This window comes from Martes martes (assembly GCF_963455335.1).
Source record: "Martes martes genome assembly, chromosome: 4".
NCBI classification, from domain to species: domain Eukaryota; kingdom Metazoa; phylum Chordata; class Mammalia; order Carnivora; family Mustelidae; genus Martes; species Martes martes.
In genome coordinates, this window is record NC_137891.1 from 121,185,680 (window position 1) to 121,257,768 (window position 72,089).

Sequence of the window (72,089 nt, forward strand, 5' to 3'; positions counted from 1 at the left end):
AAAGATATATGTAACTCTTTCCTCCTCTCTCAAATCTTCCCCAACTGGAGACTTCCTTCCATTGAGCTATCACTGTGCTTTCCATGTTCCTCTAGCACAGGGTTTATCATTCTATATTGTAATAATTGCAAACAAGTAAGCAGACTTCATACTATCATAGCCTAGAAGCTCCTGGAGGAAAGGGACTCAGTCTTAACCATTTTTGACTCTCTGGCACCTTACCTAGCTTTGGTACATAACAGGTGCTTGGTAAAAGATTGTCAAATTAACGAATGAATAGAATTTCTGTGCAAAAGGGAAATAAGAGATGTGGAAATAATCCTGGTTATTTTTACAAATGATGAAATCAGCCTAGATATGTTATTTATTAAGGATTGGTAGCAGAATAAAACTAAGAATCGAAGTTCTCTGGAGTCTAATTTTAGCCCTAGAATAAGTTATAAGACTTTCACTCTAAGATAGCCAATATGGTATGAATGGTATCCGAGGCCCTGGATTTTCAGGAAATTTCTGATTTTCAGTAACCTGCTAGTTTAACCTCCAAAGGACACTTTCATGTATCAGGTCATGGGTCCTAATTTGGCTTCAGAAATCATATAACCTAAGTACCTCATAAATTTGACGTTAGGAATCGTATAACCTGGGGTGCCTGGGTGACTCCATTGTTTGGGTGTCTGACTCTTGGATTCGGCTCAGGTCGTGATCTTGAGGTTATGGGATGGAGCCTTGGGTTGGGCTCTGGGCTTGGCAAGGGGTCTTATTTGTCCCTCTCCCTCTGCTCCAACCCCACTCATGCTCTCTCTCACTCAAGTAAATAAATAAAATCTTAAAAAAAAAAAAAAGAAATCATATAACCTAAGTAGCTCATAGAACAGGCTTATATTGACAGAACTCACAGGAAAATCTTGTCGTACAACTCTTGATCTTAAATGTGGTTTTAAAAGCTGTGTTTTATGTTACGTTTTCCTCAAACACACAGTGTGGTAGGCATAGCTGTATACAGTGTCTGTAGAGATGAAAGAACAGCATAGGGAAAAGTGCCCACGTCCACTCAAAGTGGCATATTCCGTTCTCATGTGTCAGCATTTACTTGTGGATTCGCCAGGGCATGAAAGCAGGGACCAATTTTATTCTATTTTACACAGAAGTCATGTTTTTATGGTTAAATGGGTGTTAGTGATTACCTGGGTTAGATTTTAATTGGCTGGTGAAGATCTTCTGGGACTTCACGATCAGTGGTCTTCAAACTTTGTGCTTACACACCTCCCTAAAAGAATTTTGAAAAGAACTCGTATCCCTCCCATGTTTTTATGTTGCCACTTATGATTTTTCATCACAACGTCGCAATGGGTGTGATTTCTAGTGTGTTGCAACTCTTGAGGTTTTAAAATAAAGTTGTTAGGTCTTTTTCTATGTATCCCAAAGAATTTAAATCCCACAGAAGTTGTTACCCAACATTACTCACTTAGATATATATAAACTAGCCCTTCTTTAAAACAGTTGAAAATTTATGTTTTTCCTTCTTCTTGAACTCATTTCTAATTTCCCCACAGAATGGCATTTCATTATGTATTTTCATGCTTGAAACATTTTTATCGATCATTACCTCATTCTGTGTAGAGTGGACATTTTAACTACATATTTGCATAATTTTATTCCATGTGATTCCAGGTTCTAGGTGTTAAAAATATCTCTGGATGGAGTTATCACTAAGATTATTTGTCGTACACAATTGATCAAATGGTGGCTATATTAAAAATTGATAACTACCTTGAAATGTAAAATATAAAAATGTATTGAAAATGTATGTGTGACTGAAATGGAAGGGGTCTTTTCTTTTCCAGGGGATTTGTGTTTGAATATTATTTATATTCTGAGTGTATTACTGAGATCTGCTCTGATTCTATTCATGCATTTGACACTGTTTGTATGGATAGAAATGCTGAGGTGCTTTGTTCACAGAAATAAGTAGATGGGAATGGGAGGAATTTGCTGTAGTGGTGTTACTCAATTCTTTGAATTCTCCATTATGTGCCAAAAGTCATGTGATGATCTATCATTTGAATTATTTTTAAAGCTCTGTCAGGAGACAGTTCACCATTCTTCATAGTCATCTCTTCCTCAGGACTAACACAGGCTTCTAATTTTCCGTGTTTTTTACACCTGGGTCAAAGCACCAAAGGAAGGAGTGGGATCTGTGAGAATGACTTTCCTTTGCTAAGTAGAAAAATGGCAGTTGTGGAAAGGGGGTGGAAAAGAGACCGCAAACCTGTTCTCAGGCAGATACGTTTTAGGAAAGTGTAGAAATTGAAGCTGTGGAATTCTCTTCAAAATATACCCATGCTCTGTATCACTTGGAGAACCCCATGTACATGGGCGGAGGGTAATGACCCCAGTTCAAAAATTACTCTTCACCAATCAGCAGGCATTTGAACAAAAATGATCGGACAGCACCAGAGATGAAGGTGGTCCTAAGAGGTTGGTAATGACAGGGTGGTTAAGGGAAAGGGCCCTATGAGCCCCAGTTCTGAAAAGTACCTTCTGTGTGATTTTGCACAAATTATTTAACCTCTCCCAATTTAAATCCTGACTTAGAAATAAAGTCAATAATGATACCTGCCACATAGGGTTGTCGTGAGGATTAAATCAATTCATATGCAAGGCACTTAGAATGCTTGACCAGTAGTAACCACTCAGTACATAATCAGCCTTAATACTAGGAAATGATTAAATATGACATGAAAGTGAGGGCGATAACTCCTGAGGAAGTTAAAATTTACTACTACTTCGCTATTAACTGAAGTGAACAGGTGTAGTTGGTACATTATCGAAAAGGGAAGTTTCCACAGCAAATATGTGGCAGAGCGAATATTCTCGCCCAGGGTTTGCACTCTTAACCATCAGGCTACGCTGCCTTTCCAAACAGAAGGGCAACAAAAATAAATGAAAAAGAAAGTGGATGAGTTGTAAAGTTATTCTTCCGTGGTCAAAGAGCAGCCTTACGTTAGACAAAATGTATAGTATGCTTATTTGCATCGTGGAATGAAAAGCGTTCAATATATTCTCTCCTCGTCTTCTGTAAGCACAGAAAAGTTCCATTATTTCCATCTAGGACACCACCCCTCCCCCCTGCACATATACTTATTACTAAATATATCATCCAACTTTTGGTGCTTAGAGGTTTGGGGGTTTTGCCTTGCTACTGTCACTGGGGCCTCAGGCAGATCATGTTCATCAGTTTTATCTTTGTTAGATAAAAATTAGAGGTTTTTTCCTGATATTATTTTATTTCTTTGGTATTTCTAATTGTCCCCTCCCCCCACCCCATTCTAAATTTGGGTTTTATGTTTGATAGCATATACCATAAGTTGAAAAACACAACAAAGAGCTTGAAACCCCTCATTTGAATAACATCGACTTCAGGAACAGCTGCTAAGATAAAATAAATCCAAGAGAGCTCAGCAACCAAAATGCAATTGCTTTTCTTTTTAAAGGGACAGGCAGATTCACATGCGATTCTCTGCCTTAAGCTGTTACTTTAAATCAATACCATATTTTACTTGATATCGGAGTTTTTCAAATCTGAAATTTGATGTGGGCAGTTTACCCAGCAGATAGTGGATTCTATTACACAATATTTCAACTTGAGCAATTTTTTGATGACATCATTGATAGTGGTTTCTAAAGCGGGAAATAAAATCCATGAGGAACCAAGCCTCCAGATTTCTCCTTCACTGAGACTGCAGGAGAAGAAACTTTGCCTAGCAAGATATAAATAATGAAATCAAAAAGAAGTTTAAAAGTAATATAAAATAGAATAAAATAAATAAATATTTATTTATGAATAAATAAATAAAAAGAATAAAAAGATATGAAGTATTTTGTTGATTGCAACATTCAGCCTTTGGTATTATGATTCCTATTAGAAAAAACTCTTGTTAAAATAGTTATATAAAAGTCTCAGTTATTACTTTTATTTTTTTAAGATTTTATTTATTAGGGAGAGAGAGAACATGAGTAGGAGGGAGGGCAGAGGGAGAGGGAGAAGCAGACTCCCTGCTGATCAGGGACCCCCCCCCCAACATGGGGGAGATCTTGACCTGAGCCGAAGGCAGACACTTAAGTGACTGAGGCACCCAGGGTCCCCAAGACTGGGTTTTAAATGATAATAAGTAAAAGTCTTCTAAGACTATCCAACATATTAAAATATGATCTTACAGAATGCATAATAATAAAGAGATCATTTATTCTATAAAGATGTCATTTGCCTACAAAAAGATTTATCATAATTTTCTTTGAAACACCTGGTTTCACTAGAACCTTCAGAATATGATTTGATTTCTGAATGAACAATTTACACATCACTTTTTCTGAAAAATATCTATAACCTATAAAGCAAGTACTAGGAAGAAAATGGTGGTGTGGTCTAAAAATTTCAGAATAGCAAATCATTTTGTGAAAAGCTGTATTGAAATATGCTTTAATTTTTCTGTGGTTTCTGGCCTAGTTAAATTAGTAAAGAAAGAAAATATAATTTAGAAAAACAATGATATCCTAGATATATATGTATAACTCAAATTATAGAAACCAATCCACATTTTACCCACTTCTTTAATTATTCTACTCATCACTCCTTTGTTAATAATCCTTATTCTTCATTTTTCACTTTTTGGCTCACTTGACTATTTCCACTTGTGAGACTTGACTATCATACCCTCTGGTCACTTTATTCGAGTACTATCAGATAGGATGTTTTTGGCTGCAAGTAACAACCTAACCACAAAGCATTTATTGTTTACTAAACTGCATGTCCATGGGAAAGGAAGACTCAGGATGGTTTGGGAGCTCAGTAGTGTCAACATGGACCCAGGCAGCTGGGCTAGTCTTTCAGCCCAAGAAGTCTGACTCAAGAACTTCAGCTACACTCTACTTCTTCCCTAAAATACTTAGACTGTGACTGTTCTGTCTTCCTGGGAGATTCTGAGTTCCTGTTGTGAGCAGGGACCTTATATCCCTCAATGCTTGGCACATGGTAATCATTCAATAAATATTCATTGAGCCATTGAGGAAAATTTCAAGTAAGTGGAGAGAGACTAGGACTATGTGAAATAAAAGGGTGCGTTGGGGCAGAATTAAATCAGTTACAACTATTCAATTTAATGCTGGATTTTTGTGCTCTGTGGTTTTTAAATAGGTTTCAGTATAACTAAAAAGGAGTTGGTGTCATTTATAGCCCCCCCCCACTTCCTTGGAGCGTCTTTTGTTGACTGATCAGTGCTCTGGGTTTAAATTTGCAAGTTTAGAAGAGTAGAATGAGTCAAATTGCTCAGAGAAAGGTTTAGAAGTCACTGTAGTCAGCAAGGTTAGTTTTGTGCATGTGTTTGTGCATGTACTGCAGGGGTCAGGGGTGGAGGATGGTGGTGGTGAGCAAAAACAAGGGGGCTGAAAGTGACACCCAATGGCAGATGTATATGATTGGTAACTTTTAATTTCTGTATTTTATTATTTTTAAAATTCCAATATAGTTAACATATAGTGGTATATTAGTTTCAGGTGTACAATACAGTGATTCAACAATTCTATACATTACTCAGTGCTCATCACGGCAGACATACTCATTAATTCCCTTCACCATTTCACCCATCCCCCCAGCCACCTCCTTCTGGTAACCACCAGTTTGTCTCCTATAGCTGAGAGTCTGTTTTTGGTTTGTCTCTTCTTAACTTTGTTTTGTGTCTTAAATTCTATATGGGTGTGAAATCATACGGCGTTTGTCTTTCTCTGACTTATTTCAGTTAATATCTTACTCTCTAGATTCATCTTTGTTGTTGCAAATGTCAAGACTTTTTATGGCTGAGTAATAATCCAGTATATATGTGTCTATATATTTATATATTTATATCTATATCTATCTATCTATGTCACATCTTCTTTACTGATTAGCGAGTTTTTAAAAAGTGAAGTGTTATACATTGTGTGATGAGACCCCATAAGTTTTCAGTAAAAATATAAAAATCATATACTTACTAACACCAGATACTAAGGGAGTTGAGTTTGTGTCAACGACTTGTGTTAACATGCTCTGTTTTATGTCAGAATTCAGGACAGTCCCTCTTCATGTTCAAAATGCTCAAAATGATGGCCCAGTGTGTGTGTGTGTGTGTGTGTGTGTGTGTGTTACATGTGTGTTTGCTGCATTTACAAAGGGAGGTACGCTTCTCTCCTGGAAAGGCAGGGTTTGAGAACTACTCTGGTTGATACCTTACCACCTTTCTATGATAGTATCTTATGATCGCTTGAGTGATTTATGCATAGTTGAGTTTTGCACCTCATATTTTAAAATTAACAAATCAATCTGGGGACAAGTGGAGAGTTGGAAACCAAAGTGTGAGAACTTAATAAAATTCATCTGGCATTCTTGCTCAGAAAGAAACCTTATGAAAAAGAAAAATACGAGAGCAAAAACATTCAGCAGACCAGACAACAATCTAAAGCACTGAGAATGGGATGCCTGGAAGGTGATCAGGCCATTGTCTACTGTTCTGCCCGTTCATGGGCAGCACGGTAGGGTGGGGCAGATCATGTGAAGGGATAGCTTTGTTTTGAAATTTTCACCTCAGTGGAAATGAAAGGAAAAGGGAACGGCAGTGGTCCGTTATCCTGCAAACCCAGTAACACTTTGTAAGTGGCTCAGGACTGTCATTTCAAGCTGGATGACTGCTGGCCCAAATCCAGAGGGACTGGCCAGAAGTGAATCATCTTTGGAAATGCGGCACGATGCAGAGAGTCAGTCAGCTAGCGAGGGGAGCCCTGTCTAGCCAAGTGAAGCGCCAACTTTTAGAAGTCAGAAAGCACAGCTGGTGGTCTGGTCTCTGCCTTTTGCCAGGCTAGCGGAGGGACGATGGCCTGGAGGCCTTACTCCAGCTCCTTGTCTCTGTGGAGTGCTCCCTCACCACCCCAGCCCACAGGGAGGACTCTGAAGTCTCTTGGGTCTTGAAATCCATCCTAAACCTATTATGCAGTTAATTACAAACAGCCTTAAATTGATCTTGCAAATAAAACGAGGCCATGAATAAGACAGTTACTGGTACAATAACCAGTAAGACTTTATCCATCGTGCCACCCCTGGAAAGGTGGTCCCGGCCAGAACACAGAATTAATAAAAGTGTTGCCATTAAGGAGAAGTGACTCAGCCCGTCTCCTCATCTGTTACAGCATACGGGCCCTGACAAGAAATATTCTCATCTCCGTCCAGAAATTGTTGCGGTTATTGAAGTCATCCAGATGGTATGAATTGCCACAGAAAGCCTTCATAAGTTGGTCCATTACTCTCCAGATTTGAATATACACATCAGGAGAAGCTGTGGGACCTAAATTTTTCCGGTGCTATGTGAAACACTGGCTTCTAAGGCACACATATGAGTAAATAGGGAGTGGGTTATTAATACATATACTAAAGTCAGAGGCTATTTATTTCAGCAGAATGAAAATATTTTAAAATTACAGGAAGTCATGCTTGTAAAGATTCGTGTATAACAGAAGCTAATGAAATGTAAAGCAGATGTTCCTTCCCTCCTATCTCCCTCCCTCCCAATCTCACAGTTACTAGTTTGGTCAGCAACCCTTCCGTGCGGGCACAGAGGGGCTGGGGCTGTGGAGACAAGCACACCCATAGTCCCTATCTTCATGGGGCTTCCATTCTTGTGGGAGGAGACAGACCACAAATGAGGAAACAAGTCGACAAATAGAACCAAGCCTGGAAAGCTTACTTTATATATGGAAGTGGGGTCTGAATGATGAAAAAGAATCAGAGTTTAAACCTTTGTGGGAAGAGCCTCCCAGGTGGACTGAATGGTAGGTTTAAAGGGGCCAGAGGACCGAGAAGGGGACCGTTGCATCTCTGGAACTTTGTGTGCCAGAGTGAGACTTCCAAGAGGGGGATGGGGGCCAGATCATGTGTGTATGATTGTGTAGGGAGTTTAATTTCATGCTAAGTATAATGAGAGGCCATTTTATTGGGGGTGGGGGGAATAAACGATCTGATTTTCATTTTTGAAAGACTCTGATGTAGTAGGGCAAGAAGTCTGAAGACAGTTTGGAAGAGATTCATTCATACACGTACATACACACACAAACATATATATGTGTATGTTTTATTTATATTTTAAATATATTTATGTATATATATACATATATATACACACATACTTTTTCTGCAGCGTTATTGGTGTACATTTTTAGAACTCTTCCTCTTTGAAATTATGTTCAGAGTCAGTTTATTGTCTTAGAAAATCAAACACATCTTGTTTTTTGACCTTTATCTATCCAAATGTAGTAACTTCGTTGGAAAAACACACGTTTGGCATTTTAACATGGCTCCAGAATGTGTTCATTAGATTTGGCTCAGGATGACTTTAGGATTGTTCCAAAACTCAGACTGATTCTTAAAGAATTCTTTCCAACAAATTCAGTGCCTACTGATGTGATACCTTTTGAGCAGCATCAATGGACTAGGTCATATATACAGCCCGCCAGGGTGATTACTTTGAAATGAAAAACCATTCATTTGAAGTTATGTTTCTTTATTTACCAGATAAGTACTGAGCACCAACCACTAAGTACCAGGTACTGTTTTAGGCACTGGGGATACATCAGTGAACAAGCATGCGAACAGTCTGGAGGAGATAGGCAGAGACAGGATAGGTTAACTCAGCCACTCAGTGGTGTCTGGGTTCTAGATTGCTTTTCCTGTATTTTTCTTTCTTTTCTCTCACTATTGTGGGCTGTACCACAACAGCTCCAAACATGTCTTGCTCACTGGAGGATGGCCAAAGCAAGGGGTAAGGAAAAGACTTTTAGGTTCTCAGGGATGAAACTCTTCCCCCAAAGTCCAATGCCCTCCCACTTCATATTATATACTCCCCAGAATTAAGTCATATGCTCAGCTTCTAAATTGGTGGTCAGGGGGTACCTGGGTGGCTCAGGTCATGATCTCAGGGTTCTGGGATCGAGCCCCGCATCAGGCTCTCTGCTCAGCAGGGAGCCTGCTTCCCCCTCTCTCTCTGCCTGCCTCTCTGCCTACTTGTGATTTCTCTCTCTGTGTATCAAATAAATAATAAAATCTTAAAAAAAAAAGAATAAACAAACTGGTGGTCAGCAAACGGGGACAGAGCATCAAGACAGGTTTAGACCAGTGGTTCTCAAAGTATAATCTTAGGAACCCTGAGGCAGGGGACATTGCCAACTCCCTTTCAGGGAGAGTGCAGTCAAATCAATTTTAATTATAAGGCTAAAATGTTATTTGTCCTTTTTACTGCCATTCCCTTATGAGTATGTAGTGGAGGAGGCCTGAAATAGTACAACAGACTGAAGTCAGTGGATATAAAAATCAAACGACCTTCCATTAGACCAGACATTAAAGAAATCTACAAATTTTTAAAATCATGACGCTCTTCACTATATTGGAGGAAACTAGTTATTTTCCATAAAAATATGCCATTTATATTAAGATGTAATTTTTATTTTTTTAAGTAAACATTTTAAATTTTAAAAATTTCTAGTAGTGTAAATATCAATAGATGTAACCCATATAAACAAAAGCTCCTTGAGGCCCTCAATCATTTTTAGGAAAGGAAAGGGTTTCCTGAAACCAAAAAATTGAAAACTGCTGTTTTATTCAGACAGATCAGATGCATCCTTGGGGGTGGGGGCGGGTTGGAACTTTCCAGAGCTCACCTCAGCCCTACCCAAACGTTCTTAGAATCCAGCTCTGTTAGTGGTTAGGTCACAAAAGTGTGTGCCAGATGCTACTTACTGAATTGATTGATCGCAACTCTTCTACCTACCGAAGAGTGAGCACTGGGCCCTTTTTGATTGTGGCGGGGTTGGGGGTGGGGGGAGGATGGTCAAAATGAAGCCCGGTTATGTCAAGAAAAAACTGTGACGTGACACAGTAAGCTGTTTCCTAAGATGGGAAGAGGTGTGGAATTTTGCAGGGGGACAGTGGACATTTCAAAACTCCTTTTGGGAGCAGGAGTAACTCCCTTCCGCCCCCATCAGTATCCTAGGTTAGTGGGTTAGGTAATCACTGGTAGTGATTGGTTTCCTCTTCCCCATTAGCCCTGGGCTCATAGCGTTCTTTAGGAAGATGGGCCCTAACAGGCTCTTTGGGCGTCCTTCACCTATGCTTACCAGCATCTGGCCAGCCTCCTGATGGCTTAGGCCAAAAGCAAAGAGGATTTCGTTGTGCTCGGAAGTTGTCACCACGGCGTGCTCATTTTCTTGTCTCAGTCTTTCATCCAGGATTGGGGGTCAGTGCGTGGACACTGGGGGCGGGCGAGGTGGGAGCACTACTCTGTTACTTGTTCCTCAGTGTTCATATTTCTTGTTTTGGTCTCAAACTATTTAGGTTTCAAAGTGCTCTCAGGAGCCTCCTTAAAATACCAAACCTGTTTCTCCCCTCTTGAGTAAACTCACTGGCTTCACTAAAAACAAAATCCATCAAAGCACATCTTTGTGTTTATAACTCAACTCGTATGCCTGCGATTTCACCATCTGATCCCCTTCTTTTCTCTGGCCCCTTTTCCTCCCTGGAGAATTTTAGGCTGACATGGAATAGGGGAGGAGCGGATCTGACCCTGGCTACTGGTGCCGCGCAGGCATTCATTCTCTCTGCACATATTTTGCCGAGTGGGTGTGGGACATTCTGCATCAACTTGTAGTTCAGGAGGGCCATCTGTTAGTATTCTTGCTCTCTTCTGCCCAGGTCCGTTTCTTTGCCCTAATTTTACATCTAACTTAACCTGGGTTGGGTTGTTTGCAACCACAATCCCCGACGCCTGACGCTCCCTTCCCCTGGGCCTGACCTAATTCTGGGTGCCGGCTGTTGTTTGGTTTATTTCTCCACTTTTGCCAGCGCACGTGGGTCTTCTGGAAGCCTCACTTTTGCTTCTCGGGTGGGTGCTGGGGTTCACTGAGGCTCGGAATACGCGCCTTAAAGCAACCACGACTCGCTTCCCCCACGGAGCCCAGGGGCCCCAGCTCTGCCGGCGTAAGGAGGGGGCGGGGAGCAGGGCCCGGCCGGGTGAATCACAGGGCGTAACAGGTGCCGCAGCCGCAGCTGCGCCCGCATCCCGCTCCGGCTCTAGGGATAAGGTTTTCTTTTTCTCTAGGTTTTTTTGGAAGGTGGGGAGGAGACTTCGGGGGCCAATGCAGGCCGCGGTTGTTCATCGCCTAGCAACTGGCGGAGCCAATGGGAGGAGGCTGGGCCTGCGGCGCCGGCGGCGCGGGGGCGGGGTGGGAACCTTGCGAACCTGCCGAGGCAGGGGGTGGCCGCGAGGGGCGGAGCGAAGCCGGACCGGGGGCGGGGAAGGCGGGAGCCCGAGGCGGAGGCGGGGCCGCAGGCGCGGGGCGCTGCGTGCCGCCGCGCCTGTGCGGGCCCTCGGGGCTGCGCAAGCCGGTCTAGGACGGCGAGCGGTGCCTCCCCGCCGCTCTCGGGGGCCGTGACGGTGAGCGCTCCCCCCGCGACGGGGATTGTGACGCGCCCGCCCGAAGAGGGGCGGGGGCGCCGGCGGAGTCTGGGTCGGGCGCCGGCGGGGAGCCGGAGGGCGGGCGCGGAGGTGAGCGCCGGCACCTGGCTCGGCGCCCCGCTTCTCGGCGAGAGGCTCGGCGCGGCCGTTGGGGCCGTTGGAGGAGGCGGGCGATCCTTGACCCCGGCCGTGCCTGGAGGAGGAGGTGGGAGGTAGGTGCCAGCTCGGGTCCGCTCCCGCAGGCGTTCGCCACACTGCGCCCGCGGGAGGACTCTGGACCGGGGAGCCCAAAACCTTCTCTGGGATGGAGAGAGGGTGGCGCCTGGTGTGGGATGACGAGCGACGCGGGGACGTGGGGGAGGAGGGGATGACCAGTTTGGGGCTGCGGTGTGTCGCTCGCGGAGGCTGCGGAGTTTGCCGGCTTCGGGATTTGTTGGGGCGAGCCGCAAGAGGCAGTCCTTAGAATGAGTTACTGAGTGGCCCGTGGCCCGTGGCCGCTGCAGGGAAGAGATCTAGTTAAAAGTCAAGGGGAAGAGCTTACATCATCTGAACGGCAGGCAAGTGTGAAAATATTTTGGTACAGAATTTTATAAGAGCTTACATCATCTGAACGGCAGGCAAGTGTGAAAATATTTTGGTACAGAATTTTATAGTCAAGAACGGTAAACCGAATTGTGAGCTCCCTGCCCGCTTTTGAGCTTATGCTGGTCGCCGTTTTGCAAGTCACTTGGGCCCAGGAAATGGAATCAGCTAAATAATTTATGCTTAGCACGTGTAATGGGGGGATCTTTAGATTGTTACCTCATTCCAAGGTTCCATAGTTTTGATTGCCAAAATGTCATCTTGCAACGCCGATGTAGTTCTTGTTGAATCGTTGAGAATTGAGATCTCCCTCTGGGGGTGGGGAGCGTCATGGGGAGAGCATTAGAAGAGGCAGTCCTCCAAGAGTGGATCAGAAGTGTTTAAGTGGAAGCTACCTGCAGTTTGAGATTGTTGGGCTTCCCTGACAACACATATTAGAGTCTCTCTCTGGAGTTGGTTGTGAATGATGGATGCCTTGGAACATTGCGTGGCTTGGGAGAAAATTCTGGTAGCCTTGATCCTGAACTGAAAGGTAGGTGTGACTTGACACATTTAAGAGACTGAATAAAATTTGAACAGGAGGAACGATCTGGAGAGAAACAAAAATGCCGTTAGAGTTAAACTTTAAGTCAAGCTGTCTTGAAATTTAGAAGAAGTTAGAGGTAGATTTAGGAACTTGGATTCAGTCAGCAAAAGTTAATTCATCAAAACTCCTCTCCCAGAGCTATCATAATACAGAGGCCTGGGGAGCTTAGGTTATTCATTCACACTAAACAAGTAAAAGCTAATGACCAATTTGACCCTCTGTTGTGCTTGCTGTCAGTGAAAGTTCCTCAAACAAAATGGTTCTTTGAAAAGAGGATTAGCAGCGGGTGGTTAAATTGTAGGCTCTTTGGGGGACTTGTGGGGCCTCTTCAGCTAAGTCATTTTATCCCTTCCTTCCCTTCTCTTTCCCCATCTGTGCGATGAAGATAAAAAAGCCCCAGGATTAAGTAACATGGGTGCAGCAGCTTGAAGATAACTGCAGAGACTGTTATTGTAAGATGAAATGTGAAGATCTCCTCATAACACATCGTGCCTTGTGACAAGACTTGTTAAAGCACATTCCCTTCCAGACACGCTGAGGTGCTATATGAGAAACTACAGTGTTCCCTGTTCAGATGATTTGTCAAAAGCCTGAAGGCCACCATAAAGATGATATTCTTGGGTTCTCAAAAAACCTGACGTAGCTGCTCTTTGACAAAGCTGGATATGACACGGGTTTCATTAAAGTAGACATTTGAGTCTTCTGTGTAGTATGCACCTACAGATTAAACGGTGAAAGATATTGACCCAGAGTTGTGTGATTTTGCTTGATTTCCCATCCTTAAATTGGAGGCATTCCAAAGTGTTTTAAGTGATTTTGGGGGTGGGTGTATCTTTTACAATATAATAGTTGCGAATATGTCTTATTGGTTTGACTATTTGCTCAGGACACCAAGGGTTTTGATTCTCTGAGGGCCTTTTTCGTGTCTTTGGTGATGGTGATTATGATTAGCTGGTAATGAATTCACAAGTTAATGAGATGAGCTAGAATAGAGAAGTGCACCATTCATTATTGCTACTGGAAAACAACCTGAAATCTTTACTTTTGGTAGGGGGTCGACAGTAACATGGTACCAGCAGAAGTACTGAATCATGCTTTAATAAACGCTTTCAGAGCTGCTTCTTGCCAGGCCTGAAGAGAGAAGAGATGAGTGTTGCCTTTAGGAGTTTGTTTTTAGGAAATTAACAGTGCAGTAAGGGAGAGAGAGCAAAAATAGAAAATGAAAATTGCAAATATGACAAGACTTTAGGAAGGGAGATTTCAGCTGTGTCTTGACAGAAGAGAAGGAGTTCACCTGGTGAGTGCTTGGTGTCAGGTTCTGCGGAATACACTGTTGAGGAAGTACTGGTGGATTGGTCTTTGGAGGCAGGTGCGGGGTGGGAGTGATAAGGTTAGAGAACAGGGCTGTGACCTTTGACCAGTAGGTGCTAGGGAACCTTTAAAAGATAAATGATCCAGGGAAGGTACATTTGATTTTTAGAAGGGTATTTCCACCAAAATCAGTGATTTGAATAAACTGAAAATGTTCTGAACACAGTCTAAGTAGCATCTGAGAGACATCAGTCCTACTCAGCAATTAAATACTTGAAAAATATTTCATTGAAGCCCACAGAAACTTGAGGAAGGCAGAAATGATTAGTCATACAACCAAGTTTTATTGAGTATGTTTTACTTTTAAGATTGGGGGAATAGGGATACAAAAATAAAAAAGATACGGCTCCATTTTCAAGCAACTTGCAATGTGGTAAGAGCTAATAAAAATTATAATGCAGTACAGAATCTTAGTGTCTTAAGGGCCATGGGGGAAAAAAAGATTCCAGCAGTGTAGGATTCTGAGATGAGAGAAGCCACAAACTCTCTTTCAAATTAAAAATAAGGTCTTAAGTAGAAATTAAACTACAACCAGTTAGCCAGTAATATTTACAGTTCTCATCTGTTAACTCTTGCTTCCCACATTGCCCTCCCTCCCTCCAACTCTGCTGAGTCAGATTTTGGTTTTGACTGTCATACTATTAGCTACACAGTCTTAGGTTACTCTTGGAGCTTATTTTCTCTGTGCCTTAGTCTCATTTGTAAATTAGGAATAATAATATCTACTTCCTAGGGTTGTGATTAAATAAGAAAATATGTTAATATCCAGAATGGTGCCTGAAAAAATAACTTAAATTTATCGAGTATTTAATATTATTTATATTTGATATAAAAATGCTATAATTGAATAGGAACTAACTCAAGGACAGATTTTTTTTTTTTGAGTTGCTCGTGAATATGTGAGCATCTAATAAAACCTTTCCACATTTAAAGAGGTCTGTTTTCACATTCTGTGAAATGAAGCTTCGTGAGCAAATGATTTATTGTCTCCTTTTCTTATTTGCTGATCACTTTTCTAAAATCCGATTTTCATTTCTACTGCTCAGCTTTGTTATAAAGTCACTAATTGCCAAATCCACCATATTTTTCTATTCACATCTTGCTCTTTCGTGACATTTGCTGCTGTTCATCACCCCATCCTCCTTAAAAAAATTTTTTTTCCCTTGGCTTTCCTAAAACCCACCCCAGTTTTTATCTCCTATATCTAGGTCCCCTTGGCTCACCTGCTACATGTTGACGTTCTTTGGGGTTCTTTCTGCTGCCTCTTTTTTCTTTTTCTTTTCTTTCTTTCTTTCTTTTCTTTTTTTTTTTTTTTTTTTGCCTCTTTTTTCTGTATGGATTCAACTACCACATACATGCTGATGACTTCCTAATTCTGCCCTGACATCTTTTGAACTCCAAGCCCTAGAGTTTTACCTCCATTTAAATATCTTATGAGGGTGTCTCTAAACCCAGTAAGTTCTGCACTGAGCTCATTATCATCACATACTTAACCAAACCCGATTTTATTAAACTTACTTTTCTGTTCTCTTTATCTAAGTGACTTTGTTCTCTGTCTACTACCAAAGACTGACTTTTACATGAGAGAATAAATGCCTCCCTTTTGTATATGTGCTGCCAAAGCGAGCACAAGCCTCCCTTTTGTATACTTGTCATCATATTTGTCAGTCCAACTTCTGAAGTATTTACCTGTCTTTCACAATTCTCATTGTCATGGCTAGGTCTATCAGCCAGGCCCTGACCATTAATTGCCTAGTTAGGTATAATATTTTTGTGCCAGGGCTGCTGAAAATGGAACCTTAATGTTTGGAAACATCAAGTTGGGAGGACATTGCTGGAAATGTATTACTCTAAAGAAATTATAGCACTATAGATGAATTTAAAATCAGGTATAGAATTGCACAAGTGGCCAGTAGCTACCTACAATCCAAGATGGGTACCAGACATTGCATCTGCTCTTTATCTGAGAGTTAGTCTATGTTATGAGGATCCCAGTCTTGAGTTTGTTGGTCCTTTGCCAGTAGATTATTTGCTTGTCTGTACTTTCCTATCTACAGGTTGTCATCTTCAACATTAATCTTTTATTCTGTATTCAAGTTTTAGAAATATCCTTTCACGTAAGATCTAAAATATAAACTCAAGAAGACATCCTAGAAATCTTCAATAAATGCCACCCATCATCAGCTGTGTTATTTTATAATGAAGAGTTGGGCCCAGAGAATTTATATCATTTACTTGGGATACTTGCTGAGAGTTAAGAGGAGGACAGGATCTGTGAGGCTTTGGAATCATAAATAGCTAGTTTTTATTCTTACCTTCCATATTATTAAAAGCTAGGTTTTTATTTCTGCCCCCAGGTTTGTAAGTAGGCAAGTTACTTAATCTCTCTGAGTTAGTCTTCCATCAATAAAATTGTGTTCTATGTCCTCCTTTCTGGGGCCATTGTAAGGATAGCATAGCTGATGACCCACATCAACTGAAAGTTGCCCCCCCCCCCGGTCCAGTTTCTTGTAACTAACTAGTACAGGAGTTTCAAGTCTTCCCTCCTTGTCCATGGATCCCAGGTAGATCTCAATGGCTCCATAGGTGCTCTGAAACTATAGCCAAAACTGCTTGTTCTTGTACTTTTAAGATAGGAGAGTCACTGGCTTTGGATTCTATGACGCAAAACAGGTTAGCCCCTGCCTTTGCAGTTTTCATAGCCCTGTCATAGCCAGGACTGGGTAGAATTTAGAAGTGTTTGACCTATTTGAGGAACGGTGTATATATGTATATTTTTTAATTTATTTTTTATTTTTTAAAAGATTATGAGACAGAGTGCACACATGCGTGCATGCACACATGAATGGGGGTTTAGGGGTAGAGGAAGAGGGAGAAGCAGATTCCCTGCCAAGCAGGGAGCCCGACGTGGGGCTCAGTCCTGGGACCCTGAGATCATGACCTGAGCCAAAGGCAGCTGCTTAGCTGACTGAGCCACCCAGATGGTCCTTTATTTTTTTTTATTTTTTTTTAATGTAGGCTCCACTTGGAGCCCAGTGCAGGGCTTGAACTCATGACCTTGAGATCAAGACCTGAGTTGAGATCAAGAGTCAGATGCTTAACCAACTGAGGCACCCAGGCACCCCTATATTAAAAAAAGAAAGAACGAACGAACGAACGGACTTTCAGGTACAAAGAATTAGTTATATGGCTTGGCTTAGGACATATTTTCATAACTGATCTGTTTACTTAGTTTTAATACTAAGTACTACCTACCAAAAGTAGGACCTTGACAGTAATCTCTATATCACCATTCGGGCCCATCCAGCCCTTTACCCTACTTGTCTCACCTGAGGCAACTGTTTACTGAATCCTTTTTTTTTTTTTTTAAGATTTATTTATTTATTTGAGAGAGAAAGAGACAGAGTGTGAGTTGGGGGAGGAGCAGAAGGAGAGGGACAAGCAGACTCTGCTGAGCCCAGAGCTGGATGCAAGGCTTGTTTGCATGATGCTGAGATCAAAACCTGAACCAAAATCAAGAGTCAGTTGCTCAACTTCCTGAGCCACCCAGGCACCCCCTCTTTACTGAATCTTACCGCCATCATTCCTTTGGTATCTTTTAAAACATATTTTTACTGCATCTCTGAGTTTTCCAAACACATTCACGATTAACGCCTATGTTACATGCCCTGTCTTCCGAGGCGTTTTTCACTTACTATAATGCTGAAATTCATCCACTTAGTATTTGCTGACAGTCCTCTAGATTGTGTGTCACTGCAGTTTCTGATTATGGCATGAGATTCTGCTTTGCATATGTGCCACAGTTTACTCATCCTCCTGTGGAGGGGTGTTTGCGTTGCTTCCAGGGTCATGCTCTTGTGCTCCTTGGCTCCTGTGAGGATGCCACTGTTGATGTTCCTGCCTCTTGGCACATAGATGGAAGAGTTTTTCTGAGATTTGTAGCTAGACGTGGACTTGCTGGGTTGTAGAGTGTGTGAATAGAATATATCAATCTCACCTGCCAAATTTGTTTTTCAAAGGTTCTCACACCCACCAAGGTTTAGTAAGCCTTAGCCAGACACTCTCTAGGACTGTTATGTTCAACCTCCACCAAGTACTCTGGAACACTTTTGCATTATTGCTGAAATCCATTCTGCAGCTCCCTTAAGTAAGAATCCTTTTGGCATTCCATATTCTAGACTGCTTAAGTAGAATTCTAACTTCTTCTGAAGCACATTCTGTAGAGTAGAACCATGATCTCAAGTTTGATGCATCAGAATCCCATGGAGGTTCTGTTAGAACACTGATTTGTAAGTCCCACTCCCAGAGGTTCTCAATCTTTAGACCTAGAGTGGGACTTGAGAATTTGCATTTTTTTTTAAAATGTTGTTTGAGAGAGACATTTTATTTGAGATCATGACCCGAGTTGAAGTCAGAAGTTTAACTGACTGAGCCACCCAGGTGCCTGGAGAATTTGCATTTTTAACAATTTCCTAGGTGCTATATTGATGCCACTAGTCCTGGGACCACAATTTGAGAACTGTAACCGATGACTGAATTTGAGCTGAGCATTGAAAAAGCTCCTACAGATACATGATTACAGTATTACAAATTCATAAATTATGGTAGGTTTTGTTGTTATTACTGTTATTCCCATTGTCTTTAATACATTAAGGAATAAAATATCAATGAATGGTGACTTTTTTTACTTGATTTTTTTAAAAGATTTTATTTATTTATTGACAGAGATCACAAATAGGCAGAGAGGCAGGCAAAAAGAGAGGGTGAAGCAGGCTCCCTGCTGAGCAAAGAACCCAATATGGGGCTCCATCCCAGGACCCTGAGATCATGACCTGAGCCGAAGGCAGAGGCTTCACCCACTGAGCCACCCAGGCACCCTTTTTACTTGATCTTATTGGCTACTTTCAACCTTACAAAGTAAAATAGATGTTAAAACAGTGCTTCTTTTTTGTTCTTAATCCTCTTGTAAGAATATGATGCTTTCTTACATATACATTGGAAGAATTTGAAAGTGGTGCACCATCCCTAAATGGTCATGCTCTTGATTGATATAGAAGGCCACCTCGCTGCTTCTCTGGCACCAATCAAGACTGAATTGAAAGCCCTTCCAAGGTGCAGCGTGGCTTAAGTGTGGATTCTTGTCTATCACAGTATTAAAGGAGCATACCTCACACTAATATGTCATTGAACTTAGTTGACATTTGTTCAGCAGATGTTTTACTGGATCCTACCATGGGTCATTTATGATATTCATGGCAGAGCAGAGTACAAACAGTACGATACCAGGCTTGTTGAGCAGGAGCTCCGTTTCGGTGGTGGGAGAGAAGTTTCACTACAGGGACATCTACCTGGAAGCACAAATAGAAGGGAATGGCAGTTCGGGGAAAGCCTGGCAATTTGACATCTCTGTTCACTAGATTTTTCAAAAATAATTTTTTTGAATTGCTATAACATTTAATGTTTTGTCTGCTCTTACGTAGTTCACATCCCCGTCACTCATTTGGAATAAGGATGATCTGATGATTGTAATTTCATCTCAAGGTGACTTGGTAGAAAAGTGAGTACCTGTGTGTGTGTTCAGTTTGAAAAGCAGCTCGCATACTATATATTCCCTCATCTCCTACAATAAAGACAGTAGGGTGTAATAGTTAAATTGTTAGAATCTTGGCTTTGTCACACTCTAGCTGTGTGACCTCAGGCAAGAAAGCTCTCTGGTTCTCAGTTTTGTCCTCTGTAATGGGATGGATAACTCTTTGGGCTATTGTGAGAGTAAATGAATTAATACACGTAAAATGCTTTAAATTGTTCCTTGTAAATGGTTTATGCTTAATAAATTGTTATTAGGATTTGGTAGCATCTCGTTTGTTGAACAAATGGTTGTGAAGACCAGGTGTGCACATTGTTATAACGATGTAAAGAAGACATTTTGATGTGAATAGCTCTACTCAATTCCATATGAAGTCCCATGAAAATGTAAAAAACATAGATAATAGGCAAAAATTCTCTAACGATCATCTAGTTCAATCTCCTTATTTTACAGATGTGGAAACTGAAAACGAGAGAAATGGTGAGCAGCTCAGGGTTGCTCAGGAAATGCTAGAAGTGGTCCTGAGAACCTTAGCTCCTGACACCTGGGCTCATGCTCTTTCCCCATTCTGTGCATCTTCCCTGATGTGACAGTGCTGTGAAAGACAAACAAAAAACGACAACTAACAAATCATTTGGGGAGCCACGACCAAAACAGATGAAAAGATTAGCAGTAGAAGTAGGTGTACAAAGAAATATCAGATGGTGTGGCATAACTCTAAGTACACACCTCTGTGACTTCATAAGCTGCTCTCTTGAAGGAGAGTAATACACCTGTCAGTTGCTTGAGTCATGGAAGGTTGGCAGAGTAAGAATATTATTTTTTGAAAAGAATCTCAATAGTTATAAATCAAAGTCAGTCTCTCCTCTCTTTTCTCCTACCAAGTTTAGATTATAATTAAACCAGAGGAACAGTTCCCCTTTGCCAGGTCTGCCAGTACTCTTTCTGTCTTTCCTCTTTGTAGCCATTGGGGTTCAGGGCGGGGAAGTGGGGCAAATCTTCCCTGATGGGCTAGATCCCCACAGATAATGCTCCGACAAAGCAGGGCCTCAGTGTGAAGACTTGTATGCATGAATATGTGGGAATGGTGCTGGAAGTGTTAATTCATTGGTGGAAAGAATTTATCATTTGTCTAAGTTATTTCCACTAAAGGGTAAGGGTGCTACCATCTGGGATTGAGGTGGGAGTATTTCCACACACAGTATCTCATTCATTCTGCATGAATCCACTGCCTCTAAGAATTTTACAAAATAATCCATGCCCCTAAAACACTCCAGCTATATCAAAATGTACTATTGAAGAAGTGAATGTAGGTTAGGTCCACTCCTCCCTATACCCAGCCATCTCATGCCACAGGATTGTCATATGAGTGACAGTTTGTAACTTTTCTAGACCTTTCTCCTAAATTTAGGTAGTATTTAGATAGTTTGATTTTAAAGGAAAATGGTGGTCATACAATTCTTATTATCCATAACTTGTTTTTTTCTTTCTATACATGCAGATCTGCCTTAATAATCCCAAAGGAGCCCATCTTTTGGCTCTACTATCCATATTGGCTTTTGACTATTTGTGGGTGACATTTAGATTGTCTCTCTAGTTCCTTGCCATTATGATTTGCTTGCTCATTTGTATGATGGAATATGTAGTAATAGATGCCCAGAAGTATAATTGATTAGTGGAAAGGTTTACAGATTGCAAATTTTTGTAGACTACTAGATTGCCATCTAAAACTATCAATTGCTGACCTCTGCTAAACATTACTGACCACTGTTCTGTTGCCCTTTAATAACTGGGTATCTTAGTGGCTCTAGGATATTCGTATACTTTCTAACCAATTTTTGCCCAACAGAGCTGCTGATTGATTGATTAATCTGGAAATAAATATTTCATACCTTTTGTTACTTATGCCATTCTACCGTTAATTTTGGTGGTTGAGAGTGATGCTATTCACAGCCATTGCAGGTGCTTATCACTGTAATTGCCTTTTAAAAACATGGTTTTTTCCCCCCCTCATTTTAAGATAAGCACATTCACTTATAGAAAATTTGGAAGACACAAAAAAGGATTACCCATGGTTATCTGTGTGTGTGGGTTAGTATATAAAGAGATTAAGTTCTTTTTTTCCTAACAGGTTGGTTTAGTTTTCTGGGTTTTTTTGGTTCTTATATAAAGTTCTATGTTTATAGAGCAGAATTTATACCTATTTGTATATACTCCTATAATTTGGAGGGTTTTTTAATGACCAAATAAGGTCATGTTAGATAATCGTTCTGCAACTTTTTTTAATTCACAAGTATCATGAAATCTTTCCAAGTTACTAAAATATCTAATAATAGCTAACATTTATTGAGCACTTGCCATGTGCCCAGCACCCTGTGTTAAGCCCTGTGGATGCATAAACCTATTTAATAAGGTTATCAAATTTTAAAACTCAGTGTGTTACTTAGCCATATGATAATCCTTGGAGACTAAAGACTGTTTTTACTTTCCTTTTGCAAATGAGGAAAATGAAGTCCAGAAATCGTTCAGGGCCACTTCATTTGTGGGTGGTGGAACTGGGGTTTGAAACCAGGTGGTCTGACTTTTAACCATGCGCTTTTAACCATGATAGCATACTATAGGTTCTCACACTGCAGCAACGGTGGGTTCCAATGTGTGTGTTGGAAGCTTAAAAGAGAGCTCCCAAAGCTACGAAGAGGGTGGTTTTCTAATGGCAGTTTCTGGCCTGGAGCTTCAGCGGGATTGTATGCCTCAACCCAAAGGGATGCACACGCAGTATTTCCCATAATTTGTGTCTTCATGCCATCTCGTGCAGTCCTGGCCCAGCTGGAGGTACCGGTTAGGGAGTGGTGGCCTTCAGGATCCGGGGGAGGAGTACTGCTTCCGGGGCCTCTCATCCACGGAAGCAGCAGCAGCAGCAGCGTGTGCTGGTGAAGAGGATGGGCCCTCGAGTCGGGGCAGGAGGCGGCTAGCCTTTCTGTGCCTCGATTTTCCTAACTGTGAAAAGGAGATGATGTAGGATTGTTGTGAGGATTGGCTTTATAATACACGTAGAACATTGAGAACAGCGTCTGGCATGTGTTTGTTCCATCAGTTCCTTCTCGGCCAGGTCTGCGGTGCTTAGTTTTCACCTGTGACCTCGTTACATCCCCATAGCCACCCTCCAGAGAAGATGGTGTCATCGCATTTTCCAGGTGAGGACACCTGGTCACGCTGTGAGCCCAGCTCCGTGCACGCTGTACTCCTGGGTGTCAGTCCCTGGAGCCACAGACTCAGCTAAGAGGGGAAGGTGGTGAAGGGAACACCGAGTTTTGAGTTTCAGCCATTCAGATATTTATTCAATTTTAAGTTATGAGGAATTTGTTTCTGTGGGAAAGTACACTATTAAATTCTGCCACTCCAATGAATTCGTTTGGATTTTAAATTTGTAAAAGGTGCATTTTCTCAGAAGTTGAATTAGTGTGTTTCTACACTGATGTGCACACCTGAATGGTTTTGTGTAAGGCAACAGCAGTATATTTAATGGAATTAAAATCTGTATTCTCCTTTGAAACAGACATGTAGATGGTGGTATTAATTTTTAAATCACGTATTTGCTTTTTGAGAGTAATAACATCTTTTTAAAATATGCTGATAACAATTTTTAATTTTATGACAGCATTTGTAAGATAGGAACACTATTTAAAGATTTTGTTTTAATGATTTTATTTTCTTAGCCTAACAATTTGGTAACTCTGACTTTGTGAGATTTTACCCAAACGTTTAATAGGTAACAAGTCCTGTACAATATTTAGAAACCTAGATGGTACACTGTTACTGCTTTCCTGTATAATGAAAACCTTTTATTTCCTGACACTTGATCGAAGTTTTAGACTTCTGATTAGGTAGGCAGTTGCGCCTTCTCAAGTTTGAATATCAAATGAGCTTGAAAAGAATACTTAAAATATTGTACTGTGTGAAGGAAATCTTATAATCAAGACACTGCTTATGTTTCTGCTGAGCTCTCTTTCAGTTGGTAGATGTGTTAGAGATTTGGAAGATGAAGAGAGTAGTACTTTCCTTTTAAGGACTCACATCTTCTGCCTCTTTTCCATTGCTGTTTTCCTTTATCTGCCTGCGCTTGCTGGAGTGAACATTTTGATTTACCTGAGTTATTGAGTCTTGCTCTGTTAAGATTAGTGGAGGGAATACAGGAGTGTGAAATGTGCAGTACGTGAGAGTCTAGGAACGATGAAACAAATTAGTAGAGAAGCAAGAGAACCCGTGTGGAGGGAATGATGGTGGTGGTTGTTCTGGGCTTGGAAGAAGTGTTAGATTTGGGTTAGGAGAAAGAGGAAAGCACAGGCTGGAAGTGGGTGGGCCATATGTGGGACGCAGTTCATTTTATAAACATTTACTGAGCACCTGCTTTGTTTCAGACACTGTTTGTTTCAACAAAGATCCCTACCTTGTAGGAAAGCCCATAACTTCCTGTAGAATTTCATAAACCAGTGAGGGAGGTATCCACCTGTAATAATATAGTGTGATTAATTGTCCTACTGAGTGATATTGTCATAAAGCTGATTGTTGCACTTGTAGTATATGATGTCACTTTAGTTATGTTTCAGTTAAAGACAGGTAAATTATGGAAGGGACTCAGAAATGTATATATATTTGTAAAATCTTGTATTATCTATTGTTGCATAATAAATTACTCCAAAACTTTGCAGCTTGAAACACCAATATTTATTTTCCAGTTTCTGTCAATCAAGAATCTGGGTGTGGCTTGTCTGGGTGCCTGTAGCTGAGGAGCTCTCACTAGGTGGTGGATGAGGTGTTGGCCAAGGTGGCAGCCATTAAGGTCTGACTCTGGGAGAAAGAAGACTGCTAAACTCACTCTGTGGCTCTGGGCAGGCTCCAGGTCCTCACTGGCTGTTGGCTGGAGACATCCATTAACTTTGTGCCACCAACCTCTCATGGGGCTGCTCACAGTATGACAGAAAGAGGGATCCGAGAGACAATGGGTGATAAGTGATCCCAAAAGGAAGCCATGCCTTTTAATCACCTAAATTTGGAAGAGAAATCCTGTGACCTCTTGCTGTATTCTATTTGTTAGAAGCTAGCCACTAAATCCGGCCCACAGCCAGGGAGCAGAGGCACCCTAGTGTGTGTACACCAGCTAACAGGAATAGTTGGGAGCCATCTCAGAGGCTGTCTACCCCCAGATTTTACAAGTGATTATTGTATATGGAGACCTTGAGACCCTCCCCGCCCACGCCAGGTCTTTTGGATAAAAGGAAGAGGAATATCCAGCCAAGGAACTTTTCTGATGGGGGAAATAAAAGGTGTGATTAACCTGAACCACAAATGTTTTTACTGAACGTCTATAAACTTTTGAGTTTTGATGTTGTTTTAAAATGGGAAGATGAGTTATTTCACCTTCATTAAACTTTCTATAGAACTGATCTCCTTTCTGAGAATTGTTTTTAAACTTTTTCAAAGCATAGTGTTTCTAAGTGAGAAAAAAGCTGTTGTTTGTGGCATAGCAGAGAAGTTTATAAGTATGCCTCAATTTAAGTAGTAGGCAAGTCCCTTTAAGGATTGTATGCTCTGAGTGGAATAATTTCAGATGAACTATGGGACTCATTCTTTTAAAGAAGCCTGATAGAAATCTCTTGTATTCTTTTAAATAGAGGTTTGCATGCAGTGTAGATATGTTACCTGGTGACGGAGTGATAAAAGCATTTTTGAAGCCAGATCGATGTCCAGGCTTCACAACCAATTAGAAATGGTGGCCTCAGGCAGTCCTGTTAATATCCCTGAGCCTGAGTTTTTTGTCTATAATATAGGAAAATATATATGAAAGAAAGTGCCTTGACATGAATAACGGTAGATTTATGAAACTTATTAAAATCTTCATTTCAGAAAGGGTACAATTATATTAAGTTCAAATGTCTCACTACTTCCCAATTTTCTGTCAGGATTCTAACCTAGAAAATGCTGTTAGATAATTCTTAAGGTCTGCATAATCATTTTACCCAGGAAAGACCACAGTGCCCTTGCTTATTTATATGGCAACATGTTAGGGAAACCGAAGTAGTTCTTCAGAAATAGTAAGATAACATTTTTACTGGAGTTATTGCAGGGTTACTGCAATTAGTAAGATTTTCTGTTATGTAGCCTGACTGACTGGAATGTACATTGAGAAATTCTTGGGATCAAGGAAGTTTATTAGGTGCCTCTGTACATGTTATCCTCTAGGGAGGAATAAATGCATGTCTGTCTGACTTAAAGATTAGGAGGATAAATTCTTATGGATTACTTTATAGATTTTTTTTCTTACTTTAAATTATTTCAGGTTATTCCTCAACAATCTTAGGTGAATAAAATGACTTTTACAGGGTGGCCAAATTGTTTAATCTTCTGGTTTTGCTCATAAAATTCACTCATGAAGGTGACCTGTCTTAGAATCTGGGCAGCTTCCCTAACCAATGATGTAGAGAGAGAAATGGGGGTTACTTGAACCAAAATGTGATTTACTGTCAGCTTCTTCCCTTTCTTCTTCTTTAATGAAACCTATAATAAAAATGCTAGTTATAACCAGGTTCATTCTTGTATGACTTGTCGTCAGTGCACATGGTCCACTGTCGAATGCTTCGCTCTGACTTGATTAATCTACAGTGTGGAACTTCACTGTGTGCTCCAGCACTCAGCTTTAACAGAGTCCTTGGCTACTTTTGTAGCTTTCAGGTTGAAATGCACCTGTGACAGTATTAGGCTCATGACCTGAGCTGAAGGCAGACGCTTACCTGACTGAGCCACCCAGGCACCCCTATTTCTCCACAATCTTAAATATTCAGAATAGGGGTTGTGAACTCTGATTCACAGTCCAGATCTGGCCTAAAGACTCATTTTACTTGGCTTATTAGAAAATGTTGTCGTTAGGGGCTCCTGAATGGCTTCGTCAGTTAAGTGGCTCCCTTAGGCTCAGGTCATGATTCTAGGGCCCTGGGATCCAGTCCCACGTCGGGCTCCCTGCTCAGTGGAGAGCCTGCTTCTCCCTCTCCCGGCTGCTCCCCCTACTTGTGCGTACTCTCTCTCTCTGTGTCAAAGAAATAAAGTCTTTTTTAAAAGAATAGTCATTAGAAATAAAACTTACATCCAGTCAAGTGCCCAGATCTTAAGTGTACAATTTGGTGGCTTGTGCAGCCTTCTCTGAGATCAAGATGCAAAAGGCTCTCTCACATCCTCCTTCCAGCCACACCCCCTTCCCATAGGGTACCTTGCATAATCTTTTTAAGTAGCTCCTCACATTTACGAATTGCGAGATTTCACATAAAAATCCACAATTCCCCACATCCCTTGAACGATGGAAAGATAACAACACAGGATCTGCTTTCTCTTTTGGCCATAATAATGTATTGTAGCTGAGAAGCAGGTGTCCACAGTGGTGGCACGTGCTCTCCAGTTTGCCTGTGGCCTCCAGTCCTCCTCCTATCCCTGACCTTGAAATCAGTTCCCAGTTGCCATTTATAATTTCATTTGAATTTTTTATGATGTAGAAATATTTATTTCTTCCATTTTCTCTCTAAAAAAGTAGAAACATGACAGTAGGCTAAAAATTTGTGTGAAATGGTTACATGAAAGGTTCTTAGACTTGGTCCACTTCATTCATATATATCGGCTAACCACCCTAATTCCACATGGTTGTATTTAAAGGTGATCTGTTGTATAAATGTGTCATTTATTTAACTAGGCTCCTGTGGAGCATATAAGCTAGTTCCATTTTTTTGACGTTATCAAGAGCAACGTGTAGATGAATCTTTGTACAAATCATTTTTTTTTAAGATTTTATTTATTTGACAGAGAGATCACAAGTAGGCAGATAGGCAGCCAGAGTGGGGGGGCGGGGGAAGCAGATTCCCTGCTGAGCAGAGAGCCCGATTTGGGGCCTGATCCCAGGACCTGAGATCATGACCTGAGCCAAAGGCAGAGGCTTAACCTACTGAGCCACCCAGGCGCCCCTGTACAAATCATTTTTTTCCTTTTCCAAGGTTTTATTTAAATTCCAGTTAGTTAACATAACAGTGCAATATTAGTTTCAGAGGATGCTTCAGGAATTTGCATGTCATCACCTTGTGCAGGGCCATGCTGATCTTCTCTGTATTTTTCTGATTTTAGTGGATGTGTTGCCAAAGCAAGCACAAATCATTTTTTCGTTAGGATAAGATTTTAAAAGTGGTATTTCTGGGTCAAAATATATTTTGTTTGTAATATGTGATACATATTGCCAAATTTCTGGTGGTAGTATGAATTGATGTGATCTGTCTGGAGAGCAGTGTATGGAAGTGTGCTTTTTTCTGTAGTAATTAAAAAAATTTTTTTTTGCTGATATAGTTAGTAAAAACAAAAAATGAAAATGCTAGCCAAGAAGTTTTTCATCCTCTTATCTGTAGAAATAGTTTGTACTTTATTTTCGAGGATATATTGAAATCTTTTTTACTTAGTACCATGTTGTACCTTAGATTTACATTGTGAGTCAAATCATGTACTGTGTACTTTGTATATGAAGTAGTGTGAATACCTTGGCAGAACTTGATAACCCTTTACTTCTTCTGATCCTTAAACACCCACCACACACCACACACACACACCCACACACACGGTTATTATGAGCTCTACCATGTTCTGTATAGAAGCGTATGGAAATAAATAATGCAAAATCCTTTTTACCCATTGATTTTATATTTGCTTTTATATTTTTGGTTAAATGCTACTGTTTTACAATTTGCTTTTTAAGGAGATGCCTACATAGAAGGGTGACAGCAGCTGGACTGAATGTTTCACTGCTGAACTGGTTCCTCAGGTAGCCTGGCTCTGGTGACTGCTATGGGAGAGTGGATGACTGTTACAGACCCACATCTGTCTTCAGGTAACGGAGCCTAAAAGGAGTAAACTAAAGCGGTTTTAATTGTAGAGGTGAATTTTTAAATGAAACCGTAAAATAATTACCACAAATATTGAAGATGTGACTAGAGAGAGACATAAATAGTTGTAAAATATCTAATTTTTATCTTCAGAAAATTTATTTGGGAAACCTAAGAATTGTGCCATAATTAGTGGGGTTCAGTGCCTTTGATAGATGATGGGTTTGATTGTTATTATTTTGGAGAAGAATGCTAATGTGTTGAAATAAATTTATTGGTTACTTCAATATGTTGCTGTGATTTGTTCCTTTAATACATAACCTTTGACTCAGGTGGTTTTTATCTGTCATTTTTATAAGTCTGAAATACTGTAAATTAAGGTAGTATATTGTTGCTTAACATGCCTACTAAAGGCACTCTATAGATGTATCTTCTTGGAAAAAAGTTCAGTTGACTCTTGGATAACATGGGTTTGAACTGTGTGGGTCCACTTATACATAGATTTTTTTTTTCGATAAATGTAATACAATACTGTAAGTGTATTTTCTCTTATGACTTCCTTAGTAACTTTTTTCCCCTAACTCGCTTTAAGAATATACTAATGTAGTGCATATAACATGCAAAATACATGTGAATCAGCTGTTACTGGTAAGGCTCTCGTCATCAGTAGGCTGTTAGCCATGCAGTTTTGTGGAAGTCACCAGTGGCACACAGCTTTTCTGCTGCACGAGAGGTTGGTGCTCCTAACCCCTGTGTTGTTCAGGGGTCAATGTATGTAGTTTTCATACAAAAAACAGTTTGGCCTTAATTTGAAAATCCTTAAAAATATTTATGTAATTCAAAATCTTTGGTAATGGAGGTAGTTTGCATATGTTTTTTTAAGTTGTTTAAGTAAATGCCTTTTATTCTTTCAGAAAGCAAAAATATCTGTCAATATACCTCAGAAACAAAGATGTCTCCATCAAGTTTATACTCACAGCAAGTGCTATGTTCTTCAATACCTTTATCAAAAAATGTGCACAGTTTTTTCAGTGCCTTCTGCACAGAAGAGAATATTGAACAAAGTATTTCATATCTTGATCAGGTAAAAAAAATTTTTGTGTGTGAGAAGCAATAACATAAATCATGTTATATAATAGAACATATCAAAGTTATGAGAAAAACACTTGTCAAGCACATGTATATTGTTATGACTTGGCCTGGGACTTACAACATACAAGATAGGCAAAGAACTGTGGTGAGCATTCCATGTGAATACAGGGTAAACGTGTTTGTCAGCAGCAGGTTGGCCTCCATATCGCCCTAGAGACTTCTCCCCTGGAGTCTCTCTCTTATTTTACTGATGAACTAAGTGCCTTGCCCAGGACACAGGCACTTGTAGAGCAGAGGCTAAAAAGAGCCCAGTTCTCTCAGTTTTTTGTCCTTTGGGATATTTACAGTTTTCTTAACTTAGGATAGTTTTCATTATTTCTGAGAAAAGATTTCTATCTTTTGTTTCTATACTAAGTCATTTGGTAACCAACTTTGAAGAAAACATTTTCTCCTACCAGGAATTGACTACTTTCGGTTTTCCTTCATTATATGAAGAATCCAAAGGTAAAGACACAAAGAGAGAATTAAATATAGTTGCTGTTTTAAATTGTATGAATGAGCTACTTGTACTTCAGCGGAAGAATCTTCTAGCTCAGGAAAATGTAGAAACACAGAATCTGAAACTGGGAAGTGATATGGACCATCTACAGAACTGCTATGCAAAACTTAAGGTAGAACTTGCATGTCGACCTGTATTTCAATAAGCCAAATGTCTCATAAGCTAAGCCAAGTGATAACAGTGTTTTCTCTTTAACACTTTTGGGTTTTTATACATACATCCTACAATGCCTGAAGGATAGAGGTCATTCCTGAGGGGGGGATCTGTGGTGAGCTGGAGGGGGTAGTTAGTGGCCTCCAAGGTTATAAAAAGGCTGTGAGTTATGGATAATACTTTAATCTTAATCAGAGAGACCTAGGGAAGGTCTTATGAATTAGACTAATTCAGAGTTGTAAGCCCTTGAAGGTTGTAATTCTGCATTAAAACTTTTTATACATGGATAACCTTGGCCAAATGTTTTTTAAGTAGTTAGTGAATAATTGCACAATGATATTGGTAATCTGGACCTATTTAGCCTTTCCTCTGAGGAGTGGTTGCTTATTAGGACAGCCCAGAGAAGAGAATGTTTTCCAGGAAATCTTCTAATTCAGGTTTGACCTGAGCCAAAATCCGGTAGTTTTCTCTGGACAGAAATGTTTGTTCAGTGGCAAAAGTTGCTGATCTGTCCTTGAAGAGCTTCGGGATCTAGTATACGATTCATTCAATTCATTGAGCAAAATTTATTCAGTATTTTTACGCCAGGCACACTGGGTTTCACAGAGGAGTGAACCCAGTCCCTGCTCCCAAGGAGGTTGTAGCATAATGGAAGGAAATACATTGAACCATAATTATTTGCTTCATTAGTTGTTTTTGGTGTGGGAGGTGAGGGGAGGCTTCACAGAGAGTTCACATTTGATCTCAGGTTGGAGGAGTAAGTAGAAATTTGCTAATGTTTGGAAAAGACGTTGTAGGCAGAGGGTATATAACCTGTGGAAAGCATAGAGGTAGGAGAGAGCATTTGACTTTCAGGGAATAGTCAGTAGCTCTGTAGGGGCTGAAGTGTGTGATGATGATGAAGAGCGACAGAGGTGAGGCCGGGCCCCAGGCATCTGAGAGGCACCGTGCAGAAATGTGAAGACACCAAGGAATGTAAGTGAGAGGAAGGCATCGTGGGTGTCATGTAGATATCAGCCTAGCAGTATGATGGAGAAACTATGGGGAAGGGGCAGATTTGTATTTGTGACAGAGGTGGGGAGCCCAGAAGGCTTGGTGGAAAGGACAGCTGTTAGCAGACCTTAGCAGCTGCCGGAGCCAGAGAGGTTTTGGACTTGAACTAAGGTAGTACCAGTGGAGATGGTAAAAGTGAAATATGAAGCAAACGTGGGAGGTAAAATGGGTAGAATTTTATGAAAAATTGAATTTGGGGAATAAGAGAGTCATGAATTTAGGATACCGGCCCAGTCTCTGTCTCAGGTTTATAGGGGATCGTAGTATGAGATAAGTGATGTAGGAGGGAGGTGTGTAGATTTGCAGGGCTGATGGGGAGTTCAAGTAAAGCATTGATAATCACTCAAAGTGAATCTGATTTGACATATATGGGACATAGCAACTGGCCCAGTGCCTCTAAGTTTAGTCATTCCAAATGGTCTGGCATGATAGGAAGTCATACACTCTGAAGAAGAAGGTGCCAAAAATTCTGGTAACTTTGGAGTTATCGGAAGTGTGTTCCTAAATTTCACAAATTCCTAACTCTTCTTGAGGCCCATTGTTATAGGTACTGTGCAAGTTGTTATTTGTGGTCAGTTATGCCATAACTTGAGTGGCTTTTATATTTTATAAAGATAAGAGGATTTTAAAAATATCCCAGTGGCCTCATGCAGAACTTGGCACATTTCCTCAGGAAATGTGTGGGATGAATTCAAAATGAACATCTTATCTTGTACTGATTCCAGCAATGCTGCCATTCCTCTCTGGAAAAAAATCTTCAGAGGTTAGCACTTGCAAGGGAGAACGAATGTTGTGCTGGAGTCCCACGCTTTCTGACCTGAAGTGTTCCCACTTTGCTCCACGTCTTCCTAAAGAGCTTCCTAAAGAAGCGCCACATCACTTTGATTCTTTCTCACAGAATATACCATAGAAGTGCTAAAGAGTCCGAAAAGGAGACTTAAGAAGTGTCCAGTGGCAGCATCACTGGAATAAGTGAAGATTGCCTTTCAAGGAATGCACTTTGAAACTCATTTGTATATATATAAAAAATGTTGGTATTTTAAGAAATTACCATATGACATTTAAACTTAAGTAAATTTATAACCTTACAGTATTCTTATATTAATTGTTTTAAGTGAACATTTTGTGTGCCATTAAACTGCAGTTCTAGCTAACAAACCCTAGTATGTGTACGTTGTTTTTACTAATTTTTGAAGAATTCATTTGTTCCAAGTCCTATGTTAATTTTAATCACAGTTGCATGTGGATGTTTTAGGAACAACTGGAAACCTCCAGGAGAGAAATGATTGGGCTTCAGGAAAGAGACAGACAGTTACAGTGCAAGAACCGGAATTTGCATCAGCTACTGAAAAATGAAAAAGATGAGGTGGGTTGTCAGTTATTGAAGATGAAGTTTAAGTGATTTTTTTTTTCCTTTTGGATTTGACGTGACCATACCCCACTTTAAAACAAGAACATTAATTCATCCTTTGTCAGACTGGTATGGTGGACCTCTGTGTACAGCATTGCAGCATATTTAACTGAGCTCAGGAGCTCTCCCTGGCACCCCTGGCCCCAAGTGGATTCATGGAGTTTAGTATATTGGTCCATAGCTTGTGACAGCCAGTGTCCTCTGCTGTCCGTCCTGGACTCTGGTGCATTATCACTTTTTCCTTAGGCACCAGGGTGCTTTAAATGCAGGTCTTTTATTCTCTGCCATACCTATACTTAATATCTGGCATGCCTCTTCTATCTCTGTATTAAATACTGCCATTGTTCATCCAGTCAAGCTATTAATTACTTGACTAAATGGGCACAAGAGTTACTATTTTTTTAAAAAAAGCAATTCACATTACAAATCTTATTTCTGATTGTTATCGACATCATGATTTTAATTTCATTTCTGCTACAGTGGCTACTTAGTATTTGGATCTACAAAGTTAATGCATTTGAAATTACCATTTTTTAATGTATATAAGAAGAAATCATTATGTTCTTACCACTCAGCACTTTGACCCTGGCCATGTAATAACTATAAAAACACAATATTTATTTTCAGTGTTATATTGTTATATATTTTTAACTATAGTTAAGGACTTTTAGGGGAGCTTATTTCTTTCATGATTTTATAGTGATTTAGGCAGATTGTTTTGTCATATTTTGACTAGTAACGCGGTTAGTGGATAGTGAAGTATCATAAACTGCAAGGTTGCTTATGCATTTCCTTGGGTTGTTTCACTGAAAATTTTGACTAGATCTGCAGATTACACATAAGTGATTTGAATATAGTTAATCTTTAGTAGGAATTGAGTTAAACATCATCTCCAGCAGAGATTAAAAATGTTTGTATAGAATAGAACACATTTCCTATTTAGGGCTTCCTGAGAAGCCGCAGTAGATCTAAACACTGAGCTGCAGGGCCGGATGCGTAGTAGGTACTCAGCAAGTGTTTGAGCCGGATTCTGTCTGCTGTTTGGACTTACTCTAATTTGAGAACTGCTCATGATCAGATAAAAACAAACCTGCTTATGTGCTGTGATGTGCTAGGGCTAGTTTGTCACAGATTAACAAGGAATCACGTGAGTCAAGTCAGTTATACAGTATAAGGAAGTCACTGCAGATAATCAGGTTAATTCTTGTTTCAGACGAAGCTTTAATCACTTTAATACTTCTGTAAGCGTTTCTGGTTTCTAAATGAGCAGAGTCTGTACGTAGCATAAAAAGAACTGGGTGTTGTACATAAACAATGACTCTTGGAACACTGCATCAAAAACTAATGATGTATTTTATGGTGACTAACATAACACAACAAAGAAAAGGTAGAAAAATAATTTAGGATGTTAGCAGCTCTAGAAATTTCAGAATTAAGAAATAAAGACTTCCTGTGATTCACCTAATGATACTTTAAAAATTGATTTCCAGTGGTTATTGGGAAGGAAGAATAATCCTAAAATAAACTATTTTATGAGGAGGTGAATGCTAGGACTTCTCTTTTTTGAATTTACAAATTGTAGCTGGGGTTATCAATCATAAAGGGACTCATTTGATCCAAAATGCTTTTTTCCAGGTACAAAAATTACAAAATATCATTGCAAGTCGAGCTACTCAGTATAATCATGATATGAAGAGAAAAGAACGTGAATATAATAAATTAAAGGAACGACTACATCAACTTGTTATGAACAAGAAGGATAAAAAAATAGGTAAGAAACCAACTGGTTAAGATAAAGGAGAATAAATAAAGCTAAATTGCTAAAAAAAAATGAATAGATGGAGCATGAGAACTCGTGAAATATTATTTTTATGCTTTATGCAGTTGTTTGTAGATGGTGTGTATCCATATAAACTAGAAATTGAGGCAGCGCACTAGCAAAAATAATAATTTTGCTTTGCTTCCTTTGTTGCATATAAGTTACAAGTTTTTTTAAATAGGACAGTTGTAGTTCCACAGAGGAAAGACTAAGCCAGATGATATTCTGATCTTCCATAACAAAGAACTGATCATATGAAAACTCAAGATGAATGTCTGAGTGTCAAAACAAGTGTGATTTTAGAATTGACTTCATAAAATTATTTATCAGACCAAATCATTTACATCAGTTCCTTTAGATAAGTGTTGCTGTGCATTTTTGAAGCAACTAGTCTGAAGGATGGACTGTGAATGTTATGCTTATGGTTGTGCTTAAGGTGAACTTTTTTCTAATGTTACTCTTTTGAAAATCAATTTGCAACTTCATCCAAGTATGTGCATAATTTCAGGGAAATCACATAGGTGGAAGCGTAGAACTGTGTGCACGTGCATGCACACACACGTGCACACACACACACACGCACGACTACAGCTGTGCAGATACAGTTTTGCTGGCCTGGGAAGATACGGCACAGGAAATCCAGGCACTGATTTATCAGACAGTGGTTTCCAGGTGGACTGTAGGTTGTGTTCTAAGCCACAGTGTACAGTAATGCCCTGAACTGTGATTTCCGAAGCTGAGCTTTGGTGGGACTTGCTGACACAACAGCTGATGAGCAGATGTCTCAGGCTGTCCTGTGGTGGGCCGTGTCTGTTGTCAGCAGGTGGCTCGGTGCTGGTGGCATCCCCACGGATCTAGTGGAGCAGAGCTCTTGCACTCAGTCAGCTAGCTTATTTTATAAAAATCACTGAAAAATGAAAGCATAATAAGCAGTTAAGACAGCATTGGAAAATCTTTAGGTAATCAAATTTAAACTTCATTGGTTAACCTCATGTTCATTCATGAATTAAATACAGAGCAGGAGGAAATGCTGGAAGTATAAAGTGTAACACCTTATTAGAGAAGTTTATTAAAGATGTGACTGGTAATAGAGCCCTTACTTTATGGGAGTCTGGCTGTTTCCTAGTCCAAACCTAACTGGAAGTGACAGTTTCATAATGATTTTATCAAGTCTAAAATTACAATAATTTGCTGTCTTCTTACTTCCTTCTGATGCCAACTGCTTCCATCCCCCCGCCAGACAGAAGAGAAAGTAATACACAGGGGCCTTGACTCCTTTGATGATGACAACACAGGGCTTGGCAGACTTTTTCTGTAAAGATTCTCATAGTAAACATGTTCAGGTTTGTGGAGTCTATAGTCTTTGGTCACAGCTGTTCACCCCTGCACTTGTAGCGTAAAACTATATTAACACATGGTCTGGCAGTGTGCTAATAAAATGTATCTAGAAAATCAGGCAGCTGGCCTGCAGGCCATAGTTTGCCAACCCCAATGATAAAATGAATAATGATAATAAAATAATACTTATCAACCACTTTGTTAAGTGTTGTAACAACTACTTGTACTCTTCACAACAACTCCTGGGTGGATACTTTCATTATTTCCTCTGTGTTGATGAAGAAACAGGCTTCGTAGTTAAATAACTGGTCAAGATCTTAGTGCTTCTCAGTGATGGAGAACTGGAACTTGAAATCCGGGCTGTTTGAGCCCAAATCCTAATCTATACCAGGTTAACCTGTGTGTTCAGTCTGTGTAGAGTGTGTTAGGGTTTTATACACTTAAACATATGTATGGTAAGAATTGGTTTTGTTTTGCATGTTCATGTTTGTAGCTATGGAAGTTTTAAATTATGTGGGGAGAGCCGATGGAAAAAGAGGCTCCTGGAGGACGGGTAAAACTGAGGCCAGGTAAGGTCCAATTTAAATTGATATATTTCATTAGTGTTTTCTTTCTATAACTGCATTTTCATACTGACAGTTTCTTCCTCAGGAATGAAGATGAAATGTATAAAATTCTCTTGAATGATTATGAATATCGTCAGAAACAAATCCTAATGGAAAATGCTGAACTTAAGAAGGTTCTTCAGCAAATGAAAAAGGAAATGATTTCTCTTCTTTCTCCCCAAAAGCAGAAACCTAGAGAAAGAGCAGATGATAGTACAGGAACTGTAAGTGGCTCTTTCCTCTCTAATAGAGTTTCGGATTGCTAAGTCAAACAATTCAGACAGTAGCTAGGTATTCCCATTGGGGACACCCTTGGTATTTTGGACAGAATGCTCATTGCTCTGCTACCCCTAGGCACTGTGACGACGACAACAGAATTTCCCTGTGTGTTTCTAGACGTGGCCTGGGAAATGATGTAAGTGACTTTCCAGGGACCTACTCTGTGCCACACACTGTGATAAGCACTTTATGAACATGTCTCATTTCATTTTTCTAATTCAATGTTTTGCATATCATAATTATCCCCATTTTATAGCTGAGAAAAATGAGGCACACTCGTCTCGTTAGCCAAGTATCACAGGTGACAGAGCTAGGATTTAAATCCAAGTTTGTCTCACCCCAGAGATCGTGTTTTTAACCACTGTGCTGAGTATCCTCTAAATAGTTTAGGTGTTGTATACTTTAAGCAGGCTTGACTTTCAGAATGAAATGTTTATTAACTTTGGGAACCAACTCATCATTCAATCCAGAAATTTGCGGAATGAACTTTATGTTCTGGTCCCCGGAAAGAAAAAGCAAAAAGGAATTTTGACCCCTTCCTTTGTCTCATTTGGGACTGTTGCAACAAACTACCACAGACTGGGTGGTTAAGAACAACAGAAAATTATTTCTTACTGTTCTGGAGCTGGGAGGTTCAAACTCGGGGTACTAGTAGGGTCAATGTCTGGGGAGAGTATGTCCTCCTGGTTGCACATTGCTGACTCCTTGTACCCTCACCCTCCCATGCTGGAAAGAGGAGGCGCTCACCGGAGTCCCTTTTTAGGGGCACTCATCCCACTCACGAGGACACGACTTTTCATGACCTCCTCACTTCCTGAAGGCCCCACCTCTGAATACCCACACATTGGGCCTTAGAATTTCACCATGAATTTGAGGAACATGAACATTCCGTCCACTGCATCATTCAAGAAGCTCTTTTGAGGAGATGGGGCATAGGCCCAAGTAATGGTTACACATCTTAGGAGCTGTAATAGGGTGATACAAACGTGCTGAGCAGAGGAAGTGTGGCAATCAAGGAAGGCCTCACAGACAAGAGTGACCTTTGAATTGGCTCCTAAAGTTTTGGGGGTAGAAGCGTGTGACACAAGGGGAGTTATATGTGTGGAGGTCTGAAAACAAATCATGGAATGGGGAAAATTTCTTTTAACTTAATCGCTTTACATGTTTAAATTCTAGAGTCGGACAAGTGACTAAAATCTGAAAATAAAGTTGATGGGAACTGCTAATTATCAGCAAGTCATCAGAACTTGTTTTTTAAAGCTGTATAAGGGGATTATTTACCTTTGGTATCACTAACTATTAAGCACATCCTACCTTCTACCTCTTTTTTCCTTTTTTTAAAAAAAAAAAAAAAAAACATTACCTGAATGTCTTTGAAACTCCCAATCCAGGACCTGCTTGACCTCCGCCTTTTCTGTCAAAGTCTGTCACTTTTTGTTGTGTATGTGCACAAAGCCCTCTCCAGAGTGAGCAGTGCCCTCTCCAGAGTGAGCAGTTACCACAGCGTCTGCAGTTTTGGCCCCACCTTTACTAACATTATCAGCGTGTATTCAGCGCAACTAAGGAGTAACTCAAGGAGACCTTTCTCAGATGTTTCAATTCCCCTCTCCTTGCCACCACAGCCAGTGGGGAGTCTCCTGTATAATTCTTAAAAATTCAGATGTTTACCTTTGGAGACGCAATAATCTCTTAAGTAGATTTCTTGTTTTTAAAAGATCTGCTTTTCTAGAATTATTTTCTCTTGCAATTTAATTCTATTCCTTCCTTTCTTTTAAGGATTTTGGAGCTGTTATAGCAAGAGGAATAAGATTAACCTTAGAGGGAGCGCCTGGGTGGCTCAGAGGATTAAGCCTCTGCCTTCAGCTCAGGTCATGGTCTCAGGGTCATGGTCTCAGGGTCCTGGGATCAAGCCCCGCATCAGGCTCTCTGCTCAGCAGGGAGCCTGCTTCCCACCCCCCTCTTCCTGCTTTTCTCCCTACTTGTGATCTCTCTCTCTGTGTCAAATAAATAAATAAAATCTTAAAAAAAAAAAAAGATTAACCTTAGAATGCCTAGGTAGCCTTGAGGTTTCATTAATTTATTATTGTGCTTAAGTATTGCCATAACATATAGCCAAAATTCAAGTTGGTTTTTTATTTTCAGTGTGTGGTTTCAGTTTCATTCAGTCTGGGCAGTGTGAAGCAATTATTGTTCATTTTTTTAAATAATGGAATTATAGTATTCTGGTGTGCTTTAACACACAGAAGGTGTGGCTCCTTGGAAGAATTCCTGGCAAGTAGCTCCAGAGGCTACTTAGTAGCTCCAACCTGCTTCCTCTGGGAGACCTTGACCTCTGGCAGTCTTTGATACAGTTCTCCCCTCTGAGTCGCTCCCTCATTCTGCTCTACCTGCCTGTGGGAACAGTCTGATCAGCATTTCTTTCATCTTTGATCTGTTTTCTTCCCCCCTCCCCCAGCAAGATGGTTTATTGTTCATAATAAGGAAGTATATCTCTGTCCACTTTCCTGGATGTTAACAACAAATTTAGGACTTTGCAGATTATTATGCAGATGTGTGTGTGTGTGTGTGTGTGTGTGTGTGTGTGTGTATAATAATACATATTATTATTTATGTAGCTGCAGATTATTTTGAGATAATATATGTTAGTACTGTTTGCCTATGTTCTTTATCCTGCTTTGATTCTGTATGATTCTTTGTCAGTGGTTTGCTGTATTTTCCTATGATTTAGTGTCTTGGTAGAGTAAAAAGAAAAAGAATCTCTAGTTTTATTTTTTAAAATTATATGAGAAAAATAGGATTCACAGTTTCTTTTATTTTGTAGATAACCTCACTGGTTTATTTTTTTAAACTGACTAGGATGGGAGATAAGTTGATCTAACTTCAGATCTCAATTCTACCTCTTGGCTATATGATAATGGGCAGTATCTCTACTTCTCTAAGCATCATTTTTCCCACATTGTAACATGATTTGGGAATTAATTAGCATGTGAGAGCTCTAACATAACACTGGGCAAGTAGGGAATAACTCTTCCTCACGCAGCTCCGTGACTCTTGTCACTAACTATATTTGGATTCAAAGTCATATTTGATGAGGCCTGAATTGGAGAATTTCTGTCTTTAATATTAGGTCATATATGCATAAGAGATAGCACAGAAATGATTTTGATGGGTATCTCTGATAATCAGTTTGATTACTACTGCCTGAGTATCTGGAGCCATTTTAAGATACTGGTCTTTCCTTCTCAATCTCTCTTGCTCGTAGGTTATCTCTGATGCTGAAGAAGATGCTGGGGAACTGAGTAGGGAGAGCATGTGGGACCTTTCCTGTGAGACTGTGAGAGAGCAGCTTACCAACAGCATCAGAAAACAGTGGAGAATTTTGAAAAGTCATGTAGAAAAACTTGATAACCAAGGTAACTCACTGTCTTGGTGCCTGCAAAGTGAGTTGTGACACTCGGTTCTTAATTTCAGTCACTTGGAAAGTCACGTCAGGGGCTCAGACCCTGAAGTACTGGAGCTCAGTTTGGTGGTTTGATAATCAAGCTTCTATCTACTTCTAGAGGTGAGGTTTGAACCTCACTGAGAAATACTTTCCCCTCAGTAAATCTTTCTCTGAACCATGGATTCTGAGTGCAACGTACAATTGAATAAGGTGAACTGAGTCTCTTACCGATCTTGGAAATTAAGAATTATTATTCGTGATATGGTATAAATATGAGCCTTTTGCTTATTATTCCCAAATACTTGCATACTCCTGGTTCCTACTAATTTATTTTTAAGTTACTTTCAGAATAATAGATGTTTAATATAAAATATCAATTAGGAAGTATATGAAGTAGAATATTCAGGTTTCTGTTTCTTGTTCATGACACTTAACAGTTTGGTGCTTATCTTTCTGGATTTTTCTGTAGGCATTTACAAAATATATATTTTTTGAAGATTTTATTTCTTCATTTGATAGAGAGAGAGCACAAGCAGGGGGAGCAGCAGGCAGAGGGAGAAACAGACTCCCCATTGAGTAGGGAGCTCAATGTTGGACTTGATCCCAGGACCCTGGGATCATGACCTGAGCCAAAGGCAGACGCTTAACTGACTGAGCTACCCAGGCACCCACAAGATATTTATTTAAAAATATATAAAAAACTGGGGTGTCTGGGTGGCTCGGCTTCTGACTCTTGGTTTCAGCTTAGATCATGATCTTAGGGTTGTGGGATTGAGCCCCAGTGGGGCTCTGCACTCAGTGGGGAATGCTTGAAATTCTCTCTCTCTTCCTTGTCCCTCTGCTCCTTCCGCTGCTCATGCACATGCACTTGCGTTCTCTCTCTGTAAAATAAATAAATAAAATATTAAAAAAATATATATATATAAACAAAAATTGAACATTACATATTTTTTCTACACTGCTTTTTTCATTTAACACTGTATTTTAGACACCATTCCCTGTCACTGCAGATAGTATAGATTTATACTGATGAATGTATTCTTAATATTTATATTTGTTAAAGTTTGCATGCTTTTAAATCAAGAAAAAGTTTCTGCTCAGTAAATGAAGTCTGTTGAAAGAAAAGTTATTCTAAATGTCAGAAGTCATAAAATCACTGTCAATTGTCTTCAGTAGTAAAGAGTAATCAGCAACATTTTGTGCCAAAATTAATTTACATGAGATTTTATTGATGTCAGTCACCATCTCTTAGTAAATGGCAAGTGTGTTTGGACTTTGTTGAATAGGAATTTGCAAGCTTAGTAGCACTGCATTGATCTTTGCAGAAGAGTCCAAAGTAGTTTATGGATTTGTTAATTATTTTTCTCTTTTGTGAATATCGATTGTCCATTATTTTAAGATTTTATTTATTTATTTGAGATAGTGAGCAAGCAAGTGAAAGAGAGAGAGAGCGTGTGTGAGCAGGGTGAGGGACAGAGGGACAAGCAGACTCCCTGCTGACCAGGGAGCCCAACGCAGGGCTCGATCCCTGGACTCTGGGTCGTGACCTGAGCTGAAGCCAGATGCTTTTAGGTTGTCCAGTTTTAATTAAGACATAGTCTTGGGTAAATAGGGATTACAGATTAAATGTTCATAGTAGAACTATTAGTAAAGATATCACTTTAGTCCAAAAATAGTACGAATTTGTAGTTGTCATGAATCCCTTATAATAAGTTGCTTTGCTTTTAAAATTTTTTCATAGTGCTATAATACTGTAAATTTAATTGTATTATTATAGATTATGAAATTTTTAAAGGGCAAAGGGAATAAGTACCTTTTAGGAAAACCTGTGAGAGTCCAGAAAGAGAAGTTCTGAGAGCCTTGATCTTTAACTATAATTCAAAAAACACCATAAACTGAGTGGTGTAAAAACCTACATCAAATGACTGGTTTTATGTTAGTTTCAAAGGTACACCTAGAAGGTTTTAACGATGAAGACGTCATCTCACGACAAGACCATGAACAAGAAACTGAAAAACTCGAGTTAGAAATTCAGCAGTGTAAAGAAATGATTAAAACTCAGCAGCAGCTTTTACAGGTTGGTGTGAGTTGCCTTTTCAAGCTGTTTTCCTGTGAGAGTGGTCAGGATTTTAACTGAGCCTTGCTAGATTGTTCCTCCTGCATCTCAGAAGATCTGTAGCGTTGGTTGTTTTTCTGCTCTCAGCTCAGTTCTTGGCTTGCTGACAGGTACAACGCACGCTGTTCCTCAGGCAGGACTTCGCCAGCTGGAAAATGAGAATCCTTGCTTGCCTTTCTGGTTTTTCATCATTTCTCTCCTTCCCTGAAAGTTTGACCCTGCTTCCCTTGCTCTAATTTTAACGGGAAGCGTTGCAGGGACCCCCTGGAACTTACTATGTTTCCAAATTTAATAGCAGCAGCTCGCTACTGCCTGTGACGATGACACCACTTCCCTGCTACGAGACTGTTACTTGCTGGAAGAGAAGGAGCGCCTCAAGGAAGAGTGGTCCCTGTTTAAAGAGCAAAAAAAGAATTTCGAGAAGGAAAGACGAAGCTTTACAGAAGCGGCTATTCGCCTCGGCCTAGAGGTATTTTCAACCAGTAGCTTTCCTTGCAGAGCTTTGGGGAGTACTAGGGAGGCGCAGCAGACTGCATCCAAGTTCTGCCTTTGGTTGTTTCTTTGCTGTCCGGTGTTTGTTTTTTCTGAGTATTTTACCAGCGATCTTATAACTGGAAGGGATTGTAAGCACGTGAACTACTTTAGAAGGGTATTGTTCTGCCTTTACCAGATTTGGGAATTGAAACTTTTCTTTTTAGAAAACCATAAGCATCCATTATCCCCTTTGGATGGGCTTTCTACTAGTGAGTGTTCAGCTTCCCACAGGAGATCTCTCTTGGACACTTGTGATCTGGCCACTGTCAATAGCTACAGCATCAAAAGATAGTGCGACTGAGGGCCTGTTTGTTGTTTAGGAAGCGGGGGAGGGGAGTATGAACGGAAGACCCCCACCCCCACCCCAGTGATGTGTGCATACAGCTTCTACAGCTCGCTTTTTAACTGAACGATGTGTTAACCTACATATTTCCCTTTCAAAAATTATAGAAGTGATGTGTTGAACATGGTTTCAAAAATAAAAACCTGTATAAAAAGCCACAAAGTGAAAAAATATCACCCATTCTTACCGCCAGTTTCATTCCTCAGAGGTAACAACTAACTTGTAATTCTTCTGAGAAGTACTATTTTAACTTTAATATACTTCAGCCTTTTTCCCTTGATAACAGCCTGTTGATTCCCCTGCTGTGAAAGATAAAGAATTTCTATCCTTATCATACCACCCATCTATACTGTTCCATATATATATATATATATATATATATATGACTTCTTCATCATATTATTAACTTTTTTAACCTAACTTTTTAAAAACGGTTTCTTATGGTTGACTTTGTTTTCTTTAAATATTATATTTAATGCTTCCATTTCATTTTTGCTCCTCTTGATACAGTGTCCGTTTATCCCCTCAGTGAAAGCTGAAATTCTTGGAGTCACCCTTGTTCCACTTCTCTTGTCCCTCTCCTTCCCAGTTTTTGTCTGTGCTTTTCTTTTTCATTGTCAAGTGTTAGCCTGTGAAGTAATCCAGGTGTAAGTACTTTGGGCAAGATAGAGACTTAACACTTGAAAGAACACTGATTTACGTGATTCTGTAAATGTTCATTCTCTAACCTAGTAATACGTTTGGCCACATAGAAAATATTCTGTGTTATTAAGACTGCTGCCTGGAAGAGAATCTTTCATATATCCCTGTGTAGTGAATCCTTTGACTTTCTTTGTACCTTTATGATTTCCTGACTCACATTCAGCTTATGTCTCATGTTATCTTCTTTCTTGGGTTTCTTTTTCAATTTGCTGTATTACCTTCTTGAGTAATTTTTTTCGTAAGTATCGTGTGAGTGAAAAGTATACTGAATTCTAGAATATCCAAAAATAAATTCATATGATTGGTTTGGCTGGATACGGAATTTAGTTTCCAACTTTTTCTCTCAAAACTTTGAGTTATTCCCTTCCTTCTGATGTTTGGTTTTACGAGTGAGAAGCCTGGTTATTATATAGCCCTACTTATACAGTACTTTGTGGATATCCTGCTTTGTTTTTGCCTTCTCTCCTCTTTTCTCCATCTTTTTATCTTAAAGTTCCAAAATTTTACTAGGGTATATCTAGGTGTAGCTCCTTTTCAGCGTCAAGACACTGTATTTCTTCCATTTAGGGATGTTTTCTTTAGTTCTGTATTTTTTCCTTCCCTAACTTTTCTTGCATTCTGGAACGCTTTTACTAGGCAAATGATTGACCTCTGACTATATCTATAGATTAACTTTATGTTCTGAATTCGGGGATATTTTCTCACTTTTAACTCTTCCCTTCATCCACTGAGTTTTTGTTTTAGATTTGTCTTTTTTCTTGTGTCCTCATTTTTTTGCTTTTCTTTATATAGCACTATATTATTTTACAGATGTTCATAAATCTGATCATTTGTGTCAGAATTTTTTTAAAAGGGTCTCTTGAACTATTTTATCTCTGGTCAAGTCTCTTTATTTTGGCTCTTTTTCTCTCATGCTCTTAGTTTCCTTCAAATGTCTGGTGATGCATGATTTTGTATTGAATTTAGGAATGAAACACTATGTTCTGTTTAAAGTAACTAGCATGGAAGTCCTCCACAACTGTGAAAATCTCTCATCAATAGCTAACTTTCTCAGAAAATTTGCACCAGCATTTTCTCCTAACTTCGGGGAACCTGTTTCTGGGTCTCTGTCTCCCAGCCTGTTCCAAGAGATACTCTGGTTACTTGGTGTCCTGTTCCCAGCTCTCTGTAGGAGAACCTGTCTGCCTCTGGGCACTGGGGCCATTGGGGCCAGGGAAGGATGGGAAGGAAGCATGAGCGACCTGAGGGCTAAAGGAGAGTTTAGGATTATCAACTGTTGGGAAGGGGAAGGTCTGACATGTGCCCTCTTGTGGTTTAGTGGTGATGGCTGCCGGCTCTAGATGGTAGAGGCTGAGAGCAATGCCTGGTAAAGTTACAGCTTCTTTTTCTCAAAGGATTCATTTGCAGTGGATATTTTTCTGTTGTTTGTAATTCTATATTTATAATGTTCTGTATGTTCAGGAGTTTAGCTAATATGCTATGATTTTTGTTTTTGGATTGTCCATTTGAGTTTACTCAAAACAGATGTGAAAGTAGTGATGAGTTGTTTATTAGGTGAAATGGGTGATTTTTTCTTTCTTAAATATAATTTACTTAAATAAAATTTTTCTTAGTTTTCTAGGTTAATTCATTTGACTTACAAAATCTGTATGATAGCCAGAAAGCAAACACCAACAACTACAGAAGTCATGGGAAATGCCAACAATGTGAATGTTGAAATATTGATCAATATTTCTTTGGTTTGCTTGTTGTGATAGAGAAAGGCATTTGAAGAAGAAAGAGCCAGTTGGTTAAAGCAACAGTTTTTGAATATGACTACCTTTGACCACCAGAACTCAGAAAATGTGAAACTTTTCAGTGCCTTCTCAGGAAGTGAGTACATCATTAACTCTTTAATCAGAAAATGCATGTAAATAGATACTGTCCATTATTAATAGGCAACTTTGGAGATCACCAAATATTTTTAAAACTAGATCCTTAAATGTTTATGGAATATGCAGAAGAGATGGCAAGATTAGCTCAACCAGAGTCAAGGGCTAGAGGGGCCACCCACCTTAACTTGTTCTACCCCAGACCTCACCCCCTGCAGAAGATCATCATAGTTAGTACTCTTCACCTTGTTGATACCTCACCATACACACTTCCTATGTTCTTTTCTCTCTTCACAGGTTCTGATCGGGACAGTCTAACAGTGCACTCGAGGCCACGGCAGAAGAAGCCTCACGGCGTGTCTAACGGATCTCCGGTTTGCGCATCCAAACTTACTAAGTCTCTTCCCGCTTCTCCTTCTACTTCAGACTTTTGCCATACACGTTCCTGTGCGTCTGAGCATAGGTACTGGTCTGTAGGTGATCTTTGCACGTTTCTGTCCCACTGCTAGAGTTGCACTGCTGAGGGCAAGTTGACACGTCCGTGGTGTTAGCAATGGTAGTGGCTTTGGAGAGGATTTAGTTGGTTGATCATTTGTTGTGCAAGTATTTATTGGGTGGCCATTGTGTAAGGACACCTGTTAGGTGCTGGGAAGACAGTAGTGAGCAAGGTAGACCTGGTCCCATTCTGCTGGGAGCTAAATCATATGATGTTATTCCTTTCACTTCACATCCAAAGTACAATTTAAAAAACAGTCTTATTTACAGGAATCACTTAGTATTTTGAATTCTTTAATTTTATTAAATAGAAGGATATTTTCATCATCTTTGTAGAATATATATTTTAAAATTTCTTTTGCTATTCCCATTTGATTGGTGTTGAAGGGCAAAGAACTGAGAAAAATGTCCTTATAGTGACTGGTAAAAATCTATGCTCAAGGATGACAGGGTCACAAAAAGTTGTTCCCCAACCCCAGGAAACCCATATCTATCTATCTTTCTTTCTTTCTTTCTTTCTTTCTTTCTTTCTTTCTTTCTTTCTTTTTTTTAACCCATGTATCTCTATTAACTGATACGTTTGGGTATTTTTCTCTGCGTCAAGTTGTTAAATCACCTTATAAGGTGTAAAATCAATATTTTGCCTCAGAGCCAATTCCAAGGTTAATTAGCTAAGCACATAGAACATTCCTAGTGAGAGAGGAATAGAAAAGAGCAAAAGGATACTTTGGAAAGTGTGGTGGTGATCTCTCCTTTTAACCAAAGTAGGAGATGATAGCATGAGGGCCGGTGTGTTTGGCAGGTTCCCTAGAGAACAGGGTTCGGAGCTCTGGTATGCTTGACCTGTGGTTGTGAGAGGCTAGTCTGGACCTAAGTGTTGAAGAAGCCCATTAGCCTGTGGACAAAGAATTGTTAAATAAATGAATTTCAGAATGAAAATTTGAAGCTTAAAAAGAATAAGACCCTGTATATATTGTTGATTTGTAAAAAGATTAGGACCCTAAATATTGAGGCGCCAAAAAGAGCGTGGGAAGAGTCCTCCAGGCAAGTGTAGGGACCCCTGAGGCAGAACACTGGTGTGTTTGTGGAGGACGAGTGGTGTTAGTGAGCAAGACCAAGAGGGGAGAGGGATGGTGGAGGGTGGGCAGGCGTCACATCCTGTAAGGCCCTGGGTGAGTAGATGGCGATACCAACTTTATTATGTAGAAGTTCAGGTATCTACAGGTGTAGAGAGAATAAAGTCATGATGCCCTGTGTACCCATCACCCAGCTTCAACAATTATCAACTCATGACCATGTTGTTCATCCATAACCCCATTCTGCTGCCCCCACACACATGCACATACTTGACTTCTCATTTGTGAAGTATTTTAGTCTGTATTTGTAGGGTCGGATTATTGTTCTGAGGGCAACAGGAAAAGTATTGGAGATGGGTAAACAGGAGAGTGAAAAATAAATCTGTTTGAAAAGGTGACTTTTTTTATGTGGCAAAAAGACTGTAGGAGCCTGTGCTAGAACCCAGGAAACACGGTTAGGAGGCTCCTGGGGAGTCGCAGCGAGATGGTCACAGTTTAGGCAAGGGTTCTAACATGAAGGCAGACATGATGGGATTAGGAATATATTTTGCAGTTAGAGCCAACAGATTGACTAATGGGTGAGTTTGGGGAGTGAAAGTTTGATTTACAATCAAAAGATACTGTAAGGTCAGTATTGTCTTACACAGAATGTTATTAAACTCCCAAATTTGACCAATCAGAGCCACCTGTATAAATAACACAAATTCTAGTCACCGTTTTCATCTAATGCGTTCTGTATCCGAGAAAGAACATAGCAGTTGCCTCGATTATTTTTATGTCTCTACAATTCTTACTTTTTAATCTAATTATTTTTAGTTAATAAATATTTGCATTAATAGTCCTTTAGGATATTATTTTTTTTTTTTAATTTATTTATTTGTCAGAGAGAGTGAGCACAGGCAGAGAGAGGCAGGCAGAGGCAGAGGGAGAAGCAGGCTCCCTGCTGAGCAAGGAGCCCGATGTGGGACTCGATCCCAGGACCCTGGGATCATGACCTGAGCCGAAGGCAGCCGCTTAACCAACTGAGCCACCCAGGCGTCTCCTTTTAGGATATTATTTTGTGCTAATAAAGTTAAGTCCAGCATTTAGTACCTACATCACAGGGTGTTAGGAGATTTCAGTCATGATACATTTAAAGCACTTAAAACAGTACTTGGTCCATTATCAGCCTTCAGTAGCAGGCTATGAAAATAATACATGTAAACATATATGGATTATAAAAGTGCTTTTCTCCTTCATGTATTCCGAGGGCTAAACAACATCAGTGACATAGAAACAATTTTTTTTTTAAGATTTTTATTTATTTATTTGACACAGAGAGAGACAGAAAGAGAGGGGACACAAGCAGGGGGAGTGGGAGAGGGAGAAGTAGGCTTCCTGCTGAGTAGGGAGCCCAGTGAGTGCGGGGCTTGATCCCAGGACCCTAGGATCATGACCTGGGCCGAAGGCAGACGCTTAACCACTGAGCCACCCAGGTTCACCTAGAAACAGAATTTTAAGCATAAAGAAACTCCATTGAGCTATTCATGTTCATGGTCATTGGCCTCTGAAGATAAAACACGGAATTGAGTTACTAGTTATCAGGAAAGAAGCTATGGAGCTTGATATAGTTCTCAAAATTTTAAGTTATTTGGTAAATTTGGACTCCTTGCTCCTGAAGCACCTTGGATCTGGGTTCGTAATAAGATTATAACAAAACGATAGGAATATTTATAGCTAATTTCTATATCAACAACCTCATTGCTTCTTCACTGTAGAATGGAAAATTTTATACAAAGTAATTCAGGTACGAAATTACAGAGAAAATTTAGTTGATCGTTGAGCTCATTTTGTCTGAGATGGCAAGGTTTCCCAGGGCTGAATTATAAGCAAGTTCTTTTTTTCTTTTAAGTATTGGCAAATAAGCGTAAGTAAAATTTTTAGTTGTTTTGGGTTTCAATTTTTAGAATTAAAACAACTTTTTTTTTCCCTAGGATTGGCACATTGAGTTTGAGTTAATAAACCAAAGTTACAAAAAATGCATAGGGGAAAAAATGTACATTTGTGGAAAAAATTACATAGGATATTCAGTTGGTAAAAATGTTTCATTTGTTGACTTAACTCCTTAGATCTGAAAGTAGTCATTTAGGCAGATTTTTTTTTCATTTAGGCAGATTTTTTAAAAAGATTTTACTTTTTATTTGAGAGAGAGAGAATGGGTGAAGGGGGTGGTGTGCAGGGACAGAGGGAAAAGTAGATTCCCCACCGAGCAGGGAGCCTGACCTGGCTCCATCCCAAGACCTGGGATCATGACCTGAGCCGAAGGCAGGTGCTTAACCGACTGAGCCACCCAGGCACGCCAGATTTTTTGTTTTGAGGTTGGTTGCAGAATACCTCTCAGATTGTGTCATTGAAGGGTAGCAGCTGTGTCTGTGTTCAGACACAGATTGTTACCCCCAGACACAACTGAGCATTGGTGTAAGCGCTTAATGTGTGTTAACTCAGTTCCACCCGCCCCTATGAGGTAGATGCTATTATTATTTCCATCTTACAGCTGAAGAAGCTGAAGAAACAGTGACTAGTGAGCTGAACAGGCCAGCGGGGATGAGCCTAAACCCTCTGACTTTAGAGTCTCAACTCCTTACTGCTTGTGTCAGCACTCGTTAAATAGCTGTGTGGGGCAGTGGCTGGGTGGAGGAAAGCTTGCATGAGCAAATGGATGTGTGAGGAATAAAACAAAGAGATTATTAAATAGTGGCAGGAAGACGAGGACATAAGGATATATGAGCTTTCAAATTCCACACGTTCTATCTTAGGCCTCAGCTGTGTAGAGAACTTCAGAGTAGACCAAAGAAATAAATAAGTAGATGGGTAAACAGATAAAAAGGTAGAGAGATAGGCTAAAAGTGATAAATTAGGACGTTTTGAAACACTTCTTTGTTCTTAATCTGTGTGTTCTCAGATTTTACTTAGCATAGGACAAGGGGCAGTTGGAATTTAGACCTTCAGGTGGGGCTTAAGTATAAAAGGAGGAGGAGATGATTATTAAGATCTATCTTTTCCCAACAGCTCCATCAGTGTACTGAACATAACTCCTGAGGAAACTAAACCAAATCAAGTTGGAGGAGAAGGTGCAAGTCAGAAATGGAGCATGGCGTCAGGCCCTGGATCACAGGAAGGTTGCTACAGTGGCTGCTCCTTGACCCACACGAACTCCCATGTAGAAAAAGATGACTTACCTTAGACGTGCGGCCTGGGCTTGTTCTCACAAACACGTTCACCAGATTGCACATTTCAGCTGAAACAGGGTGTGTCATAAAGTCCGTCGTCTCTGATAATTTAAGATGGTCTGAGGTGTTTGTTTGGACTTTCCTGTTCCTCCCCCAAAGAGCTAAAATGTTGAATCTATTTAAAAGGATATAAAAGCTTTGGATATGTATTTTTAGTAACAGAAGCATCTGGTTCTGTGAATAGAGGAATGTATATGTTTGGATGGGAACAGAAGCACTAGAATGAGTTTCCTCTTATAGGTATTAAAAAATAGCACTTTTAGGAAACTGATTATTGTAAATGTTTAATTTTGTCTCATATGTAGTTGGCATTGGAAGTTTAGCCTTTACTTGAATGTACACTGTAGATTTTTAACAAAGCAAGTTCTATATTTATTATGTTTAGTGTGATTTGAAATTTCCTCTTTCATATGTTTTAAATAAAGTGAAATTTATGTATGTTTTGTACATAGATATACATGATTATGTTAAGAGGCTTTAAGATTTAAAAATTTTACACATCCATAATTATAGTATTTCATGCCAATAAAATTTTTTTAGTGGTATTCTGTTTACAGATGTGTTAGAGCCATTGCCACATTATGTTTAAGAATTTTTTGAATGCATCTGAGCAATAAATACTCAAAAGCTGTTCCATGAAGCTGACTTCTTTAGATAATTATCATCACTAACATTACATTTTTTAGATTTCTAGAGCAGCAGATTTTTATATATTTTGGATATTATAATTTTTCGAAGAACTTCTGATGATAGGTAGGAGAAGCAAGACAATAAAGTACCTCGGATAAAACAATTTAAGAATATTGTTTTAAGATATTTGGGGTGAGAGAAGATATTTAAGGTACCTGAATGGGAATATTTTCTTTACTACATGGGGATCAGTACTGCAACCACAACCTCAGGCTTGGTATAATTTGGGGTATGTGCTGCTCGTGATAAATCTGACAATGTGAAAAGCACCCAATTTTGTCTAAATATCATCCTACCACCCTGGACAAACTTGAGTCTCGCTTTCAGAACTGCTTGCGTGTTTCTGCATGTTGTTAGTGATGACGATTACTGTAGGCCCGGGCTTGTTCCCAGAACTTGGACCATAGAGCTTCGGCGCCGAGCCCTGTGTGCGCATAGAAGCCTGCACAGATTAGCCCGGCTCGAGCCTGCAGGGCTCACCTGCCTTCCCATTCTCTAGTGAGTAGTCAGCCACAGACATAACTCACCCTGTAGGGCTGTTCTGTTTAAATTCAGCATATGAAAAATGGTCTTATTTTTGTCCACCCACTATATAGGAGTTTGTGTAGCAGCAACCATTTTTTCAGGGCTGAGAGACTATCACTGAGTATCGGACAAGACATTAGTGAAACTGCCTGTAACGTGATAACCACATTTATAGTCACAAAAAGCTGGCCCTTAAAGGCAAAGCAGTCACTCACGACCTTCAGTGTGATGCACAGTCACTTCTTCACAGTTTTAAATATTAGAAATGACATAAAATTTCCAAGACCATACCATATCCCAAAAGAAGAAACAGCTGAGGTTTAATTTTTTTTTTTTATGATTGAGCAGTCACATGATCAAAGAAAAGCAATCAAATTTTAAAAATAGTCCATGATACATTTGTCAGGAACTTGAACACTTTAGTGTTTGAAGTAAGTCTTACTCTAGGGAATAGTGCATTCCATGACAATGGATTTCTACAAAGGAGCATCTATTTTTTGTTCTGTTTCCATTTTTTAAGTTGGTTGCATTCTCATATTGGAAGGAAAAATTCCCACTTACTTTAAAATCTAAGGTGTGGAGAAAAAAATACAGTGAAATAAAAGCCTGGTTCATTGTACTTTTGATCAAAAGTCTGCATAGATAGCTAGAATTGTATGTTTGACCTGGGAGCATCCATTTTGCTTTACTGTAATTCCAACTCCAAAGGGATTCCCAGTCATACTAAACTTCCCAGATTATGGGAATGGTTTCTATGTTGGAAAACTCCCGACTTCACACCTACATCTCCTAGGATTTTGCTTTCCTTCCCTTTCTCTGGGTATTTGCAGTGTACTTAACAATCCAGCAATGCTGTGGTCTTACGTTGAGCCATGATTCAATGATGGTACCACAGGGAACCTTAGTTTTCAAGTCCTCCTAATACTCTTTTTTTTTTTTTTAAGATTTTATTTATTTATTTGACAGACAGAGATCACAAGTAGGCAGAGAGGCAGGCGGGGCGGGGGGGAAAGCAGGCTCCCTGCTGAGCAGAGAGCCCGATGTGGGGCTCGATCTCAGGACCCTGGGATCATGACCTGAGCTGAAGGCAGAGGCTTTAACCCACTGAGCCAACCAGGCGCCCCTCAAGTCCTCCTAATACTCTTAAACATTTTCTTGTTCATCAACATGTAAATCCGCAACCTTGAACCTCGTTTGTTTTTACATGGCATCCATTTTGAATTCCTTTTTTCATTTTGAATTTCCAAAGGACAAAAGCGGCCAAGAAAATTAAGAGAAAAACTGTATTTCCTATTCCTTAAAATTTTTTATCTTGAATTTATGATGATGAGAAACTTAGAATCATCATACCAGAAAATTAAGATTAAAATTTAACTGAATAAGTAGGTGTTGGTTTTTTTTTGGTAGAAGCAATGTAAGACATATTTAGATTTGCAGAATCGTCCACAGCAAATTGTTTTCCCTATGGTATAATTAAAACACTTGTTATTTCAAAAGAGTTCCATGTTTCCTACCTTAGCTTACCAGACTTGTGTGTAGGTTTGTGGTAAGATGGCTATTGTAGGAAAACACATTCCGTGCTGTGTGATGGTGCTAGGAGGTCTTAGGTGTGTATGACCAGAAAGTGTAAGCCAGCAAGCCCATTGTGTGATTGCCCAGTTGTAAGATCTTCAGAGTCTGTTCCTAGGTTGGGTTTAAGGTAAGTATGGGTTACAAAGGCTCGTAAATACACTTTTCTCTGTATTTGTCCTTAATTTGTATCACTGTTTCCCTAAGCATTTATGAAGTACCTGTCGTATGTCAGGACTTACTGCTATGTTTCTAGATAGTTAAGTGCACACACGCTACCACTGAGAGCCTCTGAGTTGAATGGGAGACTGGCTATTTAAACCTAAACTAGAACAAAGAATGGGACATGCCATTCAGGCATTTGATCTTGTAATAGAGCCTGGACTGATTTTTCTGCACGTGACAGTGACATGGCTTGGCAGTTAAAAGTCTTTACATTATTTCCTATGGGACGTACTGTGTAATTTATCATTTTGTTTTGCTGGGTTTTCATTTTGTTTTCTATGATCAGAATACTGTCCTGCAGGGACACCTGGGTGGCTCAGTTGGTTAGGCGTCTGCCTTGGGCTCAGGTCATGATCCCAGAGTCCTGGGATCGAGTCCCAAATCGGGCTGCCGGTTCTCCCTCTCCCTCTGTTCCTCTCCCTGCTTGTGCTCGCTCAATGTCAAAAAAGTAAATCTTAATAAAAAAAATACTGTCCTGAAAAGCAGTGTAAGATTTTTCTCCCCATAAGAACATATATTGCTATCTAATAGAAAATGCATTTGCAAAGATTTGGGACATGTTAATAAGGAAACTAAAATAGGTTATTCTAGTTCTTTTCTAAATATATTTTTCAGGAGGGATACAAAAATGAAGTGGACTATTGATAAATTATTTTTTTTTTTTTAAAGATTTTATTTATTTATTTGACAGAGACAGAGATCACAAGTAGGCAGAGAGGCAGGCAGAGAGAGAGGAGGAAGCAGGCTCCCTGCTGAGCAGAGAGCCCGATGCGGGGCTCGATCCCAGGACCCTGGAATCATGACCTGAGCCGAAGGCAGAGGCTTTAACCCACTGAGCCACCCAGGCGCCCCGTTGATAAATTATTTGATAAATTTAAAAACTATTTCACTTGACTGGTCAAGATTTTATATTCTTGACATTTACACATAAGTGAATTCAGAGGATTCAGAAAGTACTGTAAATGCCAGTAATAAGTCCCTGGTAAAGGTCCACTTCAGTCTTCTTATATTTAAGATTCAGAAATATTTGTACCTAGTATGACGCTTCACACATGGTAAAAAGGTAATTTGTTAACAAGAAATAAACAACTTAGCACATTGCTTCACTGGCACGAATACACTATCAGATTCTCAAGAGTGTAAGAACCTTGTTTTATAATTTGGGGGAGGGGTTGGAGGGTGGGAGTCCTATTTCCAACCCCATCTAGCTTAGTTCTCTGTGCAAACTATTAAGACAGAATGGGCCATGTTACAAAACAAAACAACAACAACAACAAAAACCCCCCACAAAGTCAGTGTGGCTCAATACAAAAACTCAACTCTTGCTCACGAAATTCTTGCTGATGTGGGTGGGGCGGGCTTCCTCCATCTTCACGTGTGCCATCTGGAACACGTGGCCTCCAACGTTGTCAAATCAGGAAACCCGCAGCCTAGCAGGTGGTGCTGGGTGTTTCTACAGACCAGACCTGAAGGAGACCTGCCTTCCACCTACATTGCTTTGTCCAGAACCTAGACATACGGAACCAGCCTAACCTCCCCTGAGACTAGGAGGTATGGACCACGAAGCCACGTGCTGGGCGCTGACGGTTTGCTGCTACCTGACGCAGGTGCGTTTGATAGCTCATCCCTTTGGTCATTTACTTAAATAACTGCCGAAACCTATTACCTGGTGTGAGGGATTTATCACTGATCACGAAAGAGTCAAATATTCTTAATTTTGGAAAGAAATATATTTTAAGGAATGTATTTAAGTCTTCTTTTACCTTCTCTAAACTTTTTATTATCATGAAAAGTCCTTAAGTGTCCAGATGGTAGTTTTACAGGTACTAAAATGTTCAACATTCAGGTTCTCTTTTGATTCCTTGAATAACAGAATATTAACCTTCCTATTTTTAAAGAGTTAGTAACAGACCCAGAACCTAAGACACATAGCTAATAACTGGTAAAATGGGAACTTGAAATCCCAATCTTTTGATCCCTAAATTTCCAGCTTACTCCAGGCTGCTATAGTGCCTTTTGGGATCCCTTTTTAAGTGAAATTGTTCAGTTCTTTTCTTAATTTTTTTTAATTTTTTTAAAAGATTTTATTTATTTATTTGATAGAGATCATAAGTAGGCAGAGAGAGAGAGAGAGGAGGAAGCAGGCTTCCTGCAGAGTAGAGAGCCCGATGCGGGACTCGATCCCAGGACCCTGAGATCATGACCTGAGCTGAAGGCAGAGGCTTAACCCACTGAGCCACCCAGGCACCCGAAATTGTTCAGTTCTTAATCCATAATTCGCCACTATAATTTTCTGCACTAAAGGTATTGATCATTCAGTCTGGGTGCTAGGCTCAGTTTCGTTTTAGGGAGTAGTTATCATGACAATCCCATTCAGAATTGAACATTTATCTTTTCAAAACTGGGGCATTAAGGATCTAATTGAAATAGTTCATAGGACATAATAACCTAAGGGCCACTGAAAAATCCCAAGAGAATTTTTAAATGTCACTGTGTGGTGAAATGGGCACTTGTGGTGCAGTTTTGTTTTGTTTTAAGATTTTATTTATTTGACAGAGCACAAGTTGGGGAAGCAGCAGGCAGAGGGAGAAGAAGCAGCAGCCTCCCCACTGAGCAGTGAGCCCAACACAGGGCTCAATCCCAGGACCCTGGGATCTTGACCTGAGCCAAAGGCAGACGCTTAAGGACTGGGGCCGCTTAAGGACTGAGCCCCCCAGGCGCCCCTCGTGGTGCAGTTCTAAGTAGCAGTGGAGCAAAGCAATGGAAGCATCACACAGGGCCCTGTCCCAGCTCCTCTGCTCTGCCGTCTTGGCAGGAACGCCATCGCAGTGGGCAAATACATGAAAATGATTGTGTTAGCATAAAACTTTGTTTACGGTCCCTGAGCTTGAATCTTCACTTTTTACATGCCTCAAGATCTTCTTTTGGGGTGACAGGAGTGGGCTTGACCGGGCCTGGGGTCACCATCCCAGCTGCTAGACTACTCAACAAAGGGCATAACCTGCAGTTCCAATGCCATTGTCACAGCAGACTTCCGCCTGAGCCTAACTATAAGGGGTGGAAACCCAGTTGGAAGTAACTTAGGTAAAAGGAGAATTTGGCAGCTTGTCTTATAAACCACCAAAGAAACACTGGTGATGTGCCCCAACAGAACATGCTGCCAAATCTGTGGTTGGAAATACAGGGCAAAGGGTCCCTCCAGTCAGGAGAAGGAGCTGGCAAGGCCGGTGGAGGCTGTCAGGACCCCAGGCCCATTTGAGCCGAAACCCAGTCCTAGAGACCAGGCCGGTGGTTCTCATCCACAGCTATGCGGCAAGAAATAAGTGACAGTAGGGTATTAATGATTGCAAATGAATTCCTTTTTTCAGTGTCCCTTAGAGCACATTCAAGTATTCAAGTATATCCCTATTGTCATTCCCACACACTTGCACTTCATTAGGTCTCTTGAGAACAACAGAGGCCTATTGGGGGAAAAAACAAAACACTAGCCTGGGCAGCCAGACTGCCATCAAGTGAGGGCCCGAGGCACTGGGCAGAGCTGCCCATCCGAGAGACAGTGGCACGTGTAAATATGATCCCAGGCTGCCCACGGGCTGCCCCTGTTGGCTGGTTTGAACGAGATGGTTCTCAACCTCCAGGTTGAAGTTCATCACTTCTGCGTCAAGTTCACAGAATATTCTTCCCACTGAAGTTTGAGAAGAGTCTTCCAAAACTTTTCTCCTGGCCTACGTTTTCTCCTGGAATTCCTCAGAAAAATGGTCTGACCCATTGCTGGCTGACCCCTGGCAGCAGGAAGAGATCTGAAATGAGGTCCCCCCGCCAAAGCCAGGCGACTGGGATTCTATTGTTGACTTTCTGGAGGTTGCCTGTGCAGGCCGCCCTCTTAGGAGACGTGAGGGCGCAGTAAAACCAGAAGAATGGGGGCAGTTGTCTGACGGCAGGTGACAGGAGCAGCTCTGAGGATTCCACCTTTGAAGCCTACTTTCTGTTCTGTTGATATGAAGAGGGGAGAACAGGGCTCTGTCTGCAAACAATCACCTGTGCAGAAGTCCTCTCTTCAGCTCCCAAAGCGGAGTGTGCTTTCAGAGGCTGACTTCACGTTACGGAATTGGCTCAATTTAAGATCAGGGAAAATGGAGTTAGCCCTGGCTGTTTGGCGAGGCTTCTGCAGGAGGCTGGTTTTCTTCTCTCCCCCAGAGTAGGATAGTACTTTAGGACATTTCTGTGTTGGCAGAGTCCTCTGTGCCAGCTGTCACCTGCTGTAGCTAGAGAGGGCACTCGGGTGGGGAGGGTGTCTGAGGGGCCTGCCTGCAGCAGAAGGGCTGGGCCCCAGGGGTCCTGCAAGGCGGCTGGAGCTCTAGGTACAGGTACTGGGCATCTGAACTCCTCCTGGAACCTGCAGGCCCAGAGAACGGGAGATGCAGCCTACGAGAGTCAGCCCTGGACGCAATGGATCGCTTACTGGAGAGTAAAAAAAAACTCTTTCTCCTCCACACCTGGGGACTTAACTTTTTCTCTTTCAAAGAGAAGAATCCTAATGTGAAAACTCTTACTTTAGGTGAGTTACTGAAAGAGGCGAAAATAAAATCCCCAACAGGATTCCAAAAGAATTCTCATTCCTTGTTTTGTTTTGTTTGTTGATCCTTCCAGGGCACTGCATTTTCACCTTGTCCTGTGCCCCATCCGGCATCTTGAAATGTTTGCTTTTCCTGTGTTCGAGTTAGAGAACCTATCGCCCCCTGCCCACAGGCATCCTGGCAGAGACTTGGTGCGGGGAGGTGGCAGAGCAGGGTGCCCTGGCAGTCCAGTTTGACCCCTAAAAGGGGTCGGTCTGCCGTTTTGGGTTAATACAATCAAATGACGCTACCAGGAGGCATGTGAATCTCTTCCATTTGAGTGTGTACTCTACAAACAGCCAGTGTCTACAGTAATAAGGAAAGGATAAGGCAAAGTATGTGATGAAACATTCTTACCATTTGTTCAACCAAGTCAAAATCAGATGACCATCTTCTGTGGGATCAAGATTAAATATCCGAGTCTTACAGATTCCTTCTGTGTCCTAACCCAGCTCAGGGCTCAGTCTCTGAAACTGATCAAGAAAGCAGCTGTGTGCCTACAAGAAAGTTCAGTCTTCATAAAGTTCAGGTCAGAGTATCTCTCCAAACAGTGTCTTACAGAGATAATCATCCCACCAGTTCTGAGAAATGTAAGTCATTTCAAGTGACTCATTTAATATAGAAGCAGCCTATTAAGTTTCTATTTTGAAATCTCAGTGTATAGAATCTTCAAATGGCTTATATGAGTGTTCAGCTCTGTTACGGCATGTGAAGAGCATTATTAAAAAGATTCTAAATGCATAAAGAATAATGGGCTCATCCTCCCACTCCTGAGCATTTAGAGCAGAGTCTGAGAGTCTGAGATCCTCTACCCCTTTCTCGCTGTCTCCTGCATGGGGACAGTGTCACGCTGTGCAACAATTCCAAGAAAACACTCCTTTCCCATCTCCTGCTAGAGATGGTACAAGGGTGGGTTGGTTACGGAGTATACTCCGGTCCTGGCCCTGTCATGGCCAACGTGTGTGCATTTGGGCAAGTTGTTCAACCTCTCTGAGCCTTGTTGTTGTTGTTTTTTCAACTGCACAATAGACTATTCCAGATCAGTCCTTGATTGACAAGATTGAGCCAGTGCCACTAGAAGGATCATCTAGTTCAAAGTCTCCATCAAGGGGCCCATACTCCTAGCTCAGAGGTTTCAACATTAATGCAGGACCATCAAACATAAGGAGGTACAGTGCTTTCAAGTTGAGAAAACTTGCAAATGTACCTTCAAGACTCTTTGGGGCTCCACAGCAATCACCAAACATAACTTCCAGTTAACATTACCATTCCCTGCTAGAGATGAAGAAACAGATTAGGAGAGGTCAAATCATCTACTCCTAAGAACACTGCTAGTACGTAGCATAAGAATAACCCAGGCCTTCTGGCTCAGTTGGTTAAGCGTCCGACTCTTGGTTTTGGCTCAGGGCATGATCTCGGGATCATGGGATAGAGCCCCATGTTCGGCCGTGCACTCGGGAAGGAAGCTGCTTAAGATTTTCTCTCTCCCTCTGCCCACCCCGCCCCTCTCTCTAAAAATAAAAATTTTAAAAAGAACCCAGGCCTTTAACTCTGGATATTACAGGTTTTCTACCTGATTCCCGAGAAGAGATCAGACCAGCACGGCCCAGCCGGTTTACCCAGTGTCCCCTAGAAGGTGATGGCTTTTACTCCCTGAAGCCTCTATTTTCACCGGGCAGAACATCAAGGGGGAACTCAGCCCTTCTTCGCATTCCCACAGGGGAAACTCTACCAGGCACTGCTGAGCAATATGGATCTCACGAGATTTTCAGTTCGAAGCGAGATGAAGGCCAGAGGATTTGACCTTGCATCTGCGTGCCCCACAACATCCTCACCGCCACAGACTGGGCTCCTACAATCCCCTCTCTCCGCCTCAGCCCCAGCCAAGTAACCCAGAGAGGGAGGGAGGAGCACCTGCAACGCTCCACGTCAACTCTGAAGTGTGTTCTCTACTGAAATCCGTCAGCCAGCCACACCCAGGAGAGAGACAACTTCCAAATTCCCATAAAGGAGAGTCTTGCTTGGAGGCCACAATGTGGCTGGAAGGCGGTGGGAGTCGCCTTGAAGCTGCATTTGTAAAGCAAGCACACTGTGTGATGTGAGTGTGTGTGGAGGAAAACGAAGACAGAGAGACTTCATCGTTCTGCCAGGTGCGGGAGATGGGCCCTGAGACCTATTCCTGCCCTAGGGAGCTCACAGCCTAGAGGCAGGAGACCACCCAGCATGAGTTAAACAGCAGCCCAGCCGGGAGGCGCCTGGGAGGAGGTGCCTGGCAGAAGCTGCAGCCACACCAGCGGCATGGAAACTTCTAGTTAGGTAAAGCCAACAGTGAGACGGATTTTCCTTTCCTCCCCACCCCACTGGCTGCTGCCGCCTACTTGCTCCCTGTAAAACAGCAACTCAAGTTTACGTGCCCCCCAGCTGAGATGAAAAAGAGAAGCTTCCTTGGGGCTAGATTAACCCGTTTATCAAGCCAAGAGGCAGCCACGCCTGGCTCTTAAGGGCAGGAGGCCCTTACTCTCTGCCCTTTGGCCTTTCTGTCTTCTCTTCCCGTGGGCCAGTTCAACGTCAGGCCTGACCTCTCAAACAGCATTGCTCAGTTTAAGTTCACACTCACCATTATAGACACTGGTGGATACAGGAAAAAACAAAACAAAACACTAGATGAAAAATACTTTAGAGTGTGCTTACCTTTGAATGGTGAGATTAAAGGTGTTTATAATTTTCTGCACTTTTATTTATTTTTAAAACGAATAAGCATTCCTTTGGAGAACAGAACATAATTGGTGTTGCAAACAAAAAGCCAACATGAGTGGATGGACACGCAAAGCTGTGAGAAAACGGAAACCCCAAACCAAACCTCAGAAAACCAGGCCAGGTCCTCGACGGAGCCGGTTCCTCCGCATCCTGGCTTCTCAAGACTGCAGCCCCTACTTCTGCCACCCTCTGCTCCGCGGCCCCGCACTTGCCCCGCACCCGCTCGCCAGAGGGCGCCGTGGGGCCGTCGCCCCGCGTCCTGGCCCTGGCGGCTCACAGCCCGGGCCGCGGGCGAACCCACCTGGAGGCGAGGCACCCGGCACAGAGAAGCGGACTCGGGGTGGAGTGGCCGCCGGCAGACGCGCATCACACCTCACCCCGCCGAACACAGGTAACTGCTGTCTGGGCCCAACCCCCCCACCCCCCCCACCCCCCCACCCCCCCACCCCCCCCACCCCCCCACCCCCCCCACCCCCCCACCCCCCCCACCCCCCCCACCCCCCCCACCCCCCCCACCCCCCCACCCCCCCCACCCCCCCACCCCCCCCACCCCCCCACCCCCCCATCCCCCCCACCCCCCCACCCCCCCACCCCCCCACCCCCCCCACCCCCCCACCCCTCCCACTCCCCCACCCCCCCCACCCCCCCACCCCCCCCACTCCCCCACCTCCCCACCTCCCCCCACGGAGCCACTCCAGCGGCCGGCGCACCCGGGCTGCCACGGGCTCCTGCGCCTCTCCCTGCGCGCTGCAGCGTCGCGCAGAAGCCGGCCCGCTCACCTCCGCGCCGCCACCGCACACCCAGGGGAGCTCGCGACTGGACCCCACTGCTCCCAGGAGGGATTACTCTGGGCTTTCGCAATTTAAAAAAATTGGGGAGAGGCACCTGGGTGGCTCAGTGGGTTAAAGCCTCTGCCTTCAGCTCAGGTCACGATCCCAGAGTCCTGGGATCTAGCCCCGCATCGGGCTCTCTGCTCAGCAGGGAGCCTGCTTCCTCCTCTCTCTCTGCCTGCCTCTCTGCCTACTTGTGATATCTGTCAAATAAATAAATTAAAAAATTTTTAAAAAAATAAATAAAAAATTAGGGAGGTAAAACATACATAGTAATATGTAGTCGTGACAAACCCTAGCTATGTCTGTGTGCATTAAAACACCAGCCTCCCTTCACCACCACCTTCCCACCCCACCCCCCCTCCATAAATCACTAGCAACAGGTTCTTAAATGCACTTCTGTCCATGTAGTAAGTCTGTCGTTGTGGCTTTCTGTATGTCTGTCCATCCAGCCGTCCATGTACTCATCTATGCCTGGAAGAAGATTCGTCAAAATGTTAACGGAGGTGATCTGTAGGTGGTAGAATTAGAATGATTCTTCTTTTCTGAGTGTGCTACAGGAAAATGTGCGTGGGAGGAGAGTCGTTACCATATTTAAATCGCAGGCACTCACGAGGCTGCCCTGACCTCCGCGAAGGGCGGACTCTTTCTCGCGGGCTGCTTCGGGTCACTTGCGTGGAGAGATCCGGCAATATCACGTCCCGGCTTCATCAAGCAGCCCTGGGGGAGTGGGGCCAGTAACAGAGCCCAGGGTTGTGACTTTGTGATTAGCGACTCTAAAGGACTTGGCTCCTGCCTGCGTTTTTACCAGTTTTAAGGGCCGATTCATTGGAAAATGCTGCTGGCGTCTGGGAAATAACAGTAGAATCACGGTGATGCTTTTATCAAAACTCTCTGGACTGAGAACCTATTAGAAGGGGCTTTTTTTTTTTTTTTTCCCCTTTGTGATCCTTGAAAAGTGATTTTGAAATTTTTCTTTGATTTTGCAGGCCAGAGAACCCAAGTTCTGATTTGAAAGCTGGTTCTAACCAACCCTGAATCTTTATTGTCCTTGAGAGTTATGTAGCAACTACAAGTCTCTTCCTCTCTCCTTCCTGGTTTCTGAAAAGCAGGAAAGGGGTTGGTGATCCGTTCTAAAAACACGAAGGCCAACCAGGTCTTCCCAGGATATTTGTAGGGGGCAGGTGTGCAAAGCCTGCAAGGCTCCCTTTTAAAGCAGCTTTGCAAGGGTGGTCTGGTTGGACTTTTGTATATTTAACCGATTTATTAAAAACACGTATTTTTAAAAACCACAACTTTAAAAGAAATTAAAATGTGTGACATTTTGGTAATTAGTGGAGGAAACAAAGAACCCTATTTAAATAAGCTTTCCATTCCCTGGTGATCAACCATTTCCAATAAATCGTTTATTGAGTACCTATTTCAGCATCAGCCCACATGATCAGCACAGGGTGAGAGAGGATAGAGAACCAGACTCCCCCCACCCCACTCCACGCCCCTCTCACCGCCCCACCCCCCACCCGCCGCGCAAATTGCAGGGAATCCATAGAAAACCTCATTTGCTTCCAAGATTGTGGGAAAGGCCTAATCCAACTCCAGGGATTCCCAGACTTTGACATTTCACCAGCAAATAAAATTCTGAAATAAATTTAGAGACAGAGACTGTATGCCAGCTTTTAATTTTGCCAAATAAGGTCATTCAAAAAGAGCCTGTCATCTGCTGTCACTACTGTTTTTGTAAGACATGACACGTTGACATAAACAGGACATGATCTCAAAATAAAAGTCTTAAAAAATATATATTTCACTTTTTAAAACATTTTACCATACTTTCTTTAATTTTCCATGTTTCCAAAGTGAAAATGTTAGCAGCTTGCATTTTGCCTATTTTTGTGTCTTAGCTACTAGAGCATGAGGACCATAAATGAGTCTTTATTTGATAGGAACTTTTCTTACACTATTTTCAGGCTATCATGTTGAGTATCAGTGAACACTGCCAAGTACACTGAGATGAGAAATAGTAGATGTTTGGCTGAATTTATATTAATTCCTAATTTATACTAATCCTAAAATCCAACACTAATTCTGTACCCAAACTTTCCAAGTTAGACAAGGATACCACCATTTATTTTATTATTTTTGAAATTTTATTTTATTTCAATTCAGTTAATTAACATATAGTGTATTCTTAGTTTCAGAGATAGAGCTGGATATAACCCACAATGCTCCTTACATCACGTGTCCTCCTTAATGCCTGTCACCCAGTTACCCCATCCCTTTAACCCCCCTCCCCTCCAGCAACCCTCAGTTTGTTTCCTATAGGTAGGAGTCTCTTATGGTTTGTCTCCCACTCTGATTTCATCTTATTTTATTTTCCCCCTCCCTTCCCCTATGATCCTCTGTTTTGTTTCTTAAATTCCACAACTAAGTGAAATCATATGATACTGTCTTTTTCTGATTGACTTACTTCGCTTAGCATAATACCCTCTAGTTCTGTCCATGTCATTGCAAATGGTAAGATTTCATTTTCTGATGGCTGAGTAATATTCCATTATATACATAAACACCGCATCTTCTTTATCCATTCATCTGTCGATGAACATCTACGTTCTTCCATAGTTTGGCTATTGTGGACAATGCTGCTATAAACTTTGAGGTGCACATGCCTCTTCAGATCACTACATTTGCATCTTTGGGGTAAATACTCAGTAGTGCAATTGCTGGGTCATAGGTAGCTCTATTTCCAACTTTCTGAGGACCCTCCATGCTGTTTTCCAGAGTGGCTGCAGGCTTGCATTCCCACCAACACAATGTAAGGGAATTCCCCTTTCTCTACATCCTCACTGATACCTGTTGTTTCCTGTGTTGTTAATTTTAGCCATTGTGACCGGTGTAAGGTGGCGTCTCATTGTGGTTTTGAACCACCATTTATTTTAATTTTAGATTGCTTTTGTTGTTTCTGTTGGGTTTGGACTTTTAGTGTTTTCTAGATAATTGAAGACCCTTTTAGTTGGATTCTTATCAGTTGAAGGCACTTTGCTAGTGACCATCCAAAGAATTGAGCATTTTGGTATCATATTCTTTCACCTAAAGGGTTTTCCAAATTATGATCATCGCGTTTCAAGAAATCAGTGCTTTGAAAGTGGATTATACTAGCCAACTGCTTAAGTTGAGAAGGGGTGGGGGCAGCAGATGTTGGGGGGAAGGGGAGGGGTCAAGGAGTGGAAGCAGAGGTGAAGGGCAAGGACAGTAAGAATGAATTAAAGAGCACCTGCGTGGCTCAGTCTGTTAAGCGTCTGACCTCAGCTCAGGTCATGATCCCAGGGTCCCAGAATCCAGCCCCCAGGTTGGCTCTGAGCTCAGCGAGGAGTCTACTTGTTCGTTTCCCTCACCCTCTGCCCCTCCCTCTCACTCATGCTCTCTCTCTCTCTCTCAAATAAAATCTTTTTTTTTTAAGAAGTCAATTAAAATGAAAGGGATGCTATATATAATTTTTTAGCCTTTTCTAGAATTGAAGCAACAATCAACATTGCATTTCTTGAAAGCCAACAATCAACATTGCATTTCTTGAAAGCAATCAAAAAGGGCATCAAATCACCCAGAAGTTGAAAGCTGTTTGTGGGAGAGGACGTGCCTGATCTGCCATCCCTTACCACACGGATCTTAACCTGCTGGCATTGCCCAAGCCCCGAGGCCTGGCAGCCTAATGACAAGGCAGCATCCTGGATGGTGAGGGAGACAGAAGGTTTTCTGGGCACAGGCTCTGCTGTATTACAGAGTAGTAATGGAAGCCTCAACCTTAAATATGACTTTTCCCCCAAACCTAACATTAGCTGGTGTTAAAGTATTTTCGCCAGGGAAAGCAAAAGCTTTTAGTGGTTTTACCTTGTCCTGAAATGGAGACTTTGACCCAGGTCGTGGTGTTTGGGAAAAGGATGCAACCTGAGATTTCTTGAGCTTCTATTTCCAAAGAACCTTCCATCAGAATGGACTTCGCAGAGAATTCACAGAACTTTGGCACTCCCCATCTTCATTCTTGACCCTGTTGCCTCATTCTTTTTTGGTCCAGCCGTCCCAAACCATGTCTGCAGCTGTTACTTGGACCCACCCACTCCTAAGTTGGGATTTTTATCCCTAACCTCTTTCCAGAGCTCCAGATGTGTATTTTTGTCAGCTGGCTGAACATCTTCTAGTGGGTGCCCTAAACTCAGCATATCCCAAATCAAACCGATCAATTCTCCCCACCACGGACAACAGCCTCCTCCACCTTCTGTGTCCCTTCCTTTGCTTCGGTTAGCCACATTGTCATTCATTTCATTGCTCAAGCTGAGGACCTCAGTGTCATCCTCACCTCCATCCCTGTCCTTCACCCCCATTTTCTAACTGCCACCAAATCTCATCCTCTCCTGCCCTCCCATGTCTGTTCTCCATTCTCTCATCTCCACCCCACAGTTACTGCCCTGCTCCGGGCCCTCACTGCCTCTCACCTGCACTGGGGAACTGGCTTCTATCTGGTCTCGGGCTCACAGGAGCACCCCACCAGAAGCTGTCTGCTCAGCTGTCAGGGAGATCCCTGGAAAACATCGCTCCGTTCCCATCTGTCTCTTGCTTGAACCTACCTGACAGCTCATTGCCAGGACGACAATGTCCAAACTACTTGTCATGCCACATCGAGTTCTTCCCATCTGGTTCCCAGCCGTCCCCGTGTCTTCCTGGGACGCCCTGCACCGTGCATCCTGCAGAAGAGATTACAGTCTGCCCCCCCAATGTATGTTCTCGCCTTCTTCCTGATTAAAATCATGACAATTGCTAATTACAGTTATATATAGTCTTTCTTGCAGTCCAATATGGCCAGGTGACAAAGTTCTGTATACTAGAATGTAAGCAAAAAAGAATCATGAGAGGTTTCTAAGAATTTCCACAGGAGGGATCTAGAACGTGTCTTTACTCCTTTACTTTTGCCCCTTTTCCTATCCTACAGCCTGGAACAAAGGTGTGTGGCTTCCATTTTGGAGCAGGAAGGTGAGGGGCACACCCCAGGGGAGGAGCAGCCTCTGTGGAGGGTACCATGGAGCAGAACTGCCATAGCCCTGGCTACCTACCTCTGGAATGTTCTGTGGGAAATTGTGGCAGAGCAAATGCATGCTGCCTGCTGCAGGCTCTGAGTAGCTCTTTGGACATTACTCAGTCATGGTCCTTCGCTGAGTCATGCTCACAGGTTTGCAGATCTCTCTAGAATGGGAGCTGGGCGGCGGGGGCGGGGGGGGGGGTGTAGCTGCGGTGTGAGCAACTGTGTGCACGTGTCCTCCGAATTCCTCTTTGCCTTCTCCCTCTGGCACAGACAGAGCAGGCCCCCAGGAAGCACTGCGGAGCTAGTGAGTGCTGAGGGGGGCTCCAAAGAAAGCTCCGTCCTCTCTGAGCCCGTGGGGTTGGCTGTACAGACTCCTGCCACTCGCCAGCTGAGGGCATCGGGCACAGTGTGTAGCCGCTCTGTGCCTTAGTTGCCATCTCCGCGGAGCGGCCCAGCAGCATCTCCGGTGTGTTGCGGGGATTAAACGGCAAGTCTGCCAAGCACTTAGCACAGGACCCGGCCCGCAGATGGAACTGGAGGAGCAGCTGTTACCATTTCGTGGTTGTCTCTCTCCGGATTGCGCATGCTCGGTCCCTCTTCTTCGCTCCCGGCCCTGTACCTAGTTTTTCATCAACTTTTCAACTCCGGATACATCTTCTGAGCCCCAGGACTGTGCCACACTAACACAGTCGCCACCCCTGGGGGGAGCTCGCTGGCTTTGGGGGAGGCAGGCAGGGAAACCGGAGCTGCAGCACACCCGAAAGGTGGAAGTGCTCACGGTTTCCGCGGAAGCACAGGGAGGGGAGGCGGTCACCGTGGGCAGGGGGGCAGGTGCAGGACCACCTGGAATGGGAGTGGGGAGGCCAGCACAGTGTGGTCTGCCCACTGCCAGTGCGGTTCAGTAAGACTCGGCCACTAGTTCTCACACTGGAGCAATCCTCAGAATCCCCCGAAGCCTTTGGTGAAATGCAGATTGCCCGGCCTCCTTCCCTGCGTCTCAGATTTACTAAATCCAGGGCAGGGCATGAGCTTTTGCGTTGTTGTTGTTCTTGTTGTTGTTTTAAGATTGATTTATTTCATAGAGAGAATGCGCTCAAGCGCCCTTGGGAGTGTGGTGGGGGGAGGCGCAGAGGGAAAGGGGAGGGAGAAGTTCAAGCCCACTGACACTGAGCATACAGCCCAAGGTGGGGCTAGACCTTATGACCCTGAGCTCACAACCTGAACCCAACCAAGAGGTGGTTGCTTAAGGACTGAGTCACCCAGGTGCCCCTCTGGACTTCTGCATTTTTAAAATTTTATTTTACTTATTTATTGGACAGAGAGAGACACAGTGAGAGAGGGAACACAAACAGGGGGAGTCACAGAGGGAGAAGCAGGCTCCCAATGTGGGGCTCCATTCCAGGACTCTGGGATCATGACCTGAGCCAAACGCAGCCACTTAAGGACTGAGCCAACCAGGCGGCCCCCTTGAGCTTTTCGGTTTTTAACAAGTTCCCAGGAGGTCCTCCTGTTGCTGGCCGGGGACCACACGCTGAGCACCGGGAGTGGGAGTAGGAAGCAGGAGTGGTGGGAAGTCGAGTGGACCTCACAAGCCAGCTCCGGAGCTCTGATTCTGTAACAGCAACGACAGTCAGAACTATGAAGCGGTTTAAGGAGAAGAGCGTGCAGTGAGACCTGTGTTGCACAAGCAGCTTTGAAGGGTACAGGACTTCAGAAGGGAAGACATGACAGGAGTTGAAACCAGGTGAGCTGTGGGCGGTGTGGATCACGCTGGGCGTGGAGCCCCACCCGGCCCCTCTCCCTTTGCTGCTCCTTCCTCTTGCTCATAAAGGAAGAGGTGCAGCCCTTTCTGTCCAGGCTGAAAACTTCCCCTTGCCCTCCAGGCCATCATGCTATCTCCTCTGGACAGACGGTCTTCCAGACTCTCCCCATTCCCTTCCTGTTGGACATGGTTTAAACCAAACCTTCAAACACATAGGAGCTCCCAGAATCCCACTACCTATCAGCTTCTTTCGGCTGCTATTCTTGGTAATTTTAAAAAATACATTTATTTTGGATTTGAGTATAGTTGACCTACAATATTCCATTAGTTTCAGGTGTACAACGTGGTGATTCTACAAACCTATAGGACCCGTTCCTCTCCCAGGCAGCTCCCATCTGTCCCCATAGGACACTATTACCATACCATTGACTCTTCCCTGTGCTGTGCCTTTCATCCCCCTGACTTCTTCATTCCCATCCTGGCAGCCTGTGCCTCCCGCTCCCCTTCACCCATTGTGCCTGTCCCCCACCTTCTTCCTTTCTGGCACCCATCAGTTTGTTCTGTGTACTTAATGGGTCTGTTTCTGCCTTTTGTTTATTCGTTTGTCTTTTTTGAGATTTCACATACTGAAATATGGATAACTTTTTTTTAACCAACACTTCTCAGTGAATGGTCATTGCGTGCCCCATTTCTTCACCCCGGGTCCTGCTCCCCCTAGTCTCATCTGCACCTCCTTGAACAGTGGAATGGTACCTTGTGTTAGGGTCCGTTATCAAAGGAACGAGACTGAGACAAGGTGAAAGTTACGTAAAGCTTTATTCTATGCCAAGTATTAGAAATCAGACTGATCGGCCAGGGAAACGAGACTGAAACAAAGTTAAAGTAATGCAAAACTTCATTCTATGCCAAGCATTAGAAGTCAGATTGACCGGCCAGGGCCACCTCGGAAGAGAGCGACCCCTCCCAATCTTACAGGCTACCTTTTATTGGGTAAAACTGCAACCCATATCTTGGTATCTCAACCCACCGGGTTTGTGTGTCTCTTGCTGATTGGCTAATTTCATCCGGTCTGGTGACCTGTTATTCAAGATTACTCCATACTAGGAACTGTTACAAACAGTATTTCCTGGGAAGGCTTTAGTCAGCTAACATATACAGTGTGAATAATAAGATCATCGTCCTTCCCAAGATGGAGTCATTTTGGTTTGGGCAAGACCTTCTCACTGTTACAATCAGTACTTCGTACTGATTAGATGTCTCTATCTGGCCTGACTCGTCCTTGTATTCTGGGCTCTGTTATCAGGAACTAGCCGACTACATTTTACTGGTTTCCTGGACTTGCTTCTAAGTAAGTTTCTCTGGGGGGGAGAGTCAATTTAAGTTTACTGCGCAAACAACAAAATGGCTCTTTAACCGAGATGGAGTCGCTCTGGCTAAATAGGTCCTTACACCTTGTTTTTCTTGATTGCTTTAATAGCTTCACCACTCCTCCCACCAACATGTTTTAAGAGAACCCACATACAGAGCTCTGGTAAAAATAGTTAATAAATGTGGGAAATGCCTCAACAGAATTAATTTTTAAGCCTCCAAGCCTTTGTTAACCTTCCATCTGCAAAACCGCTTACAGGAAATCTGTATGTGATGGGAATATTTTATTGTCCCCGAGTTAGCCAGCACAATCCAATTTGTCTGAACTGATGAAATTAAAACAAAATGGAGACTTGGGTAAAATATTCCACAGAGACATTATGTCTGCTACTCTCCCGGTCCGTGTAGAGCTCAGTTCCTTAGAAACAGGATTGACTCACCTTTACCTTAACTACTGCAATGAAATGTGCATGAATTGTCCATCTTTGTTTCTACATTTTGGATTTTTTTTTTTAAAGACTTGAAATAAAAATGGGTCCTTGGGAGTCTGGGAGCAGAAGCAAAGACTGCTCTTAAAGGTTCTTCGTTCAGATATATAAACAAAACGTATTGAAATGGCATCGAATCCAGTTCAAGCTCTTGAATGTATAACAGGGATTGGCTTCTTTCCTGAAGAGACCGTTTTCTGAATGTTGCTTATAGCCAGAGACCTCACATTTCTGTTTTGAACTTTTCCCCTTCTTCTGGGCCATTCAGATATTCTGAAATGTCTGCTAAGTGAGTTTCTGATTCAGGCAGGGTGCTGTTTGCTTCATAGTGTCAATGAGTTAGAAGAGCTAGGAAGTTTATGGGAACCAGAGAGGCCTATTTCTTTTTCTTTTTCTTTTTTTTTTTTTTAAAGATTTTATTTATTTATTTGACAGAGAGAGAGACAGCGAGAGAAGGAACACAGTAGAAGAGGAAAAGCAGGCTTCCTGCCAAGTAGGGAGCTGATGTGGGGCTGCATCCCAGGACCCTGGGATCAGGACCCGAGCCGAAGGCAGGTGCTTTACGACTGAGTCACCCAGGCACCTGGAGAGGCCTATTTCTTATAGTAAATTCTCCCTTTTTAAATATTTCTCCTCCACTTTCTTCCTGCTGTGGTTTTGCAGAAATCCACAGCTTTCTCAACTGTCCATGTTCTTCCCTGGAAGCAAAAATAATGTTTCTATTTTTTTAGCTTAGGAGAACACCAGCAATTCTTCCACCATTATCAGAATTTTCTAAGTAAAGGGTTTCTCTCTCTTTTTAGAGAGAGAAAGAGAAAGAGAGAGAGAGAATGCTAAGCAGGCTCCACGTTCAGCTTGGAGCCCAAAGTGGGGCTCCATCTCATGACCCTGAGATCATGACCTGAGCCCAAGCAAGAGTCTGATGCTTAACCAACCCTGGTGCCCCAGGAACCTCCTCTTTGAAACATAATTCTGGATTCATTGACTTTATTTAGAGAGAGGGACAGAGCAGAACACCTGTGATCTTAACTTCCAAGCCCCACTTCCCCTGGATCCCTCAGAGAGCTCCCAGGAGTGGAGACTCACCCCCAACCCTGCAGGTAGAGCAGAGCCCCTGCTGCATTCTGAGGGGGGAGCCCCAAAAGCCCAGTGGGAAGGAGCTAGAGGGGGGATGGGGAGAGGACAGGTGGAGGTGTTTTCTTCCCCTCCAACTCTGGTGACCCTCCCCAAATTAGAAGAGAAAGTTGCTCACATTATTTTACACTTGAGGCAATCCAGTGAAATGCAAGTGTTAATCTTTCTGATTTAGCTGTTCTCTCAAGTGCAAAGGATTTGGAGGTCAATGAAAAGCTGCCAGAATATTGTCTCCTTCACTCTGGCTCCTGCCAACTTAATTTGAAATTGGCTTTCTCAACTCTCCTTTTCTCATCTGGGTAGAACCCAGACAGATTTCTGCCTGCAGATGACAAAA

General features: G+C 41.8%; 1 protein-coding gene across 5 annotated transcripts; it reads left to right on the top strand.

Annotated features, from left to right (window-relative positions):
* Window positions 1-11,374: 11,374 nt before the first annotated feature.
* Window positions 11,375-51,513, top strand: SSX2IP (SSX family member 2 interacting protein). 5 transcript variants are annotated; one of them, XM_080800970.1, is made up of 14 exons: window positions 11,375-11,507; window positions 28,434-28,565; window positions 29,475-29,644; window positions 30,111-30,323; window positions 32,673-32,783; window positions 34,464-34,599; window positions 36,479-36,554; window positions 36,637-36,814; window positions 40,132-40,282; window positions 42,252-42,388; window positions 42,723-42,896; window positions 45,764-45,878; window positions 46,175-46,340; window positions 50,497-51,513. In XM_080800970.1, the coding sequence occupies exons 2-14, from the start codon at window positions 28,523-28,525 to the stop codon at window positions 50,669-50,671; spliced, it is 1,845 nt and encodes a 614-aa protein (XP_080657096.1). In that variant the 5' UTR covers window positions 11,375-11,507; window positions 28,434-28,522; the 3' UTR covers window positions 50,672-51,513. The 5 variants fall into 5 exon arrangements, with proteins under 5 accessions (XP_080657096.1, XP_080657098.1, XP_080657095.1 ...); XM_080800972.1 differs by having other exon boundaries at window positions 42,726-42,896; window positions 50,497-51,355; XM_080800969.1 differs by having other exon boundaries at window positions 11,384-11,740.
* Window positions 51,514-72,089: the final 20,576 nt, after the last annotated feature.

Excerpts from the sequence above, each read along its gene's own strand:
- SSX2IP (XM_080800970.1), top strand. The coding sequence starts at position 28,523 with ATGGGAGAGTGGATGACTGTTACAGACCCACATCTGTCTTCAG. Across the intron at positions 42,897-45,763 it reads CTATTCGCCTCGGCCTAGAG|AGAAAGGCATTTGAAGAAGA; the intron begins GTATTTTCAACC and ends TTGTTGTGATAG. Across the intron at positions 45,879-46,174 it reads TTTCAGTGCCTTCTCAGGAA|GTTCTGATCGGGACAGTCTA; the intron begins GTGAGTACATCA and ends CTCTCTTCACAG.